At 38.2% G+C, this 72,089-nt stretch overlaps 1 protein-coding gene across 1 annotated transcript; it reads right to left on the bottom strand.

The window, feature by feature from the left end:
• Window positions 1-24,840: 24,840 nt before the first annotated feature.
• LOC113760377 (beta-galactosidase) lies at window positions 24,841-61,720 on the bottom strand. The gene is made up of 18 exons (XM_027302930.1): window positions 61,527-61,720; window positions 61,238-61,404; window positions 60,501-60,740; window positions 57,466-57,612; window positions 54,379-54,457; window positions 43,547-43,730; window positions 35,878-35,943; window positions 33,621-33,866; window positions 31,995-32,201; window positions 31,587-31,890; window positions 30,181-30,340; window positions 29,978-30,086; window positions 28,376-28,511; window positions 28,219-28,274; window positions 27,848-28,147; window positions 27,640-27,762; window positions 26,769-27,458; window positions 24,841-25,202 (listed from the first exon to the last, which is right to left on the bottom strand). Exons 2-18 carry the CDS (start codon window positions 61,365-61,367, stop codon window positions 25,035-25,037), a joined length of 3,345 nt encoding a protein of 1,114 aa, XP_027158731.1. The 5' UTR covers window positions 61,368-61,404; window positions 61,527-61,720; the 3' UTR covers window positions 24,841-25,034.
• Window positions 61,721-72,089: the final 10,369 nt, after the last annotated feature.

The following is a 72,089-nucleotide window of genomic DNA, read 5'->3' as shown; positions in this document are numbered from 1 at the left end:
TTGATCGGACTTCATTGACCCTCCGTCAATGTTTACAAAGTAACCAACCGTAGACTCCACTTTACTTCCATTCCTTCCACCCAACATACCCCTACCGGGCCCGAACTCCAAACAGTAGAAATTTGGTAATACTCGAGTATACCGGAATCAAGAGTCTCACAACTACAAGATTCCATATAACAGTCCCCATGGCTCGTCAATTTTCACGACCAAGCACTCGTCGGCTCGATCCAATCGACACCAAGCGATTGGATACTTGTCCAAGCGTCACCAAATTCATGAACCAAATTCAGTATTTCATGTATCATTCAATCATTACAGTGAAACAGTAGACAGTCATATGAGATACCAAATGGGTGAGGGCGATCAAGTACACCCTCACTTAATCAATTTCAACGGAGCAAATAAGCCTTCAAGGCATCAAGTTCACATATACCAAAGCCACATTGTAAACAACAAGTGAGTAGTACACTCACCAAGCAAGCAAGTGAAATTTCGTAAACTTCCGCCCAAAGAGCGTCTTTACTCACCGTCACGCCCTAGAACATTCAAATAAGCATAATAAGACTCAATTACAAGTCATAACCAAATCCACATACCACCAAAATAAGGTTCCACTAGAATGTATAAGCACTAGAGTAAACCAGAGAAATCCGGAAATTGAATTAAGATCTAATCCAAAAAAAAATAGTTTTTGACAACATTTTGCGGTTTTGGCACCATTGGCACTACGATTATCGGATGGAGATGCAAGATACACCGTTTCGAAGCTAACAGATAGGGCTACAATGTTACAGAAGATCACTCAGCCCAGTTCATAGTGAAACTAGGCCAAAAATGCAGGATACTAAACCAGAACCGCAAAAATAGGTGAACAAACCGTATTCTGGTTAATAAACTGTAAGTCAGGCTACCTAAGTCCAAATCAAGTGATTCAAAATCCATTCGAAAGCTAAGACATCAGTCTACATTTCTTTAGAAGACCTCAACAACCAATTCTGAAGTATTTCCAACCAAAATAACCCATTACAGAAGCAATTCTCAAGTTCGGGTGAAAATTGGGCAGCAGGGGTATTTCGGTCTTTTCACAAGCTACGCTACTCCGATTGGTCTGAAATTTTGAAGACAACTCTAAAATATCATTCCCTACAACTTTCATGTTTTAACCCAAGGCTAATTCGGCCTCTAACTATGATGAACAGTGCCGGGCAGAATTAGGGGAAATGAAACCCTAACTTTCAAAATTTCTTTCCAAAGCAGAAATTTTCTGCAATTAACCACACTTTACACCTTCTAACTTCCTTCAATATCATTTCCAACCATCATACATAGCCACACCATAACAATCATATTAAAACAGAAATATCATGATTAAATAGAAAATGTCATCAATCTCAACCAAAATCATGAATTAACACCAAAGATCATTACTTCAACTCACATAGGTCACTAATTAAACATTATTGGAAAGACAAGAGTAGTCTCTTAGTCACTCACCTTATAAGACAAGAAAGGAAGCAATTCAACACCTTAGCCTTCCAAACAACTTCACCAATCATCTCACAATCACTAAGTGAAGAGGTTTTATGGAGCAAACACAAAATTAAACGGTGGAAATTGAAGATTGAGCAAATTTGGAGCAAAGAAATTGGAGAGCTTTTCTTGTCTTGTTGCTTGAAGATGGCCGGCCACAAGAAGCAAATTTTGAGTGATTTTTGGTCAATTTTTGAGTTATTTTAAACAAATGGTAAAAGGGTGAATAGTAGTCAAAAGTAAGAATTAACCTCTAAGTGACACATGTCACTTTCATTAATTGCATACCTAACCTTTTTTTCTCTCTCACACCAATTCACTTGGTAACCTCTAATTATCTCATAACACCCGGTAATTAAATCCAGTATCCAAAACTTAACCTAACTGGCCGAATTTTTCCGAACTTTTCGCACTAGCGGGTCCCAGGTCCGATATACGCTCTTAACTTCTCAAAAACTAACCAATACTAGAAAAATCATCTAAAAACTATATTTACTCATAAACATTATTTAGAAAATTTTCTAATAAAGAAAATGCATAAAAGGCGTGCGAATAATTAAAATAAGGCCTAGAAATAAGGAAATTTACGGGTTCTCACACTCTCTCCCCCTTAAAAGAATTTCGCCCTCGAAATTCTCACCTTAACTCACGAAAAGTTCAGGGTATTTCTTTCGCATTTCTTCTTCCACCTCCCAGGTAGTCTCTTCTATCCCATGATTTCTCCACTTTTCCCGAGCGAAAACAACTGCGACTAACTCCAGGTCGTGGGTTGGATAGTTTTTGTTCGTGGGGTTTCAATTTCTTAGAGGCAAAAGATTTCACATTCTGGTTTTGCGTCAACACACACCCCAAACCTTCTCTCCTACACAAACGCGGCAATCCTTACAAACCATACCAGTGCTCACACGATGTTTCCCCATAGGAGTACTACTTTCAGGTCGTCGGGTAGACGAGTAGGTTTTGTATCTATTCCGTACATAAAATTGGGGTTGACAAATGAATGAGTAACACCGGGATCTACTAAGATTTTCGCAAATCGGTGAAATACCGAAATCGTACCTTCCTCAATTTCAGAAAAATCGGGGACCTGTGGTGGCTCCAGTGAATACACTCGAGCCGCTACCTTAGGTTTGGTCCCTTCCACCTTGGCCGGTTCGGAATTAGTCATCGTCGATTGCTGACTCCCCTTTCCATCTCGTGATAGGACTGGACAAGTAGCGAGTTGATGGTTTGCACTTCCACAGCGCAAACATTTTCCCTCCTTCTTCCAGCAATTGTCCTCCGCGTGGTTTGACTTTCCGCAATACCCGCAAGGTCCGCGTGCTGCAGAAGCCGAGTCTCCTCTCTGGCCTCTCCCCACTTGGCCGCCTCGTGATGGGTCCTCTCGTGACACTCCCGGCATCCTTTCTTCTCCCATTCCCCGCCCAAACTTGGAACGGGTACTCTCATCCCCCTGCCCCGAACTACTTTCAGGAAATCCTCGCTTTTTCGCCAGGAAGTTCCTCACCTGTAACCTAGCATTCTCTACTCGTTGCGCCTTCTCCACTGCATCACTGAAGGCGTTAATTTGGGCTACCGCGAGGTCCTTCTGGATTTCTACGTTCAGGCCCTGGACAAATCGCCGTATTCTTCGTTGCTCGGTCATGATGAGTTCCGGCGCAAATTTGGATAGGCGGGTGAATTGGCTCTCGTATTCCGCTACAGATTGGGCCCCCTGACGAAGCCGAATAAATTCATCTTCTTTCCGCTCCTGAACTAGAGGAGGGAAGAATTTAGCATTGAATTCCCGCATAAAATTCACCCAAGTCTTGGGCGTTTGTTCCCGTTCCCATTTTTGCCGAATAACATTCCACCAGGAACGGGCCGCCCCTTCCAGTTGAAAGACGGCGAAGGTCACCTGCCTCTCCTCCGTATAATGTAGGGCGGCAAAGATATCCACCATCTTCTCTATCCACCTTTCGGCCATGTCCGTATCGGGCCCCCCGATAAACTTTGGTGGGGCAAATTTCTGGAACCTCTCGAGAGCCCTATCCTCGCTCTCCACGTGATTGCCGGGGTTCCCAGGGTTGGGGTTAGGGTTTTGACCCTGTTGGTGCACCACTTGGGCTAGTAAATTAGTCATTTGCTGCATAGCAGCCGCTATTTGGATGTTATGATCAACCCTAGGTTCAGAGTTAGGTCCAGATGAGGTTTCCCGAGTGCCCCTTTCAGGCGTGGGTTGCCCACCCCCACGTCCACGGCTTCGACCACTACGAGTGCCTTCCATCAATCTAAGTCGATCTAGGTCACAAAATAAATATACTGTTAAAGGGCACCTAACCCTCCTTTTCGTAGCACTAAACAGGAACAATTAAACAAGGACAATTAACTAAAACAGCTACCTCGTAGAGCATTTAAACACATAACACATATACATAGAACACATAACCGGATCAAGCAATTTTACAGAACAGTCAGTCAAGTACATACAAAATCATCCCATGAAACAAAAGGGGTCCTCCAAAAGTACTATAGACAGACCAGGTCACGAGTACAAAAGAACTCACGAAAAGCTTTCCCTCCCCCTAGGGCGCCGTCCATAATCTACGAGAATAACACCATTTATATCTTAATCAAGGTTGATCACGCTTAACCATACCCGAACAAACCACACAAAATTTCATAGAATCGCATTTCTAGTTCGCCCAATCCTTTCTAACCTAGGCTCTCATCTCTTTCGTATCCGGGCGCAAGAATCCCATCTAAGATGATTCACAACTCGAGCCGGCCGGTCCCAAGCGTAATTCATCCCTATTAAAGATTCCTACCTGACATACATACCTAACTTCCTCAAGTCCCATGATAATGATCCTTACACTTATGACATGCACAGTTCATAGCTTACGCTCAAAAGAGCACTTATACCTTTCGACGCATTCACGAAAGCAGGACCATAACACCACTTGGTCGAAGCTCACTCCGCGTAGAGACCACGCGAAGTAGCTCTGATACCACCTGTGACAACCCCACCTTCCCCTAAGGCGAACCAAAGGGGTTAGCGAACTGCCTGCCCAACTCTCGCCAGGACTAACGGTTCAGTTTAGAGCGACCTAATACGTTCCGGAACATACAAACGCGCGTAAACAAGTCAACATCACAAAAATGAAAAAAAATGAAAAAACGGAGCCGGTCATGGACAGTAACTGCCACGTCCGAATACGGCCGCCAAAAATTTTGTTTCGCCGTTTGAAATCCGAATCTGTCCGAATTCTCGCCCAACATCAATCAAACATTTATACGTTGAAACTAAGCATATACAATCCAAAGTGGCATACAAAAGTTATTCAAAAGTTTATACATGTACGGTTTGCCAAATCAAAAGAGAAAACGGACCCAAAAGTACATTTAGGGTTTCAATCAATGAGCTATACAAAAGATATGTACATCTAGCTCAATTCGACAACCAACTATCAAATCCAGTCCAAAAGTATTTATTTTCCTGTAAGGAAAACAAAAGGGACAGAGTGAGCTTACGCCCAGTGGTATACTATCACTCAAGCAACCAAGTCATATAGGCATAAAGCGGTCAAGAAAGAAATAAACCAAGATCACACATTCACAAGATGGGTAAAAGGATACGGACGGCTCTCAGGAGCCCCTTTCCTCGCTCGTATACTTGATCGGACTTCATTGTGTGAGGACTCGCAAATTTCTTATATTTTTCTCAAAAATGCCTTTTTATTTAGAAATTATTCATTTATTAAAGCCCTACTACCCAATTATTCCACAATAAGTGTAAATAAACCTAGAAAGTAGGGTTTCACTTTTGGTTTCAAGATTGGAGCAAAATTAGGGTTTTCGCGATTTATCGCCGGATGAATTTTCGGTACTGAGCAAGGATCAAATTTGGTGATTAAAAGTGACTTTTAAGTGAGAAATAATATGTGATTAGGAGCAATGATATAGAGTTGGTGAATAGGAAGTAAAAACCCTAGTACGTGTGTTTTTAAGAAAAACGGTGCGAACCGACGGGTACCGCGCACTACCGATTGAACGCACCTCTTGACCACCACTTTCTTACCATACAAGCTTATTGATATTTGAGCAAAATATCTTCTCAATTTCCAGCTAGCTTGACCGAAATTTGAGGCTAAAATAACAAGGAAAGGGAAAGAGAAAAATGAAAGGTGGTGACAAGCGTCGCCACCCTAGAGTTTCTTGACCAAGAGTTGGTCTTTCTTCTTATTTCCAAATTTTGCAGTTTCCTCTTCATTTTTTCTGCTGCTGGCCGACCAAAAGAGAGAGAGAAAGGGAGAGCAAAAGAAAACTTCTTTCTTCTTGAATCTTAGCCAAATCAAGTGAGAAAATCGATTTCCAAACCGATTAAAGTGTTAATTGTGAGTTGGGAAGCTAGAGGAACTAGAAATTTTCAAAGGAGGTGGATTATCACTCATCCAAGCTTGTCTTTGAGGTATTAAATCTGATCATGGTCCTTGATCTTTTAAATCTTGCGTTAAGATGTTATTTAGCTTAAGTTTTGGCTTGATTTCAAGATGTGCAAGTGATTGTGATGATTATTGGATGAAATAAACAAGTTAGGGTTTTGGGGATTTGCTGCCAAACTTGATGTATGATTCATATAGGTTGTATTTAAGGTTATATAAGGGGTTTTGGTAGTGTTGGAAGTAAGAAATCAAGGAAGGTTGCATTGAAAACTGAAAATTCCAGATTTCTGGAAAATTTCCCCTCTTTCTGCCCGGTTTTGTTGCTGCATGTTAGAGGCCGAATTGGCCTTAGGTTAAAACATGAAAGTTGTATAGAATGATATTTTATAGGTTCCTACAAAATTTCAGCTCAATCGGAGCAATGTAGGCCGTGAAAAGACCAAAATACCCTCACTGTTTTAAGGTTTTTCCCAGTAGTCCGTTTGGTCAGTTTATCCAGTTTATCATGTTTATTCACTAGGATCCGTACTGATTTAGCTTTTTACCAAAACATGAAAGTTTTAGTATTCTGACTTAGCTTTTAAATGCCTCCAAGAACACCTTAATCGGACCTTGGTAACCTGAGATATGACCATTCCAGTGCAGAGCGGTTAAATAGCCGACTAGTTAGATTTTGGTTCTGTAAATTGAGGATTTGACTAGGTTGCATTGGAAACTGGACTAAGTGATCTTCATGAACATTGTAGCCCTGTGTCTTAGCTTCGAAACGGTATAAGTTTCGCCTCAATCTGATAAGCGTAGCCTCGATGTGTTATTTCCGCAACCACACGTCAAATCTGTCTTTTGCTAGATTGTATTTCCGCACTTGTTATTACTTTGATTCTTATTCTTATGATGTTATGAGCCTAGGGAACGGCTATTGACTTGCATTTATGATATATATGACTTTGGGATTGGCTGAGGAAAAATAATGAAGCCAAAATGGCTGGAAAATTAGGTAAACACAAAGGGCGTGCTGCCCAAATTTTCGCTCGAGGGCTAGGTTTCTATTTGAACTTGTATACTTTTGTTTGGCCAATACCATGACCGGCTTTCCATTTTAAAACATGATTTTTCATCCTTGGGTTCAAACAACCCTCTTCTTACTTGAAAGTCATCTTTACACGTTTTACTCCTAATTAGTCGGGTTTCTTTGTTTCCCTTAAATGTTTTGCTCGATAAACTGTAATATGTTCTCTTGTTCAACCTTAGGTTTCATTGGTGACTAAGGGTAATATCCGGAAGGATATTTTGCACGTTATTTTGCATAACTAGGTGAGTGTTCCTTGTTTGCTATATTTCCTTGACTTATTGGCTTGTTATTATTGATTGATAATGTGTTAAGTGCTTTCAATGATTGTTAAAACGAGTTTTCTAGGCGAGGGTGTACTTTATCGCACTCGACCTAAATAAATGTGAAATTTTCAATGATTAAGGATTAAATGTTACTTGTGCATGAATGTAAGCCTTTTGGCTGAACTGGCCACTGCCCTTCGTTACCGATCGACTCGAGCCAGAAGCGGACTCGGTCGGACGATATGGTGACCCTGGGTGAATTTGGTATACTCGAGTATTACCTTGTAGTCCGGCTACGTCCGGATGGGTGGAGTCCGGTCAACGTCCGGATGGGTGGAGTCCGGTCAATGTCCGGAAAGGGATGAATGAACGAACGAAGGCACGAGGGTTTTATTTCTCAAAAAGGAAATTTCAAATAATTGGAGGAATAAGGGGAAATGTCAGGGGAACGAACGAAAGAACGAATAGCTCCATGTGAGCCCGTATCCTTTTAATGAATGTTACTATTGCTTTCCATTGTAAACGTTTCTTGAATTATTGATACTCCATGTTTGATGTATTGAATTGATTGTTTGATTATCTGTTCGGAACCTCACTGAGCTTTTAGCTCACCCCTTTAGTTTTGTTTTCCTTAACAGGGGACGGCGAGCAGGATGAGAGCATAGACTAGCCTAGTCTAGGTCTTTTGTTTCTTTTGTAATGGTTCTCGCCCTAGTGCTTGGCACGGGTTGGTTGTATGGTGAAGTGAGAACCTTTGTACATTTGATGGCTGTACTTCCTTTTGAGATAGCAATGTATATAAATTCCGCTTTAAGTTTGGATTGCTGCCCTATTTATTCTTGTGATTTATTCTGGATTTGATTAAGGAACGACTGAGTCCCGGCGAGAGCCGGGCAGGCGACCCGCTGAACCCTGGGGTACGCCCTAGGGGGAGGTGGGGCCGTCACAGGTGGTATCAGAGCTTAGGGTTTAGATCTTTGTAGTGTATCCTAGGCTTGAAGTTTAGGATGCCGGACTGTGGGATTCGATTTGACTTGAAAGTTAAGCGATTGAGGGATAAAACCTATAGCTGCTTCGCGTGGTCTCTGCGCGGAGTGACCCTGGACTAAGTGGTGAATAAGTATGAGGGACTAAGTGAAACTATGAATTGCGAATGTTATAGACCTTAAATCTTTCTCATGGTATCTGAAGACCATAGATAGGTATGTCAGGTAGGAATTCCGAATGTAGAAATTGAACAGTGGAAATTGAAGATTGAGCAAGTTTGGAGCAAAGAAATTGGAGAGCTTTTCTTGTCTTGTTGCTTGAAGATGGCCGGCCACAAGAAGCAAATTTTGAGTGATTTTTGGTCAATTTTTGAGTTATTTTAAACAAATGGTAAAAGGGTGAATAGTAGTCAAAAGTAAGAATTAACCTCTAAGTGACACATGTCACTTTCATTAATTGCATACCTAACCTTTTTTCCCTCTCACACCAATCCATTTGGTAACCTCTAATTATCTCATAACACCCGGTAAATTAAACCCAGTATCCAAAACTTAACCTAACTGACCGAATTTTTTCGAACTTTTCGCACTAGCGGGTCCCACGTCCGATATACTCTCTTAACGTCTCAAAAACTAACCGATACTAGAAAAATCATCTAAAAACTATATTTACTCATAAACATTATTTAGAAAATTTTCTAATAAAGAAAATGCATAAAAGGCGTGCGAATAATTAAAATAAGGCCTAGAAATAAGAAAATTTACGGGTTCTCACACTCTCTCCCCTTAAAAGAATTTCACCCTCGAAATTCTCACCTTAACTCACGAAAAGTTCAAGGTATTTCTTTTCGCATTTCTTCTTCCACCTCCCAGGTAGTCTCTTCTATCCCATGATTTCTCCACTTTTCCCGAGCGAAAACAACTGCGACTAACTCCAGGTCGTGGGTTGGATAGTTTTTGTTCGTGGGGTTTCAATTTCTTAGAGGCAAAAGATTTCACATTCTGGTTTTGCGTCAACACACACCCCAAACCTTCTCTCCTACCCAAACGCTGCAATCCTTACAAACCATACCAGTGCTCACACGATGTTTCCCCATAGGAATACTACTTTCAGGTCGTCGGGTAGACGAGCAGGTTTTGTATCTATTCCGTACATAAAATTGGGGTTGACAAATGAATGAGTAACACCGGGATCTACTAAGATTTTCGCAAATTGGTGAAATACCGAAATCGTACCTTCCTCAATTTCAGAAAAATCGGGGACCTGTGGTGGCTCCAGTGAATACACTCGAGCCGCTACCTTAGGTTTGTTCCCTTCCACCTAGGCCGGTTCGGAATAAGTCCTCGTCGATTGCTGACTCCCCTTTCCATCTCGTGATAAGACTGGACAAGTAGCGAGTTGATGGTTTGCACTTCCATAGCGCAAACATTTTCCCTCCTTCTTCCAGCAATTGTCTTCTGCGTGGTTTGACTTTCCGCAATACCCGCAAGGTCCGCGTGCTGCAGAAGCCGAGCCTCCTCTCTGGCCTCTCCCCACTTGGCCGCCTCGTGATGGGTCCTCTCGTGACACTCCCGACATCCTTTCTTCTCCCGTTCCCCGCCCAAACTTGGAAGGGGTACTCTCATCCCCCTGCCCCGAACTACTTCCAGGAAATCCTCACTTTTTCGCCTGGAAGTTCTTCACCTGTAACCTAGCATTCTCTACTCGTTGCGCCTTCTCCACTGCATCGCTGAAAGCGTTAATTTGGGCTACCGCAAGGTCCTTCTGGATTTCTACGTTCAGGCCCTGGACAAATCGCCGTATTCTTCGTTGCTCGGTCATGATGAGTTCCGGCGCAAATTTGGATAGGCGGGTGAATTGGCTCTCGTATTCCGCTACAGATTGGGCCCCCTGACAAAGCCGAATAAATTCATCTTCTTTCCGCTCCTGAACTAGAGGAGGGAAGAATTTAGCATTGAATTCCCGCATAAAATTCACCCAAGTCCTGGGCGTTTGTTCCCGTTCCCATTTTTGCCGAATAACATTCCACCAGGAACGGGCCGCCCCTTCCAGTTGAAAGACGGCGAAGGTCACCTGCCTCTCCTCCGCATAATGTAGGGCGGCAAAGATATCCACCATCTTCTCTAGCCACCTTTCGGCCATGTCCGTATCGGACCCCCCGATAAACTTTGGTGAGGCAAACTTCTGGAACCTCTCGAGAGCCCTATCCTCGCTCTCTACATGATTGTCGAGGTTACCAGGGTTGGGGTTAGGGTTTTGACCCTGTTGGTGCACCACTTGGAATAGTAAATTAGTCATTTGCTGCATAGCAGCCGCTATTTGGATGTTAGGATCAGCCCTAGGTTCAGAATTAGGTCCAGATGAGGTTTCCCAGTGCCCCTTTCAGGCGTGGGTTGCCCACCCCCACGTCCACGGTCTCGACCACTACGAGTGCCTTCCATCAATCTAAGTCGATCTAGGTCACAAAATAAATATACTGTTAAAGGGCACCTAACCCTCCTTTTCGTAGCACTAAATAGGAACAATTAAACAAGGAAAATTAACTAAAACAACTACCTCGTAGAGCATTTAAACACATAACACATATACATTGAACATATAACCGGATCAAACAATTTTACAGAACAGTCAGTGAAGTACATACAAAGTCATCCCATGAAACAAAAGGGGTCCTCCAAAAGTACTATAGACAGACCAGGTCACGAGTACAAAAGAACTCACGAAAAGCTTTCCCCCCCTAGGGCTCCGTCCATAATCTACGAGAACAACACCATTTATATCTTAATCAAGGTTGATCACGCTTAACCATACCCGAACAAACCACACAAAATTCCATAGAATCGCATTTGTAGTTCGCCCAATCCTTTCTAACCTAGGCACTCATCTCTTTCGTATCCGGGCACAAGAATCCCATCTAAGAAGATTCACAACTCGAGCCTGCCGGTCCCAAGCGTAATTCATCCATATTAAAGATTCCTACCTGACATACATACCTAACTTCCTCAAGTCCCATGATAATGATCCTTACACTTATGACATGCACAGTTCATAGCTTACGCTCAAAAGAGCACTTATACGTTTCGACGCATTCACGAAAGCAGGACCATAACACCACTTGGTCCAAACTCACTCCGCGCAGAGACCACGCGAAGTAGTTATGATACCACCTGTGACAACCCCACCTTCCCCTAAGGCGAACCAAAGGGGTTAGCGAACTGCCTGCCCAACTCTCGCCAGGACTAACGGTTCAGTTTAGAGCGATCTAATACGTTCCGGAACATACAAACGCGCGTAAACAAGTCAACATCACAAAAATAAAAAAAAATGAAAAAACGGAACAGGTCATGGACAGTAACTGCCACGTCCGAATACGGCCGCCAAAAATTTTGTTTCGCCATTTGAAATCCGAATCTGTCCGAATTCTCGCCCAACATCAATCAAACATTTATACGTTGAAACTAAGCATATACAATCCAAAGTGGCATACAAAAATTATTCAAAAGTTTATACATGTACGGTTTATCAAATCAAAAGAGAAAACGGACCAAAAAGTACATTTATGGTTTCAATCAATGAGCTATACAAAAGATATATATATCTAGCTCAATTCGGCAACCAACTATCAAATCCAGTCCAAAAGTATTTATTTTCCTGTAAGAAAAATAAAGGGGACAGAGTGAGCTTACGCCCAATGGTATACTATCAGTCAAGCAACCAAGTCATATAGGCATAAAGCGGTCAAGAAAGAAATAAACCAAGATCACACATTCACAAGATGGGTAAAAGGATACGGACGGCTCTGAAGAGCCCTTTCCTCGCTCGTATACTTGATCGGACTTCATTGACCCTCCGTCAATGTTTACAAAGTAACCAACCGTAGACTCCACTTTACTTCCATTCCTTCCACCCAACATACCCCTACCGGGTCCGAACTCCAAACAGTAGAAATTTGGTAATACTCGAGTATACCGGAATCAAGAGTCTCACTACTACAAGATTCCATATAACAGTCCCCATGGCTCGTCAATTTTCACGACCAAGCCCTCGTCGGCTCGATGCAATCGACTACCAATGGGGTTGAGCTCAGTAGTATCAGTAATGGTCGTTGGATACTCGTCCAAGCGACACCAAATTCATGAACCAAATTCAGTATTTCATGTATCATTCAATCATTACAGTGAAACAGTAGACAGTCATATGAGATACCAAATGGGTGAGGGCGATCAAGTACACCCTCACTTAATCAATTTCAACAGAGCAAATAAGCCTTCAAGGCATCAAGTTCACATATACCAAAGCCACATTGTAAACAACAAGTGAGTAGTACACTCACCAAGCAAGCAAGTGAAATTTCGTAAACTTCCGCCCATAGAGCGTCTTTACTCACCGTCACGCCCTAGAACATTCAAATAAGCATAATAATACACAATTACAAGTCATAACCAAATCCACATACCACCAAAATAAGGTTCCACTAGAATGTATAAGCACTAGAGTAAACCAGGGAAATCCGGAAATTGAATTAAGCTCTAATCCAAAAAAAATAATTTTTGACATCATTTTGCGGTTTTGGCACCATTGGCACTACGATTATCGAATGGAGGTGCAAGATACACCGTTTTGAAGCTAACAGATAGGACAACAATGTTACAGAAGGTTACTCAGCCCAGTTCATAGTGAAACTAAGCCAAAAATGCTGGATACTAAACCAGAACCGCAAAAACAGGTGAACAAATCGCATTTTGGTTAATAAACTGTAAGTCAGGCTACCTAAGTCTAAATCAAGTGATTCCAAAGCCATTCGAAAGCTAAGACATCAGGTTACATTTCTTCAGAAGACCTCAACAACCAATTCCGAAGTATTCCCAACCCAAATAACCCATTACAGAAGCAATTCTCAAGTTCGGGTGAAAACAGGGGTGAATTGGCTCTCGTATTCCGCTACAGATTGGGCCCCCTGACGAAACAGAATAAATTCATCTTCTTTCCGCTCCTGAACTAGAGGAGGGAAGAATTTAGCATTGAATTCCCGCATAAAATTCACCCAAGTCCTGGGCGTTTGTTCCCGTTCCCATTTTTGCCGAATAACATTCCACCAGGAACGGGCCGCCCCTTCCAGTTGAAAGACGGCGAAGGTCACCTGCCTCTCCTCCGTATAATGTAGGGCGGCAAAGATATCCACCATCTTCTCTAGCCACATTTCGGCCATGTCCGTATCGGACCCCCCGATAAACTTTGGTGAGGCAAACTTCTGGAACCTCTCGAGAGCCCTATCCTTGCTCTCTACGTGATTGTCGGGGTTACCAGGGTCGGGGTTAGGGTTTTGACCCTGTTGGTGCACCACTTGGGCTAGTAAATTAGTCATTTGCTGCATAGCAGCCGCTATTTGGATGTTAGGATCAGCCCTAGGTTCAGGATTAGGTCCAGATGAGGTTTCCCCAGTGCCCCTTTCAGGCGTGGGTTGCCCACCCCCACGTCCACGGCCTCGACCACTACGAGTGCCTTCCATCAATCTAAGTCGATCTAAGTCACAAAATAAATATACTGTTAAAGGGCACCTAACCCTCCTTTTCATTGCACTAAACAGGAACAATTAACCAAGGACAATTAACTAAAACAACTACCTACACATAACACATATACGTAGAACACGTAACCGGATCAAGCAATTTTACAGAACAGTCAGTCAAGTACATACAAACTCATCCCATGAAACAAAAGGGGTCCTCCAAAAGTACTATAGACAGACCAGGTCACGAGTACAAAAGAACTCACGAAAAGCTTTCCCCCCTAGGGCTCCGTCCATAATCTAAGAGAACAACACCATTTATATCTTAATCAAGGTTGATCACGCTTAACCATACCCGAACAAACTACACAAAATTCCATAGAATCGCATTTCTAGTTCGCCCAATCCTTTCTAACCTAGGCTCTCATCTCTTTCGTATCCGAGCTCAAGAATCCCATCTAAGATGATTCACAACTCGAGCCGGCCGGTCCCAAGGTTAATTCATCCGTATTAAAGATTCCTACCTGACATACATACCTAACTTCCTCAAGTCCCATGATAATGATCCTTAGACTTATGACATGCACAGTTCATAGCTTACGCTCAAAAGAGCACTTATACCTTTCGACGCATTCACGAAAGCAGGACCATAACACCACTTGGTCCAAGCTCACTCCGCGTAGAGACCACGCGAAGTAGCTCTGATACCACCTGTGACAACCCCACCTTCCCCTAAGGCGAACCAAAGGGGTTAGCGAACTGCCTGCCCAACTCTCGCCAGGACTAACGGTTCAGTTTAGAGCGACCTAATACGTTCCGGAACATACAAACGCGCGTAAACAAGTCAACATCACAAAAATGAAAAAAAATGAAAAAACGGAGCCGGTCATGGACAGTAACTGCCACGTCCGAATACGGCCGCCAAAAATTTTATTTCGCCATTTGAAATCCGAATCTGTTCGAATTCTCACCCAACATCAATCAAACCTTTATACGTTGAAACTAAGCATATACAATCCAAAGTGGCATACAAATGTTATTCAAAAGTTTATACATGTACGGTTTGCCAAATCAAAAGAGAAAACGGACCCAAAAGTACATTTAGGGTTTCAATCAATGAGCTATACAAAAGATATGTACATCTAGCTCAATTCGGCAACCAACTATCAAATCCAGTCCAAAAGTATTTATTTTCCAGTTAGGAAAACAAAATGGACAGAGTGAGCTTACGCCCAGTGGTATACTATCAGTCAAGCAACCAAGTCATATAGGCATAAAGCGGTCAAGAAAGAAATAAACCAAGATCACACATTCACAAGATGGGTAAAAGGATACGGACGGCTCTCAAGAGCCCCTTTCCTCACTCGTTTGCTTGATCGGACTTCATTGATCCTCCGTCAATGTTTACAAAGTAACCAACCGTAGACTCCACTTTACTTCCATTCCTTCCACCCAACATACCCCTATTGGGCCCGAACTCCAAACAGTAGAAATTTGTTAATACTCGAGTATACCGAAATCAAGAGTCTCACTACTACAAGATTCCATATAACAGTCCCCATGGCTCGTCAATTTTCACGACCAAGCCCTCGTCGGCTCGATCCAATCGACTACCAATGGGGTTGAACTCAGTAGTATCAGTAATGGTCATTGGATACTCGTCCAAGCAACACCAAATTCATGAACCAAATTCAGTATTTCATGTATCATTCAATCATTACAGTGAAATAGTAGACAGTCATATGAGACCAAATGGGTGAGGTCGATCAAGTACACCCTCACTTAATCAATTTCAACGGAGCAAATAAGCCTTCAAGGCATCAAGTTCACATATACCAAAGCCACATTGTAAACAACAAGTGAGTAGTACACTCACCAAGCAAGCAAGTGAAATTTCGTAAACTTCCGCCCAAAGAGCGTCTTTACTCACCGTCACGCCCTAGAACATTCAAATAAGCATAATAAGACTCAATTACAAGTCATAACCAAATCCACATACCACAAAAATAAGGTTCCACTAGAATGTATAAGCACTAGAGTAAACCAGGGAAATCCGGAAATTGAATTAAGCTCTAATCCAAAAAAAAAACAATTTTTGACATCATTTTGTGGTTTTGGCACCATTGGCACTACGATTATCGGATGGAGGTGCAAGATACACCGTTTCGAAGCTAACCGATAGGGTTACAATGTTACAGAATGTCACTCAGCCCAGTTCATAGTGAAACTAGGCCAAAAATGCAGGATACTAAACTAGAACCGCAAAAATAGGTGAACAAACCGCATTCTGGTTAATAAACTGTAAGTCAAGCTACCTAAGTCCAAATCAAGTGATTCAAAAGCCATTCAAAAGCTAAGACATCAGGATACATTTCTTCAGAAGACCTCAACAACCAATTCTGAAGTATTTCCAACCAAAATAACCCATTACAGAAGCAATTCTCAAGTTCGGGTGAAAACAGGGCAGCAGGGGTATTTCGGTCTTTTCACAAGCTACACTACTCCGATTGGTCTGAAATTTTGCAGGCAACTCTAAAATATCATTCCCTACGACCTTTATGTTTTAACCCAAGATTAATTCGGCCTCTAATTATGATGAACAGTGCCAGGCAGAATGAGGGGAAATGAAACCCTAACTTTCAAAATTTCTTTCCAAAGCAGAAATTTTCTGCAATTAACCACACTTTACACCTTCTAACTTCCTTCAATATCATTTCCAACCATCATATATAGCCACACCATAACAAACATATTAAAACAGAATTATCATGATTAAATAGAAAATGTCATCAATCTCAACCAAAATCATGAATTAACACCAAAGATCATTACTTCAACTCACATAGGTCACTAATTAAACATTATTGGAAAGACAAGAGTAGTCTCTTAGTCACTCAGCTTATAAGACAAGAAAGGAAGCAATTCAACACCTTAGCCTTCCAAACAACTTCACCAATCACCTCACAATCAATAAGTGGAGAGGTTTTATGGAGCAAACACAAAATTAAACGGTGGAAATTGAAGATTGAGCAAGTTTGGAGCAAAGAAATTGGAGAGCTTTTCTTGTCTTGTTGCTTGAAGATGGCCGGCCACAAGAAGCAAATTTTTAGTGATTTTTGGTCAATTTTTGAGTTATTTTAAACAAATGGTAAAAGGGTGAATAGTAATCAAAAGTAAGAATTAACCTCTAATTGACACATGTCACTTTCATTAATTGCATACCTAACCTTTTTTTCTCTCTCACACCAATCCACTTGGTAATCTCTAATTATCTCATAACACCCGGTAAATTAAACCCAGTATCCAAAACTTAACCTAACTGGCCGAATTTTTTCGAACTTTTCGCACTAGCGGGTCCCACGTCCGATATACTCTCTTAACGTCTCAAAAACTAACCGATACTAGAAAAATCATCCAAAAATTATATTTACTCATAAACATTATTTAGAAAATTTTCTAATAAAGAAAATGCATAAAAGGCGTGCGAATAATTAAAATAAGGCCTAGAAATAAGGAAATTTACGGGTTCTCACACTCTCTCCCCCTTAAAAGAATTTCGCCCTCGAAATTCTCACCTTAACTCACGAAAAGTTCAGGGTATTTCTTTCGCATTTCTTCTTTCACCTCCCAGGTAATCTCTTCCATCCCATGATTTCTCCACTTTTCCCGAGCGAAAACAACTGCGACTAACTCCAGGTCGTGGGTTGGATAGTTTTTGTTCGTGGGGTTTCAATTTCTTAGAGGCAAAAGATTTCACATTCTGGTTTTGCGTCAACACACACCCCAAACCTTCTCTCCTACCCACACGCGGCAATCCTTACAAACCATACCAGTGCTCGCACAATGTTTCCCCATAGGAGTACTACTTTCAGGTCGTCGGGTAGACGAGCAGGTTTTGTATATATTCCATACATAAAATTGGGGTTGACAAATGAATGAGTAACACCGGGATCTACTAAGATTTTTGCAAATCGGTGAAATACCGAAATCGTACCTTCCTCAATTTCAGAAAAATCGGGGACCTGTGGTGGTTCCAGTGAATACACTCGAGCCGCTACCTTAGGTTTGGTCCCATCCACCTTGGCCGGTTCGGAATTAGTCCTCGTTGATTGCTGACTGCCCTTTCCATCTCGTGATAGGACTGGACAAGTAGCGAGTTGATGGTTTGCACTTCCACAGCGCAAACATTTTCCCTCCTTCTTCCAGCAATTGTCCTCCGCGTGGTTTGACTTTCCGCAATACCAGCAAGGTCCGCGTGCTGCAGAAGCCGAGCCTCCTCTCTGGCCTCTCCCCACTTGGCCGCCTCGTGATGGGTCCTCTCGTGACACTCCTGGCATCCTTTCTTCTCCCGTTCCCCGCCCAAACTTGGAAGGGGTACTCTTATCCCCCTGCCCCGAACTACTTCCAGGAAATCTTCGCTTTTTCGCCTGAAAGTTCCTCACCTGTAACCTAGCATTCTCTACTCGTTGCGTCTTCTCCACTGCATCGCTGAAGCGTTAATTTGGGCTACCGCGAGGTCCTTCGGGATTTCTACGTTCAGGCCCTGTACAAATCGCTGTATTCTTCGTTGCTCGGTCATGATGAGTTCGGGCGCAAATTTGGATAGGCGGGTGAATTGGCTCTCGTATTCCGCTACAGATTGGGCCCCCTGACGAAACCGAATAAATTCATCTTCTTTCCGCTCCTGAACTAGAGGAGGGAAGAATTTAGCATTGAATTCCCGCATAAAATTCACCCAAGTCCTGGGCGTTTGTTCCCGTTCCCATTTTTGCCGAATAACATTCCACCAGGAACGGGCCGCCCCTTCCAGTTGAAAGACGGCGAAGGTCACCTGCCTCTTCTCCGTATAATGTAGGGCGGCAAAGATATCCACCATCTTCTCTAGCCACCTTTCGGCCATTTCCGTATCGGGCCCCCTGATAAACTTTGGTGGGGCAAACTTCTGGAACCACTCGAGAGCCCTATCCTCGCTCTCCACGTGATTGCCGGGGTTCCCAGGGTTGGGGTTAGGATTTTGACCCTGTTGGTGCACCACTTGGGCTAGTAAATTAGTCATTTGCTGCATAGCAGCCGCTATTTGGAAGTTAGGATCAACCCTAGGTGCAGGGTTAGGTCTAGATGAGGTTTCAACAGTGCCCCTTTCAGGCGTGGGTTGCCCACCCCCACGTCCACGGCCTCGACCACTACGAGTGCCTTCCATCAATCTAAGTCGATCTAGGTCACAAAATAAATATATTGTTAAAGGGCACCTAACCCTCCTTTTCGTAGCACTAAACAGGAACAATTAAACAAGGACAATTAACTAAAACAACTACCTCGTAGAGCATTTAAACACATAACACATATACATAGAACACATAACCGGATCAAGCAATTTTACAGAACAGTCAGTCAAGTACATACAAAGTCATCCCATGAAACAAAAGGGGTCCTCCAAAAGTACTATAGACAGACCAGGTCACGAGTACAAACGAACTCATGAAAAGCTTTCCCCCCCTAGGCTCCGTCCATAATCTACGAGAACAACACCATTTATATCTTAATCAAGGTTGATCACTCTTAACCATACCCGAACAAACTACACAAAATTCCATAGAATCGCATTTCTAGTTCGCCCAATCCTTTCTAACCTAGGCTCTCATCTCTTTCGTATCCGGACGCAAGAATCCCATCTAAGATGATTCACAACTCGAGCCGGCCGGTCCCAAGTGTAATTCATCCGTATTAAAGATTCCTACCTGACATACATACCTAACTTCCTCAAGTCCCATGATAAGGATCCTTACACTTATGACATGCACAGTTCATAACTTACGCTCAAAAGAGCACTTATACCTTTCGACGCATTCATGAAAGCAGGACCATAACACCATTTGGTCCAAGCTCACTCCTCGCAGAGACCACGCGAAGTAGCTCTGATACCACCTGTGACAACCCCACATTCCCCTAAGGCGAACCAAAGGGGTTAGCGAACTGCCTGCCCAACTCTCGCCAGGACTAACGGTTCAGTTTAGAGCGACCTAATACGTTCCGGAACATACAAACGCGCGTAAACAAGTCAACATCACAAAAATGAAAAAAAATGAAAAAACGGAGCCGGTCATGGACAGTAACTGCCACGTCCGAATACGGCCGCCAAAAATTTTGTTTCGCCGATTGAAATCCGAATCTGTCCGAATTCTCGCCCAACATCAATCAAACATTTATACGTTGAAACTAAGCATATACAATCCAAAGTGGCATACAAAAGTTATTCAAAAGTTTATACATGTACGGTTTGCCAAATCAAAAGAGAAAACGGACCCAAAAGTACATTTAGGGTTTCAATCAATGAGCTACACAAAAGATATGTACATCTAGCTCAATTCGGCAACCAACTATCAAATCCAGTCCAAAAGTATTTATTTTCCTGTAAGTAAAACAAAAGGGACAGAGTGAGCTTACGCCCAGTGGTATACTATCAGTCAAGCAACCAAGTCATATAGGCATAAAGCGGTCAAGAAAGAAATAAACCAAGATCACGCATTCACAAGATGGGTAAAAGGATACGGACGGCTTTCAAGAGCCCCTTTCCCCGCTCGTATATTTGATCGGACTTCATTGACCCTCCGTCAATGTTTACAAAGTAACCAACCGTAGACTCCACTTTACTTCCATTCCTTCCACCCAACATACCCCTTTCGGGTCCGAACTCCAAACAGTAGAAATTTGGTAATACTCGAGTATACCGGAATCAAGAGTCTCACTACTACAAGATTCCATATAACAGTCCCCATGGCTCGTCAATTTTCACGACCGAGCCCTCGCCGGCTCGATCCAATCGACTACCAATGGGGTTGAACTCAGTAGTATCAGTAATGGTCGTTGGATACTCGTCCAAGCGACACCAAATTCATGAACCAAATTCAGTATTTCATGTATCATTCAATCATTACAGTGAAACAGTAGACAGTCATATGAGATACCAAATGGGTGAGGGCGATCAAGTACACCCTCACTTAATCAATTTCAACGGAGCAAATAAGCCTTCAAGGCATCAAGTTCACATATACCAAAGCCACATTGTAAACAACAAGTGAGTAGTACACTCACCAAGCAAGCAAGTGAAATTTCGTAAACTTCCGCCCAAAGAGCGTCTTTACTCACCGTCACGCCCTAGAACATTCAAATAAGCATAATAAGACTCAATTACAAGTCATAACCAAATCCACATACCACCAAAATAAGGTTCCACTAGAATGTATAAGCACTAGAGTAAACCAGAGAAATCCGGAAATTGAATTAAGATCTAATCCAAAAAAAAATAGTTTTTGACAACATTTTGCGGTTTTGGCACCATTGGCACTACGATTATCGGATGGAGATGCAAGATACACCGTTTCGAAGCTAACAGATAGGGCTACAATGTTACAGAAGATCACTCAGCCCAGTTCATAGTGAAACTAGGCCAAAAATGCAGGATACTAAACCAGAACCGCAAAAATAGGTGAACAAACCGTATTCTGGTTAATAAACTGTAAGTCAGGCTACCTAAGTCCAAATCAAGTGATTCAAAATCCATTCGAAAGCTAAGACATCAGTCTACATTTCTTTAGAAGACCTCAACAACCAATTCTGAAGTATTTCCAACCAAAATAACCCATTACAGAAGCAATTCTCAAGTTCGGGTGAAAATTGGGCAGCAGGGGTATTTCGGTCTTTTCACAAGCTACGCTACTCCGATTGGTCTGAAATTTTGAAGACAACTCTAAAATATCATTCCCTACAACTTTCATGTTTTAACCCAAGGCTAATTCGGCCTCTAACTATGATGAACAGTGCCGGGCAGAATTAGGGGAAATGAAACCCTAACTTTCAAAATTTCTTTCCAAAGCAGAAATTTTCTGCAATTAACCACACTTTACACCTTCTAACTTCCTTCAATATCATTTCCAACCATCATACATAGCCACACCATAACAATCATATTAAAACAGAAATATCATGATTAAATAGAAAATGTCATCAATCTCAACCAAAATCATGAATTAACACCAAAGATCATTACTTCAACTCACATAGGTCACTAATTAAACATTATTGGAAAGACAAGAGTAGTCTCTTAGTCACTCACCTTATAAGACAAGAAAGGAAGCAATTCAACACCTTAGCCTTCCAAACAACTTCACCAATCACTTCACAATCACTAAGTGGAGAGGTTTTATGGAGCAAACACAAAATTAAACGGTGGAAATTGAAGATTGAGCAAGTTTGGAGCAAAGAAATTGGAGAGCTTTTCTTGTCTTGTTGCTTGAAGATGGCCGGCCACAAAAAGCAAATTTTGAGTGATTTTTGGTCAATTTTTGAGTTATTTTAAACAAATGGTAAAAGGGTGAATAGTAGTCAAAAGTAAGAATTAACCTCTAAGTGACACATGTCACTTTCATTAATTGCATACCTAACCTTTTTTTCTCTCTCACACCAATCCACTTGGTAACCTCTAATTATCTCATAACACCCGGTAAATTAAACCCAATATCCAAAACTTAACCTAACTGGTCGAATTTTTTCGAACTTTTCACACTAGCGGGTCCCACGTCCGATATACGCTCTTAACTTCTCAAAAACTAACCGATACTAGAAAAATCATCTAAAAACTATATTTACTCATAAACATTATTTAGAAAATTTTCTAATAAAGAAAATGCATAAAAGGCGTGCGAATAATTAAAATAAGGCCTAGAAATAAAGAAATTTATGGGTTCTCACACAGGTGATAAGTAGAGTTTAATTTAACTTTACATTAATTCTATTCATGTTTACAAAAAATTTTATAATCATGTTTTGTTTGCCTCCCTTCCATGTCAAGTGCTTAGACTCCATCATTGGACACAGGGACTTGTTATCTAAATGTTTATATTTTTTACTTTAGACGATACATTGCATCGATTTCTTTGTGAAAAAAATCGAATTTTGAGAAATTGATTCTTCCAGGACCTTTTCTTCTTAAATTTTTTTGGTCAAGATATCGAATGCAAGGTACAGTAATTTTTCTGCTTTTATGTAGTTTGTTGATTTTGCTAGAGTGTGTGCCTGCTCAAGCGAACTAATCAATTTGGAATTAAAAAAATTATTTTTTGTTAAAAACGTTGCCTGCTGAAGATTCACCCTCCCTCTTTCACTTCAGATTAAGCCTTCGGAGCAAATGGTTTGGAACTATAATGGGTTTCCCTATAGCTAATATCCATTAAAGATGGAAGATCATATGTATACTCTGCACAATTTGCAACTTGTTACATTATATTGTAGGGTTAAAAACAAAAAAGCCCCTTGTGCTAAACCTAATATACAAATAAGCCCCCTATGGTTTCAAAATATATAACGCGACACCTCGTGCTTTGAACTAAGTTGTAACACTGACGGAAATTGGTAAAATTAACGGGAACTGATGAAAGGACCAAAATGCCCTTGTATAATACCCAAAAGGCAATTGAACGGACTCATTTCTTCCCTTCAAACCCTACAAAGAGAGAGAGAGAGAGAGAGAGAGAGAGAGAGAGGGAAAGCAAGAGCGAGAGAGAGGAAGTAAAGCCCAACCAAACGGTCTCATCTTCTTTGCTGCAATAGACGCTTTCTGTGGGGGGAAAAAGATGGCGAAAGGAAAGTTCATTATGTAGCTTGGGATCAGGTTTGCTTGCCGAAAGAGTGTGGTGGCCTGGGTATTAGAAATCTTTCACTTCTCAATGAAGCAGCCCTCAGCAGACTTGGGTGGAATTTGTTGAAACATGAGGATGGTCCTTGGCAGCAAATCCTTTACAGTAAATATGGCAGCAACGCTTTCTCTTTGGCAGCAAATCCTTTATAGTAATCTGATTTTGTGAGTTTTGAGATTGGTACTTTGGATTTAAAATGAAGACTTTTGCTGTTTTGGGACTACGACTTTGGTTTTGAAGCCGAGATTTTTTTTTTTAATTTTGGGTGTTGGAACTAGGAGTCATGCAAATAATTTCTGAAATGTCCATTTCTAATGGGAGATTTTTGCTGATTTGGGACTGCAAGTTTGGATTTAAAGCCGAGATTTTTGTTTATATTTGGGTGTTGACTAGGTGACGCAAATAATTTCTGAAATTTCCATTTGTGATGGGAAATTTTTGCTGATTAGGCGTGTTGAGTAGGATCTATTAGCCAAAACCCAAAATCAAATCCTTTTACCTTAACCAAGATTGTGTAGTAGTTCCTCGCAGGTTGACTTCGTATCTGGAGAATGGCTTTACCTTTCAAACCTCCTGCGTGGTAATTTGATTTCTCCCAAAGGCTAGTTCAATTTCTCCCAATCAAGTAGAAATCAATTCTGTACACAAGCATCGCTGGGAGGGAGTTTTATTGGGGGCTAAGGGGTACAATAGGAATATTTGCTAAAAATAAGTATAAAGAATTTGTTTTTAGCTTCCAGTACATCAGTCCCGTTAATTTTACCGATTTCCGTCACGGTTATAACTTAGTTCAAAGCACGAGGTGTCGTATTGTATATTTTGAAACCATAAGAGGCTTATTTGTATATTAGGTTTAGCACAGGAGGCTTTTTTGTTTTTAACCCTATATTGTATTTGGAAATTTGATTAGGGTTTTATTAGAACAAAGGATAGTCTTGGAGTACAGAATGAAATCAGTGATACAATAATCCAGAGTAGAATGCAAGTAGAGTTTGGATTGTAGAGATAGACCCTGCAAGAACGAAGGGGGTGATAGGTGAAGCAGTGGTCATGGCAATGCAAGAATGAATATAATGGAAGGTATTTTAGCGAATATGCAACAGCAGATAAGAGGTTGCATATAGATAACGTGAATGAAACCCACATCATAGTGGTCATCCAAACACTAAGTATCGGAATCATTAATACTAACACCCATTCCTAGGCCCTTTACCAAACAGGTCCTAAAATGGCATTCAACCTTAAATTATTACTTGGACACTTGCCCATCCCAAGAGCATACAAACAAACTTGAACGCAACTAGAAAATCTGTCAATTAGAAAAGCACACCATTGCGGCTCAGAGAATTAGAACTTTCAATGAATGGGAAAAAAGGCGGGGCGCATTTAAATCAGAACGTATGGTTAGTGTATGTCGACCAATTGTCCCCATTTGCCATAACCATTATTTTAATAATCCGATCAAGTCAATAATAGAAACTCCAAAACGTTGATGACTTCAGAAACAAGAAATCAAAAAGAGGACACTGATTATTTTACTAACAAAATGTATTTCTACGAGAACTGGCCTCTATAGATTTCATATCCTGAAGTGGAGCCAGTTAAAGAACGAAATCTGATCGAGAAAGAGTATGGCACAGCAGGTACGAGATAATTCTTATGGACACAAGGAGACCAGCTATCATCTCCACCCAAGCCCATGTGTTTGTGGTCAAGATGCACCTGCAAGCAAAGGTTCAGAAGGATCATCACTGACTTTATTTTACCAGACATTGTAATTGCAAGATGATGCAGAAAGAGACAGGTAGAGAGAGAGAGAGAGATTTAAAAAAAGAAGAAGAAAAAAACAGAAAAGGGTAAGAAAAGGAAGAAACATCTACAACGAGAAATGAATTATATACACTTGCTTTGACCACTGCTTCATAAAGACAAGTATATTAATTCATAAAAAACTGACTAAATCTAGATCATTGTTGAACATCAATTAACTAGAAAATATAACAGCTCAACAGCGCAGGATGACAGAAAACCTAAGAAAGGGCTTGTAAAAGGAAAAAACAGTTACTTTAGACTATGACATAAATCAGTAAAGTGATACTAGAAAGACTGACTACGCCCATCTGTCACAACTTTGAAGGAGGAAGGTTTCCCAAACTTTTCTCTTTGGGCCAGATGACACGAAATATAGAAGTGGAACAAGTCTTGTACATCATCTTTATTTTCAACTATTGCACCTAACTCCAGCAGAACTACCTTCAATGTTAACTCATTGTTTCTTTAAAATCCACAATATGACCTTAAACCTTTCTAGCTTCAAAAATTTCAATTTCCCTTCATCGGTGAAATCGCTGATCAGCATTCCTATATTAAGTTTCTAATTCCCCTTGAACTTTTTTTGCAGTTCTTCTTTTCCTCCTTGTTTTATCCGCATTTTTCTTTAGTTTCAATGCAGGATTCGTCCAGTGACATCTCCAAGGACTCTTTTTTAAGGTGTTACAATTTTTCCCTTTATGTGCCAAATGTTAAATAGCCAAACTTTAGTTCAATCTCATATTCAAAAGGCAAATATTAGCATGTGAAGTTCTGAACTTGAAGCCAAGAGTTTATGGCAGTATTTGTTAGTGGCCAAGACTACCATACAGTTAAACTTAAGGCAGCTGCTCCAATTAGTACATCAATAGTGAGAGAAAACAGAAGGGTTTGAACAAGCTCCAATTATCACGATAAAACTGTAAACTTGGGAAACGGGCAACAATGAATCTCTCAGACTACTAACGAATTCTAACAAACTTGAGACAAGTTATAAACTGGGTTACTCTTAAAAACCTGGAATTAAAGCCAAGAAATAGTGTTACATGTTGAATCGACCAGTATATGCTCAAGTGAAAATGTTGCACCCTGAGCTCCACCTATCTAAATTAACAAGATTTTGAGACACACAAACTTCTTGAAATTCTCCAGTTTATTGTATTAAATGTGAATATTAGGGCTCAACATATCTAATAGGGCTTCCATTTCTACAATCTTCTCTCATTACTCTACAACTTTTACTTTGGCAATTAGCTGGCTTGAAAGATTTTAATGCACCAAAGAAGTTTTTAGATAGATTACTCAAAACCATTTCTAAGAGAAGGCAAGTGTCATACATGATGCATCAAATTAAACATCACGAAAAAGCTTCTAGTTTTGATATAATCATATTAAACCTTTGTGCTTTTTTCTAGAAATGGATCTATCTTGTTTCAAGAAATGTCACACTCAGGTAGGCAAATTAAATAAGCTACTTACCTCAATGTTCTCCCCTTTTATAAGCTCCTCATTGTGTGTTGCCCTTTCAAGTTCAGCAGTGCTGTAGTAACTTGCATTAATTTGCATTGGTGGAGATCCACCATTTATCGAAGCATATATGCCATAGCCATCATTGTTTTGAAAAGTAACCCATCTAACATCAGCCCTACCTGAACATTCCCCAGGAACAATGTAAGGCACATGCATATCATTCACATTCTGCTCATACAGGCCTACATGGGCAGCAATTTTTCTATCCGGATAACATTCAAATGGTCCTCGTCCATACCATCTGATCACTTCCATAGTCGTGTCCAGGTGAAATTCAACTCCCACACGTGGCAAAGGTGGAAGATGAGAACTTGGTTTTACATTGCATTCCAGCACAACATCACCAGACCCATAAAAAGAGTACAGCATATTAACCTTGAATAGAGCAGTTGACTTGTCTAACTCTGAAGCTGTCTTGTCAACACATCTTGGCAGGCCCAGAAAAGCAACTGCTATTTCAACAAGAAAATCTGTCTTGTTTTGAATAGAGCAACTCTCAGCAAGAAAGATAAGTTTATCAATACTTGCAGCTGTCCACTTGGAGAGATAACTAACAGATCCTCCTCCTTTGTCATTATCTGTTGGTGCTCGCCAAAAGCATGGGACAATGCCTTCTTGCAACACTGAAACTCCGTGAACCTACAACTCACATCCACATCATGACACTTAAAGAGAATCAAAGGGAAAGCCCCACTTTTAGGGCACCAGTTCATTGCATCATTTGCTTCAACAACCTTGACTTTTTCTTTGTTTATGCAATTAATTGCTTTGCATATGATATCATTTTGTGACGAAAGTAGTGAAATGGGCCGGATATTACCTTCCAGCTCTCAATTGCACCAGTCTGTTTGTTGAAGTTTATCTCCTGCAGGTCCTGCTGGCTAAGTACAATTATGTTGTCCACCACCTCGCAACCAAATTTAATGTTTTCTGATTTAATGGTCTGGAGTCATCAAAAGTTGTTAGCTCATTGATCAGACCAGAAACAAGTTTCAGATAAAATCACAAATATCAGGAGGGCCACTTACACGAGGAACAGTTTCTTCTCTTGCTGGTAACTGAACTTGTGTAGATGAAATTACATGACCAGGTTCAGCCCAGCGCGTGGGGCACACATGCTTTGAAGTTACTGTCAAATAAAATTCAACAGCATCTGAAGAACTCCACACAGAATACCATGGGCCAGACTTAAAATCAATTTCTAGACTTCTTTGTGGATCTATTATTGGTAGAGGGAGGAGTCCTGAACCAAGTTCATGGCCATCACCATGAAGCATCCAGTTGAACTCAACTGCTTCCGTTGTATCAAAGAAGTGGACATTTCTGATCTACAAGACCAACTCAAGAATTTTATAGCCAGACAATCCATGAATAAATGGAAATGAGACAGTGATATTACCTTGACTACACCTTCAGTCAAGGAAACTTTGATTGGCTGGTATAAGAATTTAACCTCTAAAAACAACATTACCAGCACCAAGTGAATTTAACAACCATCTTGAACAACTCGTAATTCTGGAACTCATAGAGAGAGAGAGAGAGAGAGAGTATGTTACCATGCACTGCAGGATGAGGACTTCGATCTGGCCACATAAGGCCATTTAGACAGAAGTTCAAGTCATTAGGGGTATCACCAAAATCACCCCCATAAGCCCAATGCTTTGTACCATCCACACCTTCCTTGAGTAATCCCTATTTAAAAATAACAAAATACTGACCACCTTAAACTCGTACAAATATGGAGAAGCAAGTCAAAACATTTTTAAAAAATGGTAAAGGCAGTAACAACTAAACCATTAAACAGTTTCTGACAGGGGAAGAAAGGGTTAAAGAAGTTCATGGTAGAATGACCAAGGAGTAGCAGCGCTATTACGACATTTTTACATGACATGTACTAGGGCATTCGTATACAGAAGTAATACCCCAGAAAAAACTAAAAAGGTAAAACATCAAGTATCCCAAGAGATTTGGTTCATTAACAGACCCATAAAACCTCAGACCCACACTTAGTCTTCCATCTAACATCCTACTTTACCAAGGAAAACAGAAAAAAAAACATTTGTTTTTTACACATTAAAAATTCAATTTAAGTTCTAAAAGTGAAATATGTCTGCTATCAATTTACTGTCCTTTACATGAAGGCTGCAATTGTGACAAAGCATCTCAACAGCATTGAACTTCTTGCTTGTTAAATTGTATCAAGCAATATGATAAACCATAATATCTCAAACAAGGGCGTCCAAAACCTAGCCTACAGTAACTGAAATGTAAGAAAAAATAGATAGTCTTTCTCAGAAGATATCAAAAATTGCTGGACTGCAAAACTGCATTAGCAGATTCTATTTTTGTCCCAGCTGCTGCATTACTCTAGTTGACAAAAATGAACAGGGCAATCCAAACATGGCAACAGAACAACAGGAAGTGAGAGTTTAATATTACAGTGGTAGGAATAGCTTTCATACAATAATCTCACCAAACATGTTTTGGTAGTCCTATCATCTACGGAAGAATCAAATACATTATAGAAGTACCTTAATCCTGAAAGCTGTCAAATACTGGACTTTGTTTCCAGGATAGACAGGTATAGATGGTAAATGCACATCAAATAGACTAAACCATGACAAAGAAGCAGAAAATATAAATTCTTTTTTATCATATACGATGGCTCCCTATCACATGATTTTGGAGATAACAAAGCCTCAATGCAAAGTTATCACTAGGAAGATGGACATCTAAAGGTCCAGTTACTTGGCATAATCTAAATCTGGAGCTAGGTTTGCCTCTGTCCGCTTACTTGGCATAAACTGAATCTGGAACTAGATCTGTTACAGCAGAAACAATATTACTATCGTTTGTCAGGTAATCTGCTCTGGAAGAGAAGCAATTTCCAAAGAGAACATTTTAGAATCTTTGTTTAGCCTTTAGATTTAGTTGGCTGGAGGAAGGAGGACCAATGAAGCTTCCTTACTGAAAGCAACAAAGTCATCCACAACTGTTGTTTCCATATGAATTTTGACCGTTATCTTGGAAACTTGGACCCCAAAATTTAATGAAACCAAGTCCACGAAATAATAGATATTGCTATTGTGTCTGATATGAAGACCATAAATTATCAGTAACCTGCACAATACATACTTGAAGAATTCTAAGGTTCAAACCTGATCAACCCAATCCCATATGAAACCTCCTTGAAGACCAAATGTGGTATCAATTGCTTCCCAGTACTCATGAAGATTACCATTGCTGTTTCCCATAGCATGAGAGTACCTTCCAGTTTTTTATGAAGCACGTATCAGTGGACCGCTTTGCTACTCGGAAGTAGCTATGATTCCTAAAAGATGAAAGTAAAGAGGCAACATACTCGCACAATATCAGTGGCCGTGTTTCGGTTGGATCTTCTGCTATCTTTACCATCTCCCATACACGCATATACATAGGACAGACAATGTCTGTTGACGATGTCCTAGCACCACCACCTTCATAATGTAAAACCCTTGATGCATCCTTTCCTCGTACCCAACCTGAATGTATCACAGCTCACGAGTAAATACAGAAAGGAAAAGACTGTTGCACAAATTTTTGACAGCGTAATAGATGACAAGGTCAATGTGAAGGTTATGAATGAAGACCCAGAGTTTGGATGAGGACAAAAGATTTAATTAGATTCAGATTTTAGCCACCTATTACTTTTTAAATTTGTAGTCCTGTTGCTGTCCTCCAATTTTCATAGAAGTTAATTTTATTACATAGTCAGGGTAGTACTGATTCTCCTGAAAGCCCCATCAAATATGTGCTATAGCAAGGTGGTCATTATTAAAACTCAATCATGTTTGGATTCAGATTTTAGCCACCTATCACTCTTATAAATTTGTAGTCCTCTTGGTGTCCTCCAATTTTCATAGAAGTTAATTTTATTACATAGGGTAGTCCTGATTCTCCAGAAAGCCACATCAAATATGTCCTATAGCAAGAAAGTCATTGAAACTCAATCATGTATTCACTATCTGCTGTCCACTTTTAGCCAAGCAAGGCATGCTTCTTAAAGATGCTTGCAAAGATTCAATTCCAATTCTTTGGTCAGTGACCTATCCAAGCATCCGGTCCCTATTATCATCCAAAAATATCTGAACTGGCACCATAAAACGTAACAAAAATATTCAGAAAATACAAGGAATTAGCTTGTAGAGAGTGCAAATCAGATACTCATGACAGGCATTATATTGGCTTTATATTCTCTTGATGCTTGGAATGGACCTGTCAGTTTAAACCTGAAACTCTAGCCGACAAACTACAAACAGTCCAACCACCATCTTCAGGGTTTTACAACAAGAAAGAACAAAATTAATGGGGATTTCCATGAGCAACCCCAGAGAATAAACCACACCTGCTTCTTATGATGCATAGCTATTTTACTTCTCCAAACATGAAGAGATGTTCTCCAAAGGATGTGATTTTTGTGCATTCACTCAATTAAATTTTAAAGTCTTGGACTCACTCCCAAAATGGACACTGTGCCCACAACTATCAGCCACAACTTTCAAACAAGATTTCAAAACTTGAGACCTTTAACTAGTTTGAGATCCAAAGTAAGGTGGAGATCTTTCTTAATTTTACACTTGAAAATAAACATATAAAGGTTGTAAAAAAATGTCATCCTTTCCTATACATGGGCCGCAAAAAACAAGTGACAGTTTTGTTCACTAGGAATACTTAAATGCTACAAGAGAAAAATGTTGTTTGCATTCCAAATAATATGGATTCTCATACCAGCAAGTGCAGCATGATTAGGTCCATAGGCTGACTCATTCCCAAGAGACCAAGATATGATGCAGGCATGATTTTTGTCCCTCTCAACCATGCCAATGACACGATCCAACATGCAAGAAGCCCAACTTGGTTCCTGTGTAGGATGCTTTATGTTTGTAAAGTCATGAAAACCATGTGTCTCGATATTGGCTTCATCAATCATGTACATCCCAAACAGATCACATAACTCGTACCATCGTTGATGTTGGGGATAATGGCTGTTTCTAACAGCATTGATATTGTTTTGCTTCATTAAGACCAAATCCTAAACAAATAGTACAAATTTATTAAGCAAAATCCTATCAGTAACTCAAAATTAAAGCATGCAGATAGATATTTAGCTTGAGGAGAAAGGTCGTGACGCATCACCTTAATCATGCAGGACTCCAAGTTTGTCTTCCCAAGGCGTGGATGGTGTTCATGTCTATTAACACCTCTTATTACCACTGGGTGCCCATTTACAAGCAGCTGTTTTGGGGCTTTTGATATTTCTCTTATACCTACTTGGCATGACTCACAATCGATTACATTTCCAGATGCATCTTTGAGGGTCACAACTAAAGTGTAGAGATTTGGCTGTCAACAAAGGCAAATTAACTGTGTAAGAGATCAATGAGAAACTGAAAATGCAAAACACTGCCTATTGACAAATCATTTGAACTCAAAGTTTGCAAAATCAAGGTCCTGATGCATGTGGACCACTTATCAAATTGGTTATGTGGCTTGTTCAACTAGTATGACTGGTCCAGTGTTTGTCCAAGAAAAATGCAAAGAAACTGAAACCAATTTCAACCTGGTCTTTTCCCCTTTTGTCTGATTCGATCCATTCATGACCAGGTTTGTCTGATGGTTGGGAAAGCTCACCATCATTTCAAGATGGTATGGAAATTGAGCTGGTTCCCAATTGCAATGCGATGTAGTTGAGGTGAGTTCTGGTTAAAGAACTACAAAAGGAGGTAGTCCTTTTGTGATTGTACCAACTGGTCATTCAGCAGACAGTATTGAAAGCTATTCTTCTGCTTAGTTGCTTCAGATGTGATGTAATTTGCTTTCCATTTCTTTCGTATAGCTGTTGCTCATCCTGGCTCAGACTTATTTTGATATTTGTTTGAATACAAGGACCATAAATTTTTAGACTTTAAAGGTGACAATTCAAAAGCTTGACACTTTATTGGACTCCTACTTTCTAGTTTATTTTATTAAGGGAAAGTTAATCAAGAAGTGGAGATATGTTTTCAATTTTTTATTACATTAACATTATAATTTGTACAATAAGTCAGAGAACTAAATTCTCGAATGTCCTAGGAGAGTTGAACTAGATTTCGACCATTTATAAAATGGAATTGCCATAGTCAGATTTGCCAAATTTCGGTATCTTCATCATACTCCAAGGAAACCTTCTCATCTCAGCCATTCAATTTGCATTTCAAGATACACATTCAAAATTTTCAAAAAATTAGAAATAAAATCTAAACATGCAGTATGTAGCATTGAAATACATGTACTTAGGAAATCATAACTACTTTTTTGAGCTTGCATGTACTTGCTCAATTGACAAGTGCACAATTGAGTATACCTATCTGACAAGAAAATTAGCTAACAAAACTATTATTAGCATTGAATTACTGATTCATCAGTACAAATGCTCTAACTGGAAGTTGCAGAGCACTTCCATGCAAGATGTCAAATTTGATCAGTACAAATGCCCTAACTGGAAGTTGCAGGGCACTTCCATGCAAGCTGTCGAAGAAACCACAACAAACAGCAGCTTACATTTTGGACATGTGCCTAACATCACTGCTGACCTTCAAGTAGTTACACAATCTGGATATGTGCCTAGGATCACAGAAACTGTGGACTGTTGATATGTGTGACATAGATCTTCAAATGTTACACGCATAGATCTTCAGGTCTATTAGATTTCAATGTAGAAATCATTAGAGCCTTAAGAAAGCTATATGCAGCAAATGATCAAGTTGGAAAATGGAATCTTACTTGCTCAGCCGACCAAAGCTTTGGCGAAAGCAATTTTCCCTTTAACATATACCCCATGAATCCAATATAATGATTTAGAGATGAATCCAGTTGTAAATGAGCCACACTACTAGAAAGCAGATCAGCACGAGCATTATGGTTGCCGCAATACCAACTCTCTGTATCAAATAAAGCACCTTCAATGGTGAAGTAACCTAGAATGTCCTCCTTTGGTATTTGATTTGAAGAATCAATTTGCACTTCAACCTAAATTTTAGACAGAAATATATTTAAGTTACATTATTTTTTGTATATCCACAAATCTGAAAAGTAGTGAATAACTTTAGCCAAAAAGAAAGCTTAAGATATTAACATACAAATGACTTTCAGATCGACAACAATAAACACTTAAAAGAGGTAAGGAAACATCTATTTCCAATTACTCAATTATCTACCACATATTAATATAAATAAAAAGGTTCAAAGTTGAGGAACGTAAGGTAAGGACACTGCAAGTTTGGGCATCTATGTAAAGGTGTTCTGTTTCACAATGTACTTTAAAAGAGGGGAGTTGATGGAAATCTTGCAAATTTCTCCTCTCTGTTAACTTAGTGGCATCCCTGACAATGAAAATGAAGGAAGCAAATCAAGTTTTACCCCAGCTAAATTCAATTGGCAGGCAACTGCCTAGCTCTTGCTGTGATTCACTCACAAACTACAAGCAATATAATTTGCAAATAAAGCTAATAAAAAGATGATTTTTTAACCCATATCAAAATCCACAAAGGCAGTCACATCTAATTGTATTATACTTAAATCTTTAGAAATTAGCCACACATACATCTCTTTCACTATATATATGCAACTAGAAGTGTCGGCCATCCTCCATATTGCAGTTGCAACTCAAGTCTTGCAATAATTAATTGCATTCTGGTGTAAGCTCAGCAACTCAATGAGGTTTTGAGTATGCAAGTGTCATTCAAGCTGATATTGAGGTAGGAGCATATGCTATAGCACTTTTGTTAATTAAACACATCAAAAGAAAAAAAGGGTTGACTTCATCAGATTGTATTTATATAATTAGAATAAAAGTAGAACTAAGGCTAGTTGTATGCAAACTGCCTGACCATTAACTAAATCAATCCAATAATAGACTAAATGATACAGAAGACACCCTCTCAGGTATATTGTCTTTATATTACACTAAATATGGAGAAATTGTATCAGAGAGATCATGACAGTCAGCATGCTATTCATAGGTATCTGGAGAAATGGTGAGTCAGCATTGTGGCTACTCAAACTGGGTACATGACATATGTCAAGGATAGTAACATGTGCAGAAATGCGGACATGTGCAAAACTGCTGGTGAGAAGACTTTGGTCAATGCAATTTAGTGCCTCAAGTTCTAAAAGTGCTACTCAGGCAACAAAAAGATTAGTTAATTATCTCAATATTCATGGTATTTGAAAAGAGGCCAGGCTTTTCTTTTTTTATTTTTATTTTTTTCTAATTGTCTAAATATTCATGATACTTAATGTCTTCCATGCCTTGTTTCTGTTGAATTGATGAAAACCACTTGACCCGAAATTGCTAGTACTTTTCAAATTTCTTCCAACCTTGTAGATACACCATTCTTTGCAGCTTAAATACTCTGGTAAGGTGGTTCCACCATACTTCAATCACCCAATCTCTTCATAGAAAATATGTCAGTCGGTTGGCTGCTTATAACTCGGCACAGTTGCCATTGTTGATGTTCAAAAGAAATGGCAGTGTTACACAAGATATTTGTTCTACTGTCTAGAGACAAAAAGTCTATTTCTCTTACGCTTAAAACAATTAGTGAAATTCATGAAATTCTAAAAGTCAATCAACAATAACTTTAAGAACTTCATAACAGGGTAAAGTTTCATATAAGCACGTAAGATAAGTCAACTTCTCCCAGAGATGCCAAAAGCAAAGCAATTTGTCTCCTGGAGCAAAATATCCAAAATATCCTCTCTAAATCTGTTAATGCATTACAAGAACAAAACTGTTATAGGATGAACCATTGCTGAAGATGCAGTAGCACCTTGACCTTAAAAACATGAAACGTGCAATAATAAAATCGACATAGTATGAAGACACTTGTCTTTACAATATAGAAAAATGCTCCTCCACCACATAGGTTAATGATATGAAGTAGACTAGAAACAAAGAATTAAGCTTCCAAAGCAATGAAAAAGATTCACTTTCTAGCGCATCTTGCCATAAAAAACAGGAAGCTTAAACAATGGTTACCTGTATATCTGCATAAGAAAAACCTTCTGCCAAGCTTGATTTGAAGAAATAATCTGCAATGAACACCTGTATATTTTCCAGCTTGGATTAGGAAATGTTGCTGTATGTTAACAAATTTGATTAGTTACTTATTCAAAAAGAAAAGGCCAGAATGGGTATGTTTCAGTTCTAAGTATCATGTCCAATACCAGATAGCAACTTTTGGATGATATCAAGATAAACTATATTCTGGTTGACATGCTGACAAGACATCCTATACATATATAAAAAGCACTTTGGATGGCAGTGTTCATAAGTTTCATCTGCCTCCTATATGGGTACTTCAGTAATTCCACATGTTCTTCTTAAATTGGTTATGAAAATTGTACAAGAAATATAATGCAAGGACATGAAGAAAATGACCATTTCACCCTTTATTTAGTCATTGAGTAATCTACATGTTGCATCATTAATAGATAGAATCTGTGTGAAATTAAGACAACTTTAATGTCCATAACAAGACTTAATTGTTACTTGTCCATTACAGTCATAACTACAAAGTGATTCAAATTTTCTTCTTCAGTTTCCTATGCTTTAATATCGGGCAATCATAACTGCAATGTGATTGGAATTCTTCTTCTTTGGTCTCCTGTGCTTTAGAAGGCAGCAATTGTTCAATATTTTACTATTTCTTCTTCTGCTTTTCTTTTTTAGGCTCTAGGTAATTGATGGTTGATTATTTTGTCGTTGTTGTTTACAAATTTGTAGGTAATAATTTACTTTATAGAAAACGTGCTACTCCTTTTCGGTATGTGAGTTGTAATCTCTAAGAATTAGTCAAAAATTGTACATCCAGCTATAGTTTGCTTCATTCCATGAGTACTAGTGTAAAAGAATGAGCATTCTTTCTTGTAGAACTGCCGTTTTATGCTACATGTTTTTGTTCTAGACACTACCTAGAAGAATTCACCGGGGAAATTTGTAGCTGAAGAAAATTTCAAGGATGCTCCTAAACTATATTCATTCGCAACACATGCCAAGATAATTTTACACATAATGGTTGCATTAAGTGTCAAAATTTGTGTGAAATACTATGGTTAAAGATAGTTTTAAATTATGTGTTATTGTGCGATTATGTTAATAATTTCTTATATCCTTGATGTTATTGTCTATTCTTATTTTCCTTCTACTTAGTGATTTTCATAAAATGAGTGCATTACAATTCTTCTTTACTACATAAGTTAGTTTCTATTATATTATCTTCCATTACGTTTCATCTCACATTTCTTTCACTTTCTTCTTAACTAGACATTGCAAATTCATTAATCACCTCTTCAATACTTTTTTCCACAACACACGTACCAATTCCCACGTGTTACGCGGGCCTCTCCCTAGTCTTGGACAATTGAAACATGGAACCAAGAAAACAAAAAATAATTTCATGAGAGGGGGGGGGGGGAGGAGGGAATAGACGAAGAAAGATAAGTGGTTGGGAATCAGTACAAAATCCGCTGGTTGATACTTGCATGAGAGTGCACTATCTGCTCCCAAATTTATTGTGAATAGCAAAAATGTTCACAACAATCTAAAGAGGTTGGGTAAGTTGAAGGAAGTTTTCTGCACGGTTTGTTTGACAACTGTGTTAAAGCTTCATTCTAGGGAAGAATGGTAGCTTTCCACCTAGAGCACTGGGTATGATGGAGACTGCATGCATGGGGACAAAACAAGTTCCTGGAATAAATTGTTATTAAAAGGAATATTTTCCTTGTATCCCAGCATAACTTTTAACTTTTAAGGCACGTATTAACTATTGATAGTGATGGAACTTGGAAATCTTACCACCTGTTTGGTTGGAGGGTTTAGGGGGTAGGCAATGGGTGTGACCATCAATGATTGTCATTGATAATGTTTGGAACACTGCAATGGTAATCAATCTACGATAATGGAAGGCCAAAAACTCTTCAATGGCCATTCCAGAGTAAATTGGGCCCTTTTGCCTTGGTTACCCACCAAACCACAAAAATAAAAGAAAAAAAACCTTCCATTGCACAAAAAACTCTCTCTCTCTCAACGCTTCTCTCACTCACATCCTCACCACCCAACACCCCTTGTTTCTATCTCCTTACCTAAGCTTTCCCTTAACCCATATGCTCTAGATTCCTCCAACATTGGTCAACCATGGGATCCAAGCTAGAGATGGTTGAGTTGTCATCTTCTTCTTCTCCTGATTTTGCTGGTAATGGTCAGATGGTCAGATGTTGGGTATTCATGGTGAATTTTTTTTTAATTAGCAATTGGTGGTGATGGTGGCTGGTTTTCAGATTTGTACAAACTAGGAAAAAATAGTTTGTTGAATTTCAATTGAAATTTTGTTTTCACTAAAATGCATGGAGATGATTTGAAGAATTTGAGATAAATTTGTGAAGTTTTGGGGACTACTATGCTTCATGATGTCATAGGCTGTGATTGTTGGCTGCTACATGGTGGTGCTTATGGAAGATCAGCCGATTCCATTATGAAGCAAGAAAAAATATTGAAGAAGAAAAAAAGGAAATCCATTATAGTAATAAAAAGAAAATGGAAAATATCTAATAGATTCCCATTGCAACGTAATTACCAAACGAGTGAAAAGGAATAGGCAAAACCTATTACCATTGAGGAACTTTTGATACTCATTGTCTTTGCCATTGTGAAATTCCAACCAAACGGGTGGTTAGTAGTTCAAGCAGATATAACCACTCCATGTAAAGATTTAGCAAGAGATTGAAGCAGCACCCATCCCATCTTGTTCATTAGGTACTACAACAGCTGAGAAATTAGGTCCTTGTTATCCTCATTTGGGTATCACAGGTGTTCTAGCCTTCAGGTTTACTTGCTCAAATAACTCTCCAGCTTTCTGAAATACTGTTTTATGACTTCTTTTTTGCATTTCATACAGCATAAAACAGTGTCGCATGACAGCAGTCTTGACTTCTTAAAGACCACTTCAATAGTAAATTAAAAAAAAAAAAGCAGAAACAACTGAATGTTGTGCCCTTCAGAAGAGGGATTCCCTCACTTGGGGCAGCAAAGACCTCAATTTGTCTTGTCAAGGTCATTGTATAATATACATCCTTAAAAAAATGAAAATGCATGGTGTACACCAAGACAATATTAGGGGATTGACTGCCACATTAAAGATTTTAACATCCTCCATCAATTGCGAAATATAAATATAAAAAGATCAAATCAACCAAAAGAGGCAACATCTATGTAGAAGACTCTAGTTTTGAAAACCAAACTAGTTGAGATTCAGTCTAAAACCAGAAGGCGGTAGGCATGTTAAGGGAAGCACATTGCTGAGAAAAAGATTTAAAGAAAAAAAAACAAAAAATTGCTAAAATTAAAATTATTAATCCCCGTCAAAAGAGGAGATGACGGTAAGAGAATGTTTCAATTTATTGAGTTCTATTCTTTGTATATTTTTGTCTGTCAATTTTGAGAACAACATCATTTAGAAATTTCTGCAGTAAGTGTACTTATATTATCATTTAATCACTCTTAGTAACCACTACTTGTTTGGTAGTAAATGGCTTTGATCTTTATGAACGAGCGTTAACTACAAATGGAAAATGTTAAAGTAATTGTTAAGAGAATATAAGTATTCTTGTAGATAATAAATTAATAAGGGTATTCTTGTAAATAGTTTGTTAGGTTTCTACTCCTATAAATACTAGTTGGTCACTCATAATACTGTGACTAGATGTTTTCCTCCCAAAATACCTATTGACATGGTATCAGAGCAAAAGTCCTAGGATTAGGGTTAAACATCTAGTCAAAAGTACTGTTCAGCCGCACTGTTCATGCCGTTACTGTTCACACGTCACTATCATCTCGAGTTTTGACCCTTTCTTTGGTTTAACGTGCTATTCGCCATGGTTGAAAGGTTTGTTAATGCGGTTACCACTGACCAAATTGAATCGAGTTTTTCAGCACATGAGTCCCAGAAGACTGTTACTATATCTGAGGAAGATTATGTTAAATTCCTACAGTACCAAGCTACAAATCACGCATCTCTTCCCTCTGCTTCTTTAGCACAAAAAGGTAATGACTCATGGATTATTGACTCCGGAGCTGCTGATCATATGTCAGGTACCTCTAAAATTTTTTCTAATTTTCAAAAGTCTACTCCCTTTCCTCATGTTACTTTAGCTGATAGATCTACCACTAAAATTAAAGGATTAGGCACTGTAGAAATTAATCCATCACTTCCGCTGTCTTCTGTTCTTTACGTACCCAATTTGCCCTTTAATCTAATGTCTGTTAGTAAGCTCACTAAATTTCTACAGTGTACAGTTACTTTTTCTCCTAATTCTGTTGCCATTCAGGATTTGAAGACAAAGAAGACGATTGGTGGAGGGCATGAGCATAATGGTCTTTACTTTCTCAACTTCAATGGTCCGATAGCATGTCCTGCTACTGTTTCTCCTCTTGAAATTCACTGTCGTTTAGGTCATCCGTCTTTACAAAATTTGAAAAAGTTGGTTCCTACTTTGAGTCAATTATCTTCGTTAGAATGTGAGTCTTATCAGTTAGGAAACCATCATCGTATTTCTTTTGCTCCTAGAGTCAATAAACGGGTTTCTGAACCCTTTTTGTTAATTTATTCTGATGTTTGGGGTCCTAGTCGAGTCACTTCAAAGTTAGGTTTAAATATTTTGTAATCTTTGTTGATGATTTTTCAAGAGTTACATGGCTTTATTTAATGAAAGATCGTTCAGAACTATATTCCATTTTTTGTGCATTTGTTGCAGAAATAAAGAATCAATTTGGTGTGCCGGTACGTATACTTCGCAGTGATAATGCAAAAGAATATTTTTCCACTCCTTTTAATACCTTTATGAGTAAGTCTGATATTATTCATCAGTCCTCTTGTCCTCACACTCCACAACAGAATGGAGTTGCTGAAAGAAAAATTGGACATTTAATCGAAATTGCTCAAACACTGTTGTTGCACATGAATGTGCCCAAACAATTTTGGAGTGATGCAGTTCTAACTGCATGTTATTTAATTAATCGCATGCCATCTAATATTCTTGGAGGTCAATTACCTCACTCCATTCTTTTTCCTCATGAACCTGTGTTTAAATTACCTCCTCGTATTTTTGGATGTGTGTGCTTTGTTCATCAGTTTACTCCCGGGGTGGATAAATTAGATTCTCGTGCTATTAAGTGTATTTGCTTAGGATACGCACGAGCGCAAAAGGGGTATAGATGTCACAGTCCAGTTTTAAATCGATTTTTTACTTGTGCTGATATTATTTTCTTTGAATCCACTCCATATTTTATCAAACACAGTATGCCTTGTGAGTTAGACCAGTGTCCCTCTTTTTCTTCTCCTGTTTTACCAATCCCTTCCCCTTTATTACCTGAATTATCTAGTCCACCAGATTCCATAACTCGATTATCTCGTCCTCATCTTCAAGTTTACTCTCGTCGTTCCATGGTTGAGAAAGTTCCTGATATGCCACGCACTTCACCAATTAACTCTCAATCTTCAAATCCAGGTATGACGCCCTCCTCTGAGTTAGATCTTCCTATTGCTTTACACAAAGGTAAGAGACATTGTACTTTCCATCCTATTTCTAATTTTGTTTCTTATTCTCGTCTCTCTATGTCATATTCTTCTTTTGTTGCTTCCCTTGATTCTATCTCCATTCCTAAGTCTATTACCTATGCTCTTAATCATCCTGGTTGGAGATTAGCTATGCAAGAAGAGATGTCTGCTTTGGAACAAAATGGTACTTGGGATCTTGTCCCTCGTCCTTCAGGTAAGCCTGTTGTTTGTTGTAAATGGGTGTACACTATAAAAGTGCAGCCTAATGGTTCTATTGATAGATTGAAGGCTCGTCTGGTAGCTAGAGGATTTATTCAGGTGTATGGAGTAGACTACTTAGAAACATATTCTCTTGTTGCAAAGATTACCTCAGTTCGTCTTCTTATCTCTTTGGCAGCAACTTACAATTGGCCATTGCATCAGTTGGATGTGAAAAATGCATTTCTGCATGGAGATTTGGAAGAAGAGATATATATGGAACAACCTCCTGGATTTGTTGTTCAGGGAGAGAATTCGCGATTGGTTTGTCGTTTGAAAAAATCCTTATATGGATTGAAACAGTCTCCGAGGGCCTGGTTTGGCCGGTTTAGTAGTGTTGTCATGGAATTCGGTTTGACAAGATGTGGAGTAGATCATTCTGTATTTTATCGGCATTCTAATGCTGGTAAAATTTTATTAGTTGTTTATGTGGATGATATTGTGATTACAGGTGATGATGTTGTGGGAATCCAAAAACTTAAATCCAATTTGCAGGCAAACTTTCAGACAAAGGATTTAGGTCATCTACAGTATTTTCTGGGTATTGAGATAGCTCGGTCTAAATATGGGATTTATTTATGTCAAAGAAAATATGTACTCGATATGCTGAGTGATGTTGGGATGTTAGGTTGCCGACCTGTGGATACTCCTATGGATCCTAATGTGAAATTAGTAGGAGATCAAGGTACATTACTAGATGATCCTAGGCAATATCGAAGACTTGTGGGTAAATTAAATTATCTCACTGTAACGAGACCTGACATTTCGTTTGCAGTGAGTGTTGTTAGTCAATTTCTTGATACCCCTCGTACTAGTCATTGGGATGCTGTTATACGGATTCTCAGGTATCTTAAGAGTGCACCTGGAAAAGGATTGCTATATCAAAATCATGGACACACTGATATTGAAAGATATAGTGATGCAGATTGGGCTGATTCTGCCTCAAATCGAAAATCGACCACAGGATATTGTGTATTTGTTGGTGGTAATTTAGTGTCGTGAAAGAGTAAGAAGCAAACAGTTGTCTCCAGATCAAGTGCAGAATCTGAATACCACGCTATGGCTCACACTGTGTGTGAGTTGGTTTGGTTGAAGAGCATGTTACTTGAAATTGGGTTTGAGCATAAACAGCCTATGAATTTAGTGTGTGATAATCAGACAGCTGTTCATATTGCGTCTAATCCAGTGTTTCATGAAAGGACAAAACATATTGAAGTTGATTGTCATTTCATTCGAGAGAAATTGCTTGACGGAGTCATCAAGACATCTCATGTACCGTCTGTAGATCAATTGGCTAATGTATTTACCAAGAGTTTAGGGGGCTCTATGGTGAAATACATTTGTAACAAGTTGGGTGCTTATGATATATATGCTCCAACTTGAGGGGGAGTGTTAAGAGAATATAAGTATTCTTGTAGATAATAAATTAGTAAGGGTATTCTTGTAAATAGTTTGTTAGGTTTGTACTCCTATAAATACTAGTTGGTCACTCATAATACTGTGACTAGATGTTTTCCTCCCAAAATACCTGTTGACAGTAACAAATTGCATTTCAGCTTCACATAAACCTTATCAGGTATAAGCAACAGAGAAGTGTGAACTGACTCAGCCAGATACCAGTGTCAGATCTACCAGGAGATTGATAGTTTATGAGTTCATTCAAATGTTAACCAAACAAATTCTCTATTAAAATTTTTAATTCATCTCCAAATAATGCTCCCCCATCCCCCACAAAAAAGAAAATTCCTTGATGACAGTAAACATGCTTATTTAGAATCAAGCAGTGGAAATAAAGCCAATTTACAAGGTTCTATATGATGACAATTGATTGCAAACCTTGGGCTTGGCTAGAAGAAGCACATCACGATGGATGCCCGATAACCACCAGTGATCCTGATCCTCAAGGTAAGAACCATCACTCCATCGCATCACTTGCACAGCTAGGGAATTTCTCTTGCCAGATCCACATTTGTGACAAAAATCTGTGATCTCAAATTCACCAGGTAGTCTACTATCCTGACTGAATCAGGGAAAATCAAAATAAATAAAGTTAACATTTCATACCACATGAAAATGCACAAATATAGTCGGTATACATATGCAGCATCAATAGCTCCTGAAGGTTTAGGGCTTTCCAAATGTTTTAGGAGGCTTTAGGAGAGCTTTCATCATTTCAGTGTCATCCAACAAATGTGGAAAAAATTAATTCATCATCCACCAGGCTATGGTGCCAGAATATTTTTAAGCAACTGTCAATTAAGTGAAATTAACAAAAAGAAAATCTTCTTTGACATTAACCTTGGAATTGGGAACTTCAGCACAAGTTCAAAAATAAGTCAAGTGACTCAATGACTTTCCATTTACAATCAAACATTGACTGGTTGAAAGGATCCACATATCCAACACGGTTCTCACTTTACCTCCTAGTGCAATACAACGTTCATTATTAAGATGCATGTACAAATTCAACCAGAGATGTCATCCAAGGATGATTGCCGTGGGTACATTTTAGATGTTACGCGGAGAATGCAGTTTCCTATTTCATATAGACTCACATTAGGTATAGATTGTTGTGTCACACAATTAACGTGCACAGATGCCAGTACACTGGATTCCATTGGATACATTATGAGTAAAGCATGTTTGAAGGACGACGAGTATTACACCCACATTGCTAGAACTGTAATCTTAACGAAAGTTAATTACTTTTATCGATCACATGGTAATAATTGCCCAACTTCAAAAGGATAACTTTCTAAGTAATTAAGCAGTTTCAGTAGCTTAATCAGAAATTATTATCTCTAAAATGACATATTCTGAAAAGTCATAAAATTCAGCAGGTGGCAAATATTCTACACATGACATTTTTGCCTTATTCTTTTGCATATTCGTCAAAAACAAAAGCATTATGTATACAGTTTACATCCGTGAAGTAAACAACATGCCAAATCAGAATAGTCATGCTGTTATAAAAATTCTCAATGACAATAGCACTAAATCTGATTAGTTGGTCCATAACAACTGACATAGACATCTAAAAAGCAATGTAACATAACATATATGCCTACCATGGCCGAACATAGCTTTTATTTATTAGACAGGCTTGTGCATCTTAGGTGCTGTTTTATACAAGTAACAACTAAAATACAGCTCCATAAATGCTCAATGGTAAACTCAGAAGCATAAAATCTTAATTTCAGTTCAAAATCTTTGGTCAAATAAAAAACCTGAAATTGAGCACTACACTTATCAATCACTTTGAGAATGGTTATAAGTTAAAAAGTGAAAACTATTTCTTTAATGATTTTCTTTTGAGGCGAACGGATGATAGACGAGGCAAGAAGGGGAAATGAGGATGGTCACAAATTGAACCTTTATCATAAAAAACCGCTTAAGCACTGTGCTATGCAACACCCTATTCTCGAATTTTTAACTATCTGACATTCATATTTTTTCCCTCATTGCTTCAGTCCACAACATTGAATAATTACTAGTAGCCATGTTATCAAGAACAAAAAACATTACAAAGAGTATAGAGCTCAGCACTCATCCTTCATATTTTCTGGCCAGAAAAAGATCATTCAAAGCCTTCATGCATCAAGGCTGAATAGCAAATTAGGAACATATATACTCTGTTCATCTCCACATACACTGTAATAAATAACTGTATAGATATGCATGTTTCCATACATAGATGTGCATATGTAATGCGTAACAGAAGCTTCACAAGTTAAAATTCTCATCTAGACTCACAGTCATTCTTTAATGACATGCAACAATGTCCTATGTTTGCGTCTCCAGTTTACATTTATACAATAAAATTTTGATCATATTGTTTATCTTATGTTATCAAGAAGAAAAATACATCACGAAGAGTTTAGAGCTGAGCGCTCATCCTTCAAATTTTCAGGCCGGAAAAAGATGATTCAAAGCCTTCATGCATCAAGGCTGAATAGCTAATCAGGAACATATATACTCTATTCATCTCTGCATACACTGCAATAAATAACTATACAGCTATGCACGTTTCGGTAAATAGATGTGCATATGTGGTGTATAACAGAAGCTTCACAAGTTAAAGTTCCCACCCAGATCAACAAGTCTGTTTGCAATTCTTTAATGACAAGCAGAGATGTCCCATATTTGCTACTCCAGTTTATATTTATAGGATAAAAATTTCGCCATATTATTTATTTTATGTACACACCAGAATTATTTTTGTGGCATGCACATCTAAAAGTTACTACTGGAAAGTCATAATTAAGCTTTTGACATAGAGATGAGGAGTCTGCATCAACTTGAGGTGCAAAGTTGACTTGTGCAGCCTCTATAACATGTGGCTCTGCATGTATCAGCATTTATTTGTGCTTATTTTCAACACCCAAAATGTGAAGTATGAAGCTCATCTGTCTTGCAGAGTTCAAATATGATGTTACTCCACCGACTCTCCAAGGTTCAATTTGCTGTAGTTGAGGATTTTGTTTTTGAACCGTTCTAATTGATATCATCAGTTTTGCAGGTTGAGTTTATCCTTGTGTTGGGCTTAGGAATATTTAATTGTCCAGTCACAAGGCTACTGCAGAACTTGGATTTCTCTTAAATTAGTATATTGACCTTTCAATATTAGGGTGGACTCAGATTCACTTTTGCTGTCTAAGTTTCTTTGCGGAAAAACACAGCTACTGCTGCCTTCTTGTTTCCTATCAGCAGCTGATTTATTTGTTTCTGTCAGCTGGTGTTGTATTCAAAATACTTGATATAACCTTTTCTAGTCTACTGCATCACAAAGTAAACATCATTGCCATTGGCCCAACTAATTGCAGCACCATCTAGGGGAACCCAAGTCATTATGTAAAATATTTCACAATTAATCTGTGGCTTGTTTAGTTTTGAAATTTGAGTGCAGCCTTTTTTCAGGCTGTTTGTAGTTCAGATTTTCGTTCAATAGAAAGCATTGCAAGCACTTCAAACTCTAACAGTTCAACTATCAAAACCCAAAATCCAGCCCCAAATGTTGAAAACTGTTGAAATTATTTTTTTATGAGTTTTAACTGTTAATAAGTAATACTGATTAATATCCTGTTAGTTGAGGGAATTGTCACAAATTACAAATTTTTATTGGTACAATCGGGAGACAGTATTTTCTCTCAAAATACTTTGAAATATGGTAGATGATTAGATTAAAATATGGACCCAAACATATTTGGTGATAGAAGAAAAGCAATCATGCCTCTAGAGTGAACAAACTTCTTAGTTCTGTCTTGAGAAATGTAAATGCTTCTGTCTTCATTTATCTCTTGAGAAGCCCAAACAACTTGGCACAAAATACTAGGACATCACTAAACTATTATGAGTCTCAAAGTTTGGCCACTCAACTAGTTTGAATCTTAAATAATCATCTAATCTAAACTGTTAAAAGCATGATCTTCAAGCTGGTCCAACTAAATACCTGTGCATTAGTTGGAAAAGGCATGTGCTTAATAGGTTAGATGCTTCCAAAAAAGTAGTTAGGACGCACCTTGTAGGAATCTTGAATGAGTAATCTTAGGAGATAAATTAGTGAAGGAAATCAGGGTGAATGTAGGAATCTTGAATGAATAATCTTAGGAGATATTTTAGGTAAATTAGTGGAGGAAATCAGGGTGAATAAGCTGTCTCCAAAATTAAGGGTATTAGATGTAGACTTTCCTTGTTTAGTGTACCAGAAAATTGTATATATAGATTAGAATGAATTGTAGGAAAGATACAGAATTAATAAAATCTCTTTGATTCTTTTCCAACATGGTATCAGAGCCCGTCTAGGGTTCTGGGAAAAATACCACCTTTGCTTCTTGTCAATTCCAGCCTTAATTGCTGGTTCCTTTCTTATTCTCTCCAGCCTTCATTGCTGTTCCTTTTACTATACATTTTTTTTTCCTATTCAATCATGGCGGATGCTACATCCTCAACGCGGCAATTGTCTTCAACTGTGGAAGAAGAACAAAGTGCACGGAACACAACAGAGCTTCAAAACATCCAGGCAGCATATAGACTAAATGGAAAAAATTATTTGAAGTGGTCTCAATTGGTTCGAACATTCCTGAAAGGAAAAGGAAAGTTGAGTCATCTATTGGAAATAGCACCGGATAGTGAAACGGCGGGGTTTGAAGCATGGGAACAAGAGGATTCAATGATCATGTCTTGGTTATGGAATTCCATGATTCCTGAAATCAGCGATACATGTATGTTTCTTCCTACAGCAAAGGCAATTTGGGATGCCCTTCATCAGACATATTCCAAGGTTAATGATGCAGCTCTTATCTATGACATCAAGACAAAGACAACTGGAGCAAAACAAGGGACAAAAACAGTGACGGAGTATGCCAATTTTCTGCAAAACCAGTGGCAGGAACTGGATTATTACAGGACACTTGATTTGAACTGTAGCAAATGTGCAGTGTTTATCAAGAAGTTCATAGAAAGGGATCGAGTTTATGATTTTTTGGCTGGCCTAAACTCTGAATTCGATCTTGTACGAATTCAAATTCTGGGCAGGCCAGAATTTCCCTCTTTAACAGAAGCAATATCCCAGGTACGTGGAGAAGAAAGTCGCAGGGGTATTATGTTAGAGCTACCTTCAATAGAAAATTCAGCCCTTTTAAGTTCCAAACCTCAGCGGTTGGTACTGAACAAGGTTGCTGCAGACAAGACCAATCAAACAAGTGGGCAAAAGAATCGGGAGGAGTTGTGGTGCACATACTGCAAGAAACCACGACACACCATAGATCAATGCTGGAAACTACATGGGAAACCACCCACTCGTGAATGGGGACAGAAAGGTGGCCAGCAAAGGCAGGCTCATATGTCGGTTCAAGATCCAACTCAAGTGATTGGAGGGTTTAGTATGGAGGAAATTGAGAAGCTTAAAAGTATGTTAGAGACAGTTGACAAACCAGCAACTAACAATTCTCAATCAAGGAATCCGGGTATGTGTTCATTGACACTTTCAGGTAAGGCTCTAGTCTCTTTTGCGTTTAGTGTTTTAGGCAATGAGCTTAGGAATGTCTGGATTCTTGACTCTGGTGCTACGGACCATATGACTCATATTTCAAATAAATTCAAAACCTATAACCCCTGTCCTAGCAATAGAAAGATTGTTGTTGCAGATGGTACTACAACCACTGTGGCAGGTATCGGAGATGTCCAAGTTACTCCAAATTTGATTCTTAAAAATGTTCTTCATGTTCCTCAATTATCTACAAATTTGGTTTCTGTAAAAAAACTTGCCAAAGATCTAGCTGGCTCTGTTATATTTGATGAATCCTGTTGTGACTTCCAGGACCGGGGCTCGGGGAAGAGGATTGGACTAGCTAAGGAGCATGATGGACTCTATTACTTGGATACATCAAGTCAACCAGAATTTAGTAAATCTGCCCTGTCCACATTGTCTTCACCCTCCAATAAGGATGTCATCTGGTTACATCATAGACGTCTAGGTCATGTGTCTTTTTCTGCACTAAAAATAATGTTTCCCTCCTTGTTCAAGGGATTTGATGTTCAGTCTTTTCATTGTGATATTTGTGAGTATGCCAAACACACTCGTGTACCATTTCCTATCAGTAATAAACGATCGTCTTCTCCTTTCTTTTTAATCCATAGTGATATTTGGGGGCCATCGACTATTCCAAACATCTCAGGGTCTAAGTGGTTTGTCACATTTATCGATGACTGCACAAGAGTCTCTTGGATCTATTTACTCAAAAATAAGTCTGATTTGAGTCATATTTTCCCTGTTTTTCATGCAATGATTCAAAATCAATTTGGCACCAAGATAAAACACTTTCGTTCAGATAATGCTCGTGATTATTTCAATCAAACCTTGAGTCTGTTTTTCCAAAAAGAAGGAATCATACATGAATCATCCTGTATTACAACTCCACAACAAAATGGAGTGGCAGAACGGAAAAACCGACATCTTCTTGAGTGCACTAGAGCCTTACTGTTTGAACAAAGTGTGCCAAAAGCATATTGGGGAGAAGCTGTACTCACATCAACTTATGTCATAAATAGAATTCCTTCCAGGGTCTTGGGGTTTCAAAGTCCACTAGAGAACCTATCCAAATTCTACCCCGATATTCGATCTTCCTTTAATCTCACTCCTCGAGTTTTTGGATGTACTTCCTTTGTTCATGTCCATAGTCATAACCGTGGGAAGTTAGATCCTCGTGCTCTTAAGTGTGTCTTCGTGGGGTACTCATCTACTCAAAAGGGTTACAAATGTTATCATCCACCTACTAGAAAACTCTATGTCTCGGCAGATGTTACATTTGTTGAAAATAAGCCCTTTTTCATCACTCCTTATCTTCAGGGGGAGTTAGATACACTTGAAGATAAGGAGTTAAAATTTCCCTCCTTAGAGTTGTCCACATCTGAGTCATCCAAATCTGAATTCCAAGAGTCAATTCTTCAATCTGATGTAGTAGAAGAAAAAAAGGAAGATCGTAAAATCTATGACTGGTTCCGGTTTGACCAAGTGTATACAAGGAAAGGAGATCCCATCGTGGTTACAAGGCAAGAACAATCCTCTAAACCAAGCTCCAGGAATGAGGTAACAATGAGTGAATCAATTCTGAATTCTACACCACCGACCGACCATTCTTCCAGCTCTGAATCACCTTGTCCTGAGCCTCTTAGCCTTGATCAGGACCTACATCTACCTATTGCTGTAAGGAAAAAACCCCGAGAATGCACCAAAAGACCCCTATACCCATTGTCTCACTTTGTGTCTTTTGAGAAGTTTTCCCCAAGCCATCAAAGCTTCCTTTCCACCTTAAACACAGTCTCTATTCCTAGCTCATTGTCTGAAGCATTATCAAAGAAAGAATGGAGACTTGCTATGGAAGTAGAAATGGATGCATTAGAGAAGAATGGGACCTGGGAATTAGTTGATTTACCAAAGAACAAGAAAGTAGTGGGCTGTAAGTGGGTGTATGCAGTAAAGTTTAAAGCAGATGGGTCCCTAGAACGCTACAAGGCAAGGTTAGTCGCGAAAGGATACACACAGACATATGGAGTAGATTATCGGGAAACGTTTGCTCCGGTAGCAAAGATGAATACAGTAAGAATTCTGCTATCCTTAGCTGTTAATTTGGATTGGGAATTACAGCAGTACGATGTGAAGAATGCTTTTCTTCATGGAGAGTTAGAGGAGGAGATTTATATGAGCATTCCACCGGGATTCAGTGGGGTTGACAAGAACAAGGTTTGTCGGTTAAAAAAGGCATTATATGGGCTGAAACAATCCCCACGTGCTTGGTTTGGACGATTTGCCAAGGTAATGATAGCTAATGGTTACAAGCAAAGTCAAGGAGATCATACCCTGTTCATCAAGCATTCAGCCTTCGGGAGAGTTACTGTTTTGATTGTTTACGTAGATGACATTATAGTGACAGGAAACGATGAAGTAGAGAAGAACACTTTGAAGTGGTGCCTAGCCAAGGAATTTGAAATAAAGGATTTAGGAAAATTAAAGTATTTTCTAGGAATTGAAGTGGCTCGATCAAGGCAGGGAATTTTTATTTCTCAACAGAAGTATGTTATGGACCTGCTCAAGGAAACAGGCATGACAGCGAGCAAACCAGTTGGAACTCCCATTGAGCAGAATCACAAATTAAGTGAGGCTCATGGAGATACAGCAGTGGACAGAGAGATGTACCAAAGACTTGTTGGGAAACTCATTTATCTTGCACATACTAGGCCAGATATAGCTTACTCAGTCAGTGTTATTAGTCAGTTTATGCATGATCCTAGAGCAGTTCATCTACAAGCAGTTTATCGAGTGCTTCATTACTTAAAGGCACATCCAGGGAAAGGAATTTTATTCAAAAAGGGTCCTGAAATTGATTTGGCAGTTTACACAGATGCAGATTTTGCAGGGTCTCCAGTCGACAGGCGATCAACTTCGGGATATTGTACATTTGTTGGAGGAAACTTAATATCATGGAGAAGCAAGAAACAAAGTGTGGTAGCAAGGTCAAGCGCTGAAGCAGAGTTCAGGGCTATGGCAGCAGGGGTATGTGAATTATTGTGGGTTAAAATTATCCTAGAAGACTTGAGGATTCAATGGAGCAAACCGATGAAGCTATACTGTGATAACAAATCTGCTATAAGTATAGCTCACAACCCAGTGCAACATGATCGGACAAAGCACATAGAGATAGACAGGCACTTTATTAAAGAGAAGCTAGAAAGTGGACTGATTTGTACTCCGTATGTTTCGACAGGACTTCAACTTGCAGATGTGATGACAAAGGGACTGTGTAGCAACACGTTTCATGAGAGTGTTGTCAAGCTGGGAATGGAAGATCTATATTCACCAGCTTGAGGGGGAGTGTAGGAATCTTGAATGAGTAATCTTAGGAGATAAATTAGTGAAGGAAATCAGGGTGAATGTAGGAATCTTGAATGAGTAATCTTAGGAGATATTTTAGGTAAATTAGTGGAGGAAATCAGGGTGAATAAGCTGTCTCCAAAATTAAGGGTATTAGATGTAGACTTTCCTTGTTTAGTGCACCAGAAAATTGTATATATAGATTAGAATGAATTGTAGGAAAGATACAGAATTAATAAAATCTCTTTGATTCTTTTCCAACACACCTCATTCCCTCCACAAACAACTTCCTCCAAAATCAACTTCCTTATTTTACCTGTGCACGTCCTTTAGTTTTGTTTTACATCTGCAAATTATGCAGGTGAATGGGGTACGAGTTTCATTGTGGGCATTGGAAGGGAGGCTACCATCCATTGTCCAAAGGGGAAGGCCAAGGGGAAGGGAGATAGATTGGGATGAGGTGGCAGTGAGAGATGCAGATTGGTTCAGAGACATCGATAGGTGTTGGGATGATGAGAGGGAAGGTGGGAGTCAGAAGAGTTGAGAACAGTTTGGGGTAAAAGAGCTAGGGGGTCTGCATGGAGGCCGTGTTGAGAGAAAGGAGATATTTAGGATGAGGTAAATGCTGGGGGACAGGGACGCAGATTGGTCAGAGGCATTGGTAGGTGCTGAAAGTAATGCGAGCAGTGAGGGGGGCGGGAAGAGTTTACAGGCATGTTTTCTTTGGAGGTAGTAAGATCAGCATGGAGATTGGGTTGCTTTGTGTTGGCAGGGTGAAAACAGAAGTGAGGGGTGAGGCTGTTTCTTGTGAAATTGATGGGCATGTCAAGTGGGACAGGGATCGCAGATGTGAGCGTTTGGAAGGGGAAGCGGATGATGGTATTCTGGGTTGAGGTGCTGGGGGTGGCACAGGGATGCAATTGACAATGTTGACACAAAAAGTTTAATTACACTTGTGGATCTCAAGTATCTATATTTCTCTCTAACTAAATGGTTTAACTCGGTGAAAAGACTAAGGATCAATTGATTTATTTGAGATGCTAAAACCATATCATGAGGATAGTTTAATTGCACCCTAGGTTTGACACCCCATAACAGAAAAGGGTTTTTCAATTTATGGGCTTCTTCTTTCCTGACCATCCAAGATAGCATTCTGCATTCTGTGGGAGTTTGAGTGGTGGTAACCTTAGGTCTGGGAAAGAGTGGCCAATCTCTTACACAGGACCTGATAGTTCGCCATAGGAAGGATGCTGTTACTCCTGCAATATCCTCTCATGAGCAGCCCCTTGTGCACCAGTTACTGTTGCTCTCCACACACACACACACACACACAGATGAAAGTAACTTAATGACTAAAAAAACGGAGACAAAAAGAGAGCTACCTCGAATCTCTGCCGAACTGGTGGCTTTCTGGCTTTTTTCATGGATACTTAATCTATGTTCTCGTTGTTGAGAAAATATTTTGGAATAAATTTTGTGGGTGTTTGGACTCACTTTAAGGGTAAACTTAAGTCGTAGTCCCACCTCGAGTCTGCCTGATTGGTTTCTATGTTCTTTTTGCTCAGAAAAGATTTGGTAAAAATTTTGTGGGTGTTTGAAACTTAAGCCCTGGTCCCACCTCGAGTCTGCCTGCTTGGTAGATCTCTGGCTATCTTCTACAAAACTAAATGTAAATCTGTGATCTGCTTTCAGAGGAAAAATTAAAATATGAATTTTCTCTGTTTTTGAAATGATTTAGAAGGTGGCCAAGTGGCGAGCCGCAATCATTTTTTTGCTTCCCATTGGTGATCATCCGCCCATCTTCAGATAGATCCAATCTAGTATCAGTATTCGTTGCAGAAATTAAAGTGATGAAGTATTATTCAAACAAAAAGTCCTACAGGAGGTGCCAGCAGCCGGTGGTGCGTGGCAGCTTGGGTGGCTGACCCACTGACCATGATAAAGGACCTTCTTTGAAAAAGAGATCTATTTTAGGGACTGAGTTGCAATTAATTTTTTAACTCTAGATGTAATTGAGACATTATTATGGAAATTTAACTACATGCCTCCTTTTTTTATAATTGACGAACAGAACCAATTTCTCCAAAAATAAATTTGCCAACAGTTATATCCTAATAACAAAAATCAAATCTTCTCCCTTATTCCTAATTCTCCCAAAAGTTTATGCTTGAACCATTTCTCATCAAGAGGACTAGTTAAGTACCAACCAAGATAAGGTAAAGCCAGCCTAAAGCAGGTTCTATACAACGTCAATAATAATAATAATCTCAACTTATGGGAAAAGTTTTGCATCACCAACCTGTATCCAACAGGTACACCATTCACCCAAGCAAAGAAGGCAGAATCAACAGCTTCAAAATGAAGAAATATCCTCCGACCTGTCCAACATTTTAGACATTGCTTCATAACAATGAAAACGAATGAACATATGCTTAGTTATATGTCATGTAATGATAAGAATCACAAAAGAATTTGAAAACTCAAAATAGTATTAATCAAGGCCAGAAAGTTCAAGGGCTAGAGACACATAATAGCCCAGTGGGATTACACTTACTTGTATGTTACAGCCTTATGGGAGAAAATACAAGTTCCCACAATGTGCACAGAAGTATGCAGGTTCCATATTTAGATATTTCTTTTTGGGTGGGGGGTGGGGGGGGGGGAATCAGGAAAGAGAATGGTAAAGAGGATCATTAGATTGGTAGAATAATATTCAAGACATGCAAACATTAACGTCATTGTGAAGTGGGGAGTCTCTTTCAAATTAAGAAACAGCAGTAAGAAAGAATTACCAATAAAGGAAGAAAAGAATGCCTTCTAAGTTCCTACCTTCTCTTTCTCCTTGTCTATCTCTGTCTCTCTCAAGTTTCAAAAGGCCATATTTTCAAATAAATGCTCAATATAATGTTGAACAATGAGTTAGTTCAATATCAAATGTTAAACTGTTCTCAAAATTTTGCTAGCTTGTTCATCTTGAGTAGATTTCAAGGATTCTATAACTTGATTGCTCTAATATCTCCATGATCCATTGGATTACTAGTCAGTGCATATGGTCAGAACAATAGATCTTCATAATTTGTATATAACCAATCTCCACATAAGTTTAGATAAAGCCAAATATGTGCTTCATGCAAAGTGTCTATCATTCAAGCTGTGAAGCTAATTGCCTGTACTATGTCAGCATTACTATGTAATGTATAACTAGCTATATGCAGTCATATGAAAGGGTTTCTACCATTGTCTAAAACCACCTAATATGAACCATGATACCTTATACTTTGGAGTTTAGCTATAAAGCTGGTTAGCAAAAGCAAATTATCAAACAAACAAAAGGAGAGAAGGAAAAAATGAATCTTCCAGCCACAAAAACTGCATTTTCTGCATTGTTAAGCATAGTAGTTTTCGGTCAATCAGTCATTGATCCTTTCAGATTAGATACACAAAAAATGGCCCTTGTGCAAGCAACGGTCTCCAGATCTAGCTGATAACAGAAGCTTCTTGAACAATGTTTTCCTTTTCAATTTTCGAGTGAAATTGCTATCAGGAGATCAAAAACCATCTATTCATGTCTTAGTTACAATTACGATCTTCCTTTGCAAAAGAGCATGGCATCAGAATTCATTTTCCAGGTTCATTCTAATCGTTTCTGTTCATTGATCCTTATCATGCAAGAACAAAGGCATAATATACTATGATACAATAAGTTGAGTAAAAAGTATGTCATGATGATCCTAACAAGGCATTCAGTACAGCCACCAATCTAGGCCATGCCACATCAGCAAAGTGGGAGAAAATCTCTCATTTATTTCTTCCAAGGCCCATTTCCTTGCACTACTCCAACACTCTGACGTCCCTTTATTTTCCTCAGTATTATCCACTCCTCTGTTTCCTTTTTTTCCCCTTCAAATCTGTTAATTTTGTTCTTTTCTTTTAACATTCTTAAAACGACAAAAAAATCTAAGATTTTCTTCTTTTTTTTCCCTTTTACTTTAGATGGATTTCTATTGTTCGATATTACAAAGTTACTGATTTATCAGTTAATATTAATTAAATATTTACTTGTTTTGTGCATAGCAAGAATATTTGCAATTACTTAAATAATTGACAAACTAGTAATTTAGTTATTCACATACAATGCAAGAACAGATCTCAGAAATAAAGGGATGTTAAGTGTTAAGAGTAGTGGAAGGAAGTGGGCCTTGGAATAAATGAGAGAAATTTTCTCCCACTTTGCTGATTTGGCCTGGCTAGATTGGTGGCTATACTCAAAGCCATGTTAGGATCACCCTGGTATACTTTTTAGTCTAACCAACTGCCAAGCATTTTCTGTAAGTTGTCATGTGCTTGTAATGAGATTCAAAAGAGAGCTTTGACATCAACTATAAACAGAATTTAAATAGACTAAGAGCTCCATATGAGATTTGAATAACAAAAACTGTATGAAATTATAAAAGTCAATACAATCAACTTCCATGAATTAAAACACAGACTTTTCATGTTGCTTCTGTTAATAATTGTTCCTCTATTTTCAAAAATTATACCAAATGTGAGAATCAGAAATAGAGAAGCCTAAGCATGACAGTCATTTTGCCAATCCATCGGGTACACAACTCTTTAAGCACATTACCAATGTCAACACCCAAGGTAGTAGGCCTTATATTGAGGTACCAAAGGAAGTATATAGGTTGCCAGTATCCAATGAATGTCTAGCGCTTGGCTAACCAAATATCAGAATCAATAACAAATACTTCTATCTTTAGTTCAGTCCAGGTAGTAACTCTCTGATGATGGGGGAAATTAAACAATCTCTCATCATAAGTCAAAACTGGCTAACCAAAAAAATGAAACGAACTAAATATAATTTCTATCTTGGATACATTTCTAGACACTAATTCATTAAGGGAAAAATGTAAACTAAAATACCTTCAAGTTAACTCGAGAAACTGAAGGTTCCACATGTTTTTTCTATACAAAACAATTGATTTGATGCATTCTTGGTAGACAGTTGTAAAAACTACCAGGGCGAAACCTTCTAAACGAGACAATATTCTAGGTCGGATGATTTTAAGCAACTAAAGCAGCATTATTAATTCTAATATTTGTATCACCTAAAACATCATTAATTGAACAAAAAAGCAGGGCATCAATCTCTTCAAATGCTCAGTGATTTAGCCGCGATCCTAATGTGGTGCACTCAAGAAAGTCAAATGACATTATATTTAGTTTAACTATACACACGTTTCAAATTACACATACTGAGAATGAAATAACTCATTTAATAAATATTCGAAGTATATTATTCATTAGACATGGAAAACAATGAGCAACATGGAGGCAGAGATAGCTATAGCAACCTTAACTTTTCAAGTCTTTGGTGCAAACTCACCTTCCCATTCTCTAGGAAGCAAGAAGTAAGTTCTGTAGCAGCCACACGGATTCTCCTCAGGTACTTTAGGTGGATTAAGTGGAAATGGATACATAACATTTGTATAAATAGGCCTATCAAAACCATGCATCTGCCAATTGGAAGGAACTGTTTCAATCAGGAAACAAAGACACATCAGAAATATTAGATGAATACTTTGATGGAGCAAGACAGTGACATGCATTCCAAAATACAATAGGTCCAAAATTTAAATATAAAGAAAATAATTTGAAAAGTCTAGGAAACAGATCAGTAAATCTCAAAACCCTGTTATGGATTTGTATGTCTCCAGAGGCTGCATATTCCAGTAACTAAGAATAACCAGATCAGAATTTGATCAAACAGAAAGTGAATCCACTACATCAATTCTAGTGATATCAATCAGCCCAAAAATGTTTCACAACGGCACTATCCTAGAAGAAGCTTTTATAGACTTTTGTGTCTCTATATGCATCTAATAAGGCCATATGACATGCATAGAGGTGGCAAGTTTAAATGGACTTGGATAACCACTTCATCAAGTTTTTATAGACTTATATGACTCCATTTGTCCATCCAAAGAAACCAAATTTAAATGGATTTGGATGACCAAAAAAGGATAATGACTTTAAATGGGTAACCATTTAAACTGAATTAAGTTGATGGATTTACATGGATAATCCATTTGATCCATATAATCCAATTATGAAAATAGAATGCAATGGGAACAGAAACAAAAACTCATTTGAACCCTACCTCCTCCTCCTACAATTCGAATGCACAGAACCTAGGACTCACACCTTTCCAGTATTAAGAGATGTTCTTATGGGTCCACAAAACTAGCTTTCGAAGACAGTACATCATCGTTGAACACTTCTTGAACTCACAGGAAAGAACTGGAACTCGAAACAAATAGTCTTCATAATTGGCCCCTCCAAGCTATTTAAATTTGAAAAGAATCTTTTTTTTTTTTGGTTATTGTCTTGTACTTTCTTTGATATATTTCCTTTTTCTAGTGAATCCACTACCCTAGGTTGCTTAATGATCACATGTTCTGTCTTCTACTAAATCTATGCCAAGTACTAAACTCATCAATGTCAAATGTTTCAACTCAAGTTGCTTCTCTTTTTCTCATCTTTTTCTTTTTCACTCAATTTTTTTAGTAAAATAGTTTGCTTAAATTTCTATCCAGACTGTAGAATGAAATTTTTATTGCCAAATCTTTTACACATCATGGAGAAGGGAAAAATCACTCTTTTTTTTGATTGGTTGTGGCTTAAGAAAAACTTTAAGCATCATGAATCAGAACTTTGCAGGAATAAACCTTAAATTGTGAAACATCATCCAGGAACCAGAAAAACCCGCAAAAAGAACAAAGTATAGACAACAAGAATTTTTATGCACTGAAATTCAAAAGAATACACCAAACAATACCAGCTACTCTACTAACTGGTTAAATGGATGGATTATGGTTTTGCATTATGCACTAAGATCCAATCCATTTATATCCATTTATTAAATGATTGTAATTGGATTGCATTAACTTTATCCCCTATCCATTAAAGAAGAACCATTTTATCAACCATTCTTCCATTTTGCCACTTACAAACATGTGTATAACACAAAATAGTTATTACAAGTTAGTGACAGGCAATTTGCTTTGAGGTTTGCACACTTTTATCATGAATGGACTACATCCACGGACAAAGAGATTAAAAAACAAAAAAATTCACCAACATGCACAAGAGTACAAGCTGAACTACAGTCTAACTCTTGTCCAGTTCCCAGAAACAATACAAATAACTGAAAGGGGCTTTCCTCAAATATTAACCAAGTCTTAATGTTCTCTTCCAAACAAGAGAAATGACATCTCTTCAACTTTTGAGAGGAGTCCAGAATAACTCCTCTCTATGCCAGGAATCCATAGAAAAATTCCAGAACAACCCCCAACACATAAAACTTATAATCTTGAATAGGAGTAAAAGAAGGTGTAAATGCATCTTTGAAACAAGTTAATCATTTGATTTGGACCAGCTGATCTACCTTTTACTTGCAACTGATATACACAAGGGGCCTTGAACCAACAGAGTACAAAATTTAAAAACTTCCAATTTTGCAGGTGACAGCTGCAGCTGACCAATTAACAATTGAATGACCACCTAGCTGATCCTTGCAAAGGTCAAAGCAAATGCTTAGCTTATGTAGCCAACTATAGCCTTTTAATCCGACTCAAGAGATCAACCCTCTACAAAGATAACTACTGCAAACAGAATTTACCCTATCCTGTGAGGACTGTAACATATCCCATCACCACCTTCACACGACAAAACAATCTCTTTTCTGGAACCCAGTATAACTAAGATATTAGATATCTCAGATACCAATAATTTTACAGATTTTTAGTGGCTAAGGGAGAAAAACAATACAGCTTTCTAATTACCAACAGCAGATAAAACTTTCTAGTCTAACTTCCACAGTAATGCTGTTGAAAACCTATGTCCTCAATTATCCTGAAGAGATAACTTGGGCAACACCAAGCAAGTAACCAATTAAAAAGTCAAACAATCTGGGACTTAATTGAGTTTACATGTCCGTTACTTTAAATCCAGTCACATGCAATAAGTATATTACTCTGGATTGCCAGGAATCTCAATTATGAGGATTTAACCATCTAGACAACATGTGACTACGGGCAAAATCTCAGAGAATGGTTTCATTCTAAGAAAATTACTCCTGTCTTGCTCAAACCAAAAACTGAGCTGAGGTCATACGGAAAGCTGCTAGTAGAAAATAAAAATAACCAATCATGCATGTTCTAGTGGAAGAAGCCATCGCTTTCAAGTTGGGGTCAATGTGCTCAATTCACTACAACTGGGTTGGCTACAACTACAAGTCCACCACAGATAAACATCAATAAGTGAACAGAAGCAAGGAATAGTTAGTCTGCATAAGTAAGCAGTGATAGATGTTAAAGAGAGTAATTTGCCGGAAAAAAGTTCAAGTGAAGACCATACTACCTGGTATAGTACTCCATGTAGAGTCTTCAAAGGTGCTATCATGAAAGTTCACAGGACTTGTCTCAGGACTCTGAGCAAGTAGAAATTTCCAATAGCCCGACAAAGACTTGACAAAAGGCAAGCCCTTCACCCAAAAAGCAGCGCACTCCAGGGCCTCAGTTACCGCCCTATCATCCCAAACTGCTGATTTTGATACCAAAAAATCTACTTTGTTGCGCTCATACCAGTATCTAAGAGATCCTAAACAAATTGGCATACAATTTTTACAATCACCTTCTTTTGGGAGTAAAAACAAAAAAAATAATAATAATAACAAAGCACAACGAAATCAAATCTGCCAGATAAAAGTAACAGCTGAATATTTCTAGAAATGCTGCACTTACAGCCTCTACAATCACCTCTACAAATGCTGCACTTACAGCCTCTATAAAAATGCTGTACTTACTTAACGAGAGAGCAGAATTTTAAGCTATTAATTATAAAGGGCATTTTTATTGATCGATCTACGAAAATATACACATTTGCACGTACAGTACTAGTACATTTTACAAAATTAAGTACAAAGACCCGTTCCAATAAATAGTTGCAAAGTTTGCCCTCTACAATCACGCCCTTCTGAATAATTACCCCAAGTAGTACAAAAATCCATTACTTGCAGGAATTCAGTATAATCATTTACAGCTAGGATTCACACTGCTGCTAGTGATTGAGTATAATAGACAATAATTAACACTCACCTTCAACTGATTCATGGCAGTGAAATGGAACATGAGCAGCTCTCTTTCTCCACTTGAAAAATGAGGGATCCTCCCACACCTTACAATTGTTATTCGGAGTACAAACAATTTGACTAAGCATGGAAGCCATCTCCAAATTAACGCTCAAAACTGCAGGGAACAAGCAACTAAAAAAGGGTTCTTATTAGTATCCAAGATATCATGAATCCGTGAAAATATATTTTACGTATGAATCAAATTAAAATCAAAACAGTGATCAGTGGTATGTAGAAGAAAATGTTGTGAACACCTCTATACTTGGTGGGAGCAACTCTTTTCAATCTGAAATTGCAGGGAACAAACAATCCGGTGTCATATTATACTACCGAGTGGGAATCAGTCACAGAGTTTAGTTTTGGACTCTTGATTGGTGATTCTACTCTTTTTTTTTTTTTTTGAAAAAGTGATGCTACTTATTCACTTGCAAGGAAAGAAGATAATGAAAAGGCGTATGCCACAGGAGGAATATGCTAAGAGCCCTCGAAGATTAAGGCAAGATAAAGTGGGATAAAGTGGGATAAAGCGGGCTAGGCGTATGTAGACACATACACAGGTATATACGTACATATATACATCTATACAAATGTACATAAATAAATATAAAAAATTAATTTTTTCTACACTGACACTATATACACATATTAAAAATTAACGATGTAAAATTTAAATTTGAAATTCAACTTTTGCACACGTGTCATAAATTAAACGGTGATAGTGTATACATTATTAATGTATATAAGATTTACTCATATATAAAAGAAAAATTATTTATGAAATTACTGATCCTTTAGGCTCAGAAATTCATAAAAAGTTAAAAAAATAACAAATAATACAATCTCAATTAGATAACATAGCAACTAGAATTCAATTTATAGTTAGTCAATTAATTGAAAAATGTACAAATATACAAATAACTGGACAATTTAAAGGTGAATATAGTTTTTGTAGACAAATTTATACTCCCCAACATTATGATGAATCAAAAAGGAGAACAAAAAAAGCAAAAAGATAAAAAAACAAAAAATAAAGAAAAAATATTTCCTTAGAAGATCATTAGCTCGAAAACCATATTTAAATAAAGAAAAGCATATCAGAAGATTCAATTCTAAGGGATAATATAGTAATGGATTATCTTGTTTTACTTGTGGAAGTACAGCTCGTGATTGTAATCGTAGAAAAAATATGCATAATAAGAATGCAATTCTAATAGAATGTGTAAATGAAGATGTTTTAGAAGTAGATGAATACATAGATGAATACATAGATGACACTGAATCTAGTTATATTATAGTTTTTATAGGTGATAAGGAATTTCTAGAGAAAGAAGATAAAAATAGTGATGATGAGTTTACTAAAGATAGTTTAGAATCTGGTAGAAAAAATAAAGAGAATATATTATAGTAAGCTTGAACAATTAGAAGAATTCAATGAAATATTAGAAAATCTTGTAGAAACAACTTGTGAACACCAATTGATAAATAGAAGTGGATCTGATGATTATCCTTGTAAATTTTGTAACAAATACCCAGTCTTAGCATTAAGATATAAATGTAAAATAAGCTCTATAGAAACTTGTAAGATATGTTTACAAAATCAAAATATAAATATACCACAAATAATAAATAGAATAGATAAACACCATGAAAATAAATTATATTTAGAAAAAAGAATATAAAATTAGAAAATAGATTAGATAACTTAGAAGAACAACTAAACCAAATAGATAAAGGCAAGAAATATTTTTATTTTGTTGTCCTATGTATTCGATTTCTGGTCCAACATTTATATTATCATTATAGAATTCATGTATTTTCTAATAAAATGATTCAAATTGAAAATTATCCCCCCTTGGTCGCTATTGCTAACAAGTGTCCCCAGTTTGATCGGCGAGGATCGCGACACGTAACACGAGAAAAATTGCATAAATGTAGCTGAAAGCGGAGACTTTCAGCCTTCCTTTTGCAACACACCTGTTTTCTAGAAGATTGATCGATACGCTTCGTTTTGAAGGGTTATAAACTAATTCGTAAGAGTACGGGTATGGCATCAGAAGAAATGGCAATTATTATGGACATGGCAGGATTCTTCAGAGTTGTGAAGGACTGTGGCATGAAGCACGTCATGTTCCTGGGGATGTATTTCGCTCTTCGCATAGGGAGCATTCGATTCATCGCAGAATTGAACCGGCTGTTTAAGGCAGTTGAGGAGATGAAGGGGACCCTGATAGAGTCAGGGATGATGCGGAGGACTCATGCTCTTCTAGGAGCAGTTGGACCTGGTGCTGACATGTGGCCTTGCTTCGGTGGAAGAAGTGGACCCCACACACATATGAAATACATAGTGCAATAGCGTAGTTATTACGCATTTGTATGTAGGTAAGGATTTAATGTAGCAGTGCCACGTGTAATTAATACGCAACATCAAAATAAAAATTGCATAAATGTAGCTGAAAGCGGAGACTTTCAGCCTTCCTTTTGCAACACACCTGTTTTCTAGAAGATTGATCGATACGCTTCGTTTTGAAGGGTTATAAACTAATTCGTAAGAGTACGGGTATGGCATCAGAAGAAATGGCAATTATTATGGACATGGCAGGATTCTTCAGAGTTGTGAAGGACTGTGGCATGAAGCACGTCATGTTCCTGGGGATGTATTTCGCTCTTCGCATAGGGAGCATTCGATTCATCGCAGAATTGAACCGGCTGTTTAAGGCAGTTGAGGAGATGAAGGGGACCCTGATAGAGTCAGGGATGATGCGGAGGACTCATGCTCTTCTAGGAGCAGTTGAACCTGGTGCTGACATGTGGCCTTGCTTCGGTGAAAGAAGTAGACCCCACACACATATGAAATACGTAGTGCAATAGCGTAGTTATTACGCATTTGTATGTAGGTAAGGATTTAATGTAGCAGTGTCACATGTAATTAATACGCAACATCGAAATAAAAATACGTCAATCCATTTCATCTTGAAATAAAAAGCGTACAGATTCGAAATCTGCTTCCGTGCAGTTAATCAAAACATGTGGCAAGGAATTACACTTCAATTCTAGATTAATTGAACTTATGACGCCGTAATTACATAATTGGCTCATGACAAGAGCCCTGATCCTATTATTAATCCTACTGGGATTCACGTTTTTCAAGGACCAAGGAGTCCTGATCAGGAGCCGTGCCCATATCCTGGTGAGGTGGAGCCTCCCGCGGAGGTTATAATTTATCCGAATTAACACCGACCAAGTAGTTGGAGTGGTATGGAACGTGGTGAAATGGAGGGGATCTTTCTGGATGTTCCAAGAAAAACTTCTTTGTTGCATCAATGCTCAGACCGCGTATCCCTTATTGCAATCATTGCGGTGAAGCAGGCAGCAACCATATGCGAACCTAATTCTCTTGGTTCGCCTCTTCCTCTTGGACAGGTGCCACCTGATCTTGAATTCTGGGGGCAAACAGGGGACTCTTCGATGAAGCAGAATGCAGCATTCTGCTTGGTCCAGGTGAGGAGATCATTACGATCCGATTCACTTAAGTAGTCATGGTAGGTGCAATTGGTACAAGGATTGCAGAGTACGATTGTGGAAATTATGGATATTTAGAATTGAGAACCAATGTAGTTAGGTCTTCTGTTATTATGATAATGGACCCAGTGCGAAACCCATGTACATTTTAAGTGGCTCATTGGATCAATAAGTTGAGAATATTTTTAACAAGAATGGATTGGGTCTAGTGTGCACTAATTGGCTCAGTTGTCATTTAATTGGCCCATTGGATGAAGAAATTGATAACATTTTCGACGAGAAATGGATTGGGCCTAGTGCGAGACCCAATTACAATTTAATTGGCCCAGTGGATCAAGAAGTTGAGAACATTTTCGTCGTGGATGGATTGGACCTGATGCGAGACCCAGTTACCATTTGATTGGCCCATCTAATCAAGAAATTAGGAATATGTTAAGTCTGAGTATAAGTGGCCCACACATTGATAACCCTAATTCGATTCTCCCCGACAAGTGCAACGGTACACAGCTCCTCTGATCTGTGAGATGAGAATCTGCTCCGGTCGAATAGTCGGAAGCATCCATTTTTCAGATAATCATCCTCTCATAAGGTATGATCTATGAGGATGGACAATTTACTTCGCATTTGCATATTATGATCGAAACTCCATTACAGAGAGTATGAACGGGTTCGAAGACTTTCGGACCATAATTCCCCTAACTTACCTGCGAATTGAAGCAGGAAGTGGAGAAAGTTGGTATTTTCATTGAACTACTCCCATGTCCTTACTCTTGATGAAGATGAGATGATTGGGAAGGAAGTGTTTTGTGTTTTTTGGTGAAATCTTGAAGATTCAGTGAAGCGATATCGATGAGACATAGTACGGAACTCTACCTAGATAACGTCACCCAACTCAACCTAATTACGTCACACAATCCATTCCAAAGTATCTGTGTATTAAGCAGATTGGATTGAGTACATGTGGCAGATTGGGAGTGATTGTATAATGAACCCTTTTAAGACCCCTTTTCCGAGTGTCTTATAATATTATAAAGACGCTTGGGACAGACACATGGACGGTCGGAAGGCCTTCACGTGTTATCCATCCGAAAGATAGACGATCCGGATTGAATCTGATGAGGAGGGAAAATTAAAATTGGAAATTAGAATTCAAATTTGAAATTTCCTTGACCCGCGGAGCTGGCCCCCATCCTCCCATGGACCGCCGTACTCTTTTGCCACGTGGCTGAAGGCCACGGGCTGCTTTTGAAAGGTGGCCCCTTCATGGATGAACAGGGCAGAAAAAGAACTAGGTAGAGGCGACTGCTGTTGAATTTTGAATTCAAATTCAAAATTCGAAATTTAAATTGGAAATTATCTCGCCTTGGTCACGATTGCTGACACATGTCCCCAATTTGATTGGCGAGACTCGCGACACGTGGCAAAAGAAGAGTTGCACAAATGCAGCTGAAATCGGAGACTTTCACCTTCATTACGTAACACGCCCGTTTTCTAGAAGATTGCTCGATATGCTGCGTTTTGAAGGGCTATAAGTTAATTCACAGGAGTGCAATTGTGGCATCAGAAGAAATGACAACCATTAGGGACATGGCAAGATTCTTCAGGGTCGTGAGGGACTACGGCATGGAACACGTCGTGTTTCTAAGGATGTACTTCGCTCTTTGCATGGGGAGCATTCGATTCATCTCAGAATTGGACCGACTGCTCAGAGCAGTGGAGGAGATGAAGGGGACCCTGACAGAGTCAAGGGATGATGCGGAGGAATTGTGCTTTTTTAGGAGCAGTTGAATCTGGTGCTAACACGTGGCCTTGCACATATGAAATACGTAGTGCAATGTAGAACACGACAAGATTATTACGTATTTGTATGTAGGTAGGGATTTAATGCAGTAGTGACACGTGTAATCAATACACAACATTGAAATAAAAATATGTCAATCTATTTTATCTTCAAATAAAATGCGTACAAATTTGAAATCTACTTCCGTGCAGTTAATCCAAACATGTGGCAAGAAATTACATGCTAATTTTAGATTATTCAGACTTATGACACCGTAATTACATAATTGACTTATAATAAGAGCCCTGACTCTATTATTGATTCTATTGGAATCCACGTCTTTCAAGGACCAAGGAGTCCTGATCAGGAGTTGTGCCCACATCCTGGTAAAGAGGAGCTTCCTGCGGAGGTTGTAATTTATCCAAAATGACCCCAACCAAGTGGTCGGAGTGATCTGAAATGTGGTGAAATGAAGGGGATCTTTTTGGAAGTCTCAGGAATAACTTCCTTGTTGCATTAATACTGAGAATGTGGTGTCCCTTGTTGCATTCATTGCGGTGGAGCAGGCAACAGCTCTTCCTCTTCCTCTTGGACAGGTGCCACCTGATCTTGAATTCTGGGGGCAAACAGGGGACTCTTCGATGAAGCAGAATGCAGCATTCTGCTTGGTCCAGGTGAGGAGATCATTACGATCCGATTCACTTAAGTAGTCATGGTAGGTGCAATTGGTACAAGGATTGCAGAGTACGATCGTGGAAATTATGGATATTTAGAATTGAGAACCAATGTAGTTAGGTCTTCTGTTATTATGATAATGGACCCAGTGCGAAACCCATGTACATTTTAAGTGGCTCATTGGATCAATAAGTTGAGAATATTTTTAACGAGAATGGATTGGGTCTAGTGTGCACTAATTGGCTCAGTTGTCATTTAATTGGCCCATTGGATGAAGAAATTGATAACATTTTCGACGAGAAATGGATTGGGCCTAGTGCGAGACCCAATTACAATTTAATTGGCCCAGTGGATCAAGAAGTTGAGAACATTTTCGTCGTGGATGGATTGGACCTGATGCGAGACCCAGTTACCATTTGATTGGCCCATCTAATCAAGAAATTAGGAATATGTTAAGTCTGATTGCAATAAGGGATACGCGGTCTGAGCATTGATGCAACAAAGAAGTTTTTCTTGGAACTTCCAGAAAGATCCCCTCCATTTCACCACGTTCCATACCACTCCAACTACTTGGTCGGTGTTAATTCGGATAAATTATAACCTCCGCGGGAGGCTCCACCTCACCAGGATATGGGCACGGCTCCTGATCAGGACTCCTTGGTCCTTGAAAAACGTGAATCCCAGTAGGATTAATAATAGGATCAGGGCTCTTGTCATGAGCCAATTATGTAATTACGGCGTCATAAGTAATTACGGAGCCAATTAGGTAATTACGGACTAACAATCTCAAAAGAAGGTTAGAAGTCCTTAAAAGAACATTTTGTTTGAAACCAGAAATTTCCGGCTTTGTGTGACAATACTTGAAAAATCATATCTTGAGTTCCGTAAGTCCAAAGATTGGGAGTTTATACCGTTAGAAACTAAATTCAATGTGCTAAAACTCTCTAGAAGACACTTTTTCTAGATTCAAATTAGAAATCATTCAAATCTCAGATCCAACTTGCCGCTTCATTAAAACAGGGCAAAATAGTCATGATTTTTAGTGAAATTTGAAAATTTAGCAAAATTCATAAGAATCGAATTGGCCTCTGAAATTTATAACACTAAAATAACTTCAAGTCTAGTTTCAAATGCAATAAGTGGAACTCAATTTGGATTTTTCTACACCAAGATACAATAGTTCTTTGAATACTGATTTTTGAAACCTGGTTCACGAATTTCCAGCCTCGGAACATCCGACACAGTTTCGAAATCAAGTCATAACTAAGGCTACACAAGTCCAAAATTAACGTGATTTATGGCGTTGAAAACTTGATTCAAAATAACAAAAATTACTAGAGGAAACTATCTTCAAATTCGTTTCACAAGAGGAGTGAAAATGGGCTATAAGATGCAGATGTGCAGGCCTCTCTGTAAAATAGTATAAGAAAATCAGTCAAATTTTCCGGTTCACTACGGCTCACAGAAAACGAAGTAGTAGGGGTATTCTATGCTGTTAGAAAGTTCTCGGAGTCTAGTTTCAAATACCGTAAACAGCACTTGATTTCGACTCCTATACGAAAAATTATATGCAATTGAGTGTGCACAGGCAGGTTGCACTGATAAAAAATTCCTGATTTGATTTTTCTCTCTTTAGCCTAACTTTCACCCACCACTACAAGAAAATTGGTCATCAGTGACAACTTTTCTCTGTGACGAAAAAAAGTTGTCACAAAAGTGGATCCTTTATTGACGACTTTCTAACTCGTCACAAACCTCTAATGGGAGCCAACTCATTTGTGACGACTTAGAAAAGTAAGTATTCCCGCCAAGATTTAGCAAGAGCGCGGGAGTGTTTAGAACACACAATAGTGACGACATTAAGAACATCATCACTATTGCTTGGCCTATTTACGGACGACTTTTTGTTGTCGTCACTGATCACTAAAAAAAAAAATTATTAGTGATAACATTTTGTAGTGATGACAATAAGTCGTCACAAAAGGAGCTTCTTTAGTCGCGACACCTAAAGTTGTCACAATTGCATCAAAGCAACTAAATGTTTAGTGACGACACGTTATTTTCGTCACAAACTACACTGCAAGAAATATGGTCATTAGTGACAACATTTTTTAGTGACGACAAAATTCGTCACAAAACGTGGTTGTTTAGTGACGACAAGCAAAGTTGTCATAATTGCTCAAAGCAACTAAGTCTTCAGTGACGACCTTGAAAAAGTTGTCACTAAAATGATCTATATAGTGACAACTTCTAATATCGTCACTGTCACTCTACCGATTTGAATTTAGTGACAAGAATTAATCGTCACTGTTTAAAGTACTTATTTCTAAGTCACTTTTATTAATTCTACTATGCCACCCTAACTTTTGCGATTTAACCCCAAATGTTGTAAAAAATTCCATTAATTCCATTATGATACCTTAACTTTTACAATTTAGCCCCATATGTAGTGCACCGATTTCTTTAATTCTATTATTACTCCCTAACTTTTGTAATTTAGCCCCATATGTAATTCACCAATTTCATTAATTCTACTATGGCACACTAACTTTTACAATTTAACCCCCATATGTAATACACCAATTTTATTATTTCTATTATGGCACCCTAGCTTTTACAATTTAGCTCCTATTTTTTTATTAGGAAATTGCGAATGGTATCTTGATAAACTATGCATAAATATTTTATAATTTTCTCAAACTTAAGTAATAATTTGTTATAAACTCTAAAGATATATCTTTCATTACAATAGTTATAAGGCAGGCAGGTCTTTTTATCAATGGAATAAGAAATTTATGCCAGATTTATCTTTTGTACTACATGCCAAGTAGTATTAGCAAAGGAATAGCAAAGTACTACAAAGTAATTAACAAAATAGCCTTCAGGGAGTGTAGTTTATGGGCAAATGAGCATTATCTATTCAAAGTACCAACTTTTTATGGGCATTTTACTCTCAAACATATAATTTATGATAAATTTATAAATGTTTGTAAGTAAAATTCAAAAAGTGTTACACTGATTTCTTACAAAACGAAAACTGGCAGGTTATCTTTTCAACATAAATTAAATTTTTTTAAAAAAAGAAATGGCCCATAAAGTACTAACTCTTTGTGGGTTTCCTCCATTACATGAACAAATATTCTACTCTTTATGGGCATTTCACTCTGAATCATTTAATTTATGTTAAATACATAAATGTTTGTGAGTAAAATTCAAAAAGTGTTGCACTAATATTTTTATGAAAGGGAAACTGGTAGGTTTTGTATTTAACATAAATTAAATATGTGAAAGCAAAAAAAAAAAGAAATTACCCATAAATCTATGTCTTGCAAATCTATACTAGTAAAATAGTTTCAAACAAAATTAAACATTAAAATAAACTGTAATTTATACACATTAAAATATCTGTAATTTATACACATTTTGCAACTACTACTTTGTGTTTTCTCTGTAATGAATTTTTTAACTATTGAGAACTTAAGTTTTGTCTTGCAAATCTATACGAGTACAATAGTTTTAAACAAAATTAAACATTAAAATAAATGTTTGAAAAAGAACAAAAGTACATTTATCACTTGCAGTAATGTAACAAAATTTTCTCAACCATTATCAATATTTTCACAAAAGTATTAAAAACTAGCAATTGACAATATTAAAAACTAGCAATTTAATTAGTGACGACTTTTCTTGTCATTATAATCTTGAATAAATTAGTGATAACATTATGTCATCACTAAATTTTCTTTGATTTTGACTTAACAATAATGTCTTATTAATAGCATTTGATTATTTTTAATGAAAGTCTGTTATAACCATAGAATTTGACTTTCGTTATTTTCAATTAATGATGTACTTTAGTGCTGCAATTATAAAAAATTGCAGGGCTAAAATATTTGCAAATTATAAAAGTATATTTTCACTTATATGTAATTAACAAATTTTGCCACCTATATTGATGAAAATTTGTGTTTTTGTACTAAAAAATAAAGAATAATACTATAGCAATAAAACCTATGCTTCAAACCAAATTAAAAATAAAAAAAAAGCATGATGATTGGTCTCAAATGTTGGGAAAATGATTATTTTTATTGAAACTATGTTATAACGATATAATTTGAGTTTAATTATTTTGAATTACATGATGTTCTTTAGTGCTGCAATTATAAGAAATTAGTATAAAATATTAGCAAATTATAAAAGTACATTTTCAATTATATGAAATTAACAAATTTTGCCACCTATGTTGATGAAAATTTTTATTTTTTGCTAAAAAATAAAGAATAATACTATAGCATTAAAATCTATGGTTCAAACCATATTACAAATCCAGAAAAAAACATGATTTTTGGTATCAAATGGGGGGAAAATGAGTGAAGTCAAAATTTTGATCAAATCATAGTGAAAGTGCCGCGCAACAAAAACAATATCCAAAGCAAAGCAAAGACCAAAGCAGCGGAACACATTCTGAAAACAAAAGCAACGGAACACTTGGTCTGAGTTAAAGCAACGGAACACTTGAGCAACACAAACTTTCACCGAGCTGAAACAAACAAGCTTCTGCACTGAGCACAAAACAGAGCTTCCTATACATTTTCCCCAATTTTTCCAAATCCCTAATATTCTACTACATTTTCCCCAATTTTTCCAAATCCCTACTACATTTTCTTTTCTCCTTTTTTTTTCCAATCTTTTGCCCCCTCTATTTATGTCGAGGAAGCACAGGGGAGCAAGGTGTTGGAGCTGAGAGGAAAAAGACTGAAACAAGAAGGAAAAACTGAGAAGAGAAACCGAGAGAGCCGAGAGTAAGGCTGAGAAATTCTAAGCAAAAGGAAAGGGAAAGCAG

The sequence above is a fragment of the Coffea eugenioides genome, chromosome 2 (genome assembly GCF_003713205.1).
Source record: "Coffea eugenioides isolate CCC68of chromosome 2, Ceug_1.0, whole genome shotgun sequence".
NCBI classification, from domain to species: domain Eukaryota; kingdom Viridiplantae; phylum Streptophyta; class Magnoliopsida; order Gentianales; family Rubiaceae; genus Coffea; species Coffea eugenioides.
This window is presented reverse-complemented; position numbering and strand designations above follow the sequence as displayed.

Coding starts and splice junctions, on each gene's coding strand:
- LOC113760377 (XM_027302930.1), bottom strand. CDS start 61,367: ATGGCTTCCATGCTTAGTCAAATTGTTTGTACTCCGAATAACAATTGT. Junction 60,741..61,237: donor CTGCCATGAATCAGTTGAAG/GTGAGTGTTAAT, acceptor CAATTTGTTTAG/GATCTCTTAGATACTGGTAT. Junction 25,203..26,768: donor TAAAAGGGGAGAACATTGAG/GTAAGTAGCTTA, acceptor CTTTGCTTGCAG/GTGCATCTTGACCACAAACA.